This window comes from Jaculus jaculus, chromosome 6, assembly GCF_020740685.1.
Source record: "Jaculus jaculus isolate mJacJac1 chromosome 6, mJacJac1.mat.Y.cur, whole genome shotgun sequence".
Classification (NCBI taxonomy): Eukaryota; Metazoa; Chordata; class Mammalia; order Rodentia; family Dipodidae; genus Jaculus; species Jaculus jaculus.
This window is the reverse complement of record NC_059107.1, coordinates 97,525,788-97,592,487: the sequence shown is the minus strand read 5'-3', so window position 1 is coordinate 97,592,487 and position 66,700 is coordinate 97,525,788. Positions and strand designations below refer to the sequence as shown.

General features: G+C 43.6%; 1 protein-coding gene and 1 non-coding gene across 2 annotated transcripts; one reads left to right on the top strand and one right to left on the bottom strand.

The window, feature by feature from the left end:
- Positions 1–6,979: 6,979 nt before the first annotated feature.
- Positions 6,980–36,659, top strand: Gtsf1 (gametocyte specific factor 1). Its single transcript, XM_004649930.2, has 8 exons — positions 6,980–6,995; positions 11,248–11,348; positions 20,255–20,381; positions 21,105–21,188; positions 21,912–21,975; positions 30,575–30,669; positions 32,863–32,896; positions 36,553–36,659. Exons 1-7 carry the CDS (start codon positions 6,980–6,982, stop codon positions 32,877–32,879), a joined length of 504 nt encoding a protein of 167 aa, XP_004649987.1. The 3' UTR covers positions 32,880–32,896; positions 36,553–36,659.
- On the bottom strand, positions 30,306–30,413 carry LOC123461830. Its single transcript, XR_006637895.1, has one exon. It is a non-coding gene; the product is annotated as a U6 spliceosomal RNA (small nuclear RNA).
- Positions 36,660–66,700: the final 30,041 nt, after the last annotated feature.

Below are 66,700 nucleotides of genomic sequence, written 5' to 3'. Positions count from 1 at the left end.
AGTCTGGTCTAGATTTATATAGCCTAGGCCTGCATGAAATTCATGGCAATCATCCTGCCTCAGCTTCCCAAATGTTGGGACTATAAGAATGTGCCAACACACTTGGCTCTTTTTAGGGTCTGAATCTGAAGGCTGTGATGAATGCTCTCATCAGTCTAAGAATTGCCAATTGGAGTGGGGTACTGGTATTTTACAAATTTATTCATATTTTTAAAAAAGGTCTACTTCCGAGATCCTTTCACCTGAGCTGCATTATTTTTGCTGAGATGGGTCCTCTCAAGTCATATTTAGACTCTTACCCAATGAAGTGTCAGAAATTCCAGTATTTCATCACTCAATCCCCTAAACTTCCTCTTAGGTTTTAAAGTACAAACTTATCATATCACATATATTCCACATCTTGTTTAGGTTTTTGTTTTTGTTTCTCTTTTTGAAGTGGTCTCATTCTAGTCCAGGCTGACCTGGAATTCACTATATAGTCTCAGGGTAGCCTTGAACTATCTTGCGGGTCCTACCTCTGCCCCCCAAGTGCTGGGATTAAAGGTGTACATCACCACACCCAGCATTTTAAAAAAGAAAGTATTGGGGCTGGAGAGATGCCTTAGCGGTTAAGGTGCTTGACTGTGAAGCCTAAGGACCCAGGTGAAATTCTTCAGGTTCCACATACGCCAGATGCACAAGTTGGCACATGAGTCTGGAATTTGTTTGCAGTGGCTGGACGCCCTGAGGTGCCCATTCGCTCGCTCGCTCGCTCTCGCTCTATATCTCCGATTTAAAAAGAATAGCCCGTTGTGATGGCACATGCTGGTGTGATATTGCTGAAGAGGTGGAGGCAGGAAGATCAGGAGTCTGAGGCCAGCCTGGGCTACGCATATAAAAAACAAACTAAAGGTCGGGGGCGGGGCCGCAGGTCCGCGAAGGTGGCGGCTTTCCGGCCCGCGGTGCCCGGCGCAGGGGGAGGTCAGGGTGGCGGCGCTTGGGCCTCCGCGACCGGAAATGGACGGTGCCGTGGACATGCCCCAGAGTGCTGACCACGACGCGCGGCGGGACGCCCAGCTTCTCCAGGCTCACCTCGGACCCCGACTCCACCCTCTCAGCAGTCACGCGAACCTCCGGTTGTTGCACCCGCGACCCGGTGCCGCTCGTGCGCGTGCAGCCCCCCGTTCCCGCGCCGGGCTGTGCCTGGAGTTCGTGCTGCTCATCCTGGACCTGCTCTGGTCCCCGGCCTGTCTGCCCCATCATGCAGTGACAACTAGAAATTTCAACGAAGCCAAACCACACTCTGATAACCTCCGAGACGGCGTTCAAGCCTGGAAGACGTAGAAAAGCGAGGAGACACGCCAAGCCCTGCTGAGCAAGCAGCTGCTGGCGCTCACCTCCCGCGGGGCTCGCGGGCAGGCCGGCGGCCGTGAGGGCGGTGACCGACCAGCCGCACCGGGGAACAGGCCCGTGGTGCGCTGGAAACCTGGACTCGGCTCTCACCTGTGAGCCTCTTCCATAGGAGAAGTCTGTGGAACTTTCCAGAAGTCCTGATGGCTTTGTTCATTTTAAGGTTTATTTATTTATTTGTTTGTTTGTTTGTTTATTTATTTGAGAGTGACAGAGAGAGAGAGAGAATGGGAGCACCAGGGCCTCCAGCCACTGCAGACGAATTCCAGACGTGTGCGCCCCCTTGTGCATCTGCTAACGTGGGTCCTGGGGAATCGAGCCTCGAACCGGGGTCCTTAGGCTTCAAGGGCAAGCGCTTAACCGCTAACCCATCTCTCCAGCCCTGTTTTGTACATTTTAGAATTATTTCATTCTTTGGCTTTTCTGGAATCAGCAGTGTAAGGAATCAGCAGTTTAAGGGCCCTGCAAGCATTTGGCTGTTTCTGACCTGACAGTGTGTTTTAGCACGGATTTAAACAGAGTTCTTTCTCCTGTCAGGCTGCTGAGAGAAACATTAATTCTGATGGCACTGCTCCCTCTCACAGAACCCCACGATCCGCCCTTTGTGCTTGTGGAGTATGTTGGGTAACAGATGAGGCTGTATAGTATTTTTGTTTGTAAGTGCTGGGGATCAAACCCAGGGCCTCAGACATGATAGGCACTCTGCCACTGAGCCAGCCACTCATGCAGACAGCTTTTTAAAAGAATTTCTGAAGCCGGACGTGGTGGCGCACGCCTTTAATCCCAGTACTTGGGAGGCAGAGGTAGGAGGATCGCCATGAGTTCAAGGCCACCCTGAGACTACAGAGCTAATTCCAGGCCAGCCTGGGCCAGAGTGAGACCCTACCTCGAAAAACAAACAAAAAAAAAAAAAAAAGGAAGAAGAATTTCTGAGCATATTTTGAGTATGGAAGCCAAAAAAAAAAAAAGAATTTCCTAGAGCCAGACATGGTGGCTCATACCTATAATCCTAGCACTTAGGAGGCTGAGGTAGAAGGATCACTGTGAGTTCAAGGTCAGCCTGGTCCTGCAGAATGAGTTCCAGTTCAGTTTGAGTTAGATTGAAAACCTGGAGCAAAAAGATGTTCTTTGAGCCAGACACGGTGATTCACACCTGTAGTCCTAGCACTTGGGGGGCTAAGACAGGAGGATCACCCTGCACTACAGAGACCCTGTCTCAAAATATAAACAAAGTTTTTTCTTCCCATAGGACCAAGACCTCCCTAGGGGATTTACTATGTAATTATACAGAGTTCTGTTCTTCAGATAAAATATGAAGCTGGTATGATAGTCTTTAGTCGCAGCACTTGGGAGGATGATGTAGGAGGATCATTGTCAGTCAGAGGTCAGCCTGGACTGAAATGAGAAAACCAAACATGAACATTACCTGAACCTGATGATACCTATTGTTGTTAACACCTTTCATGGCAAAACAATTTGTAACTACATAGTGAATTCAGGTCAGCATGGCCTAGAGTGAGACCCTACCTCAAACTCTCCCCCAAAGAAAGTTGCCATATATTTATGTATTGATTATATTTTCATTCAGTCAGTAAATTTAGTTAACTGGTGTGATGGTGCACACCTGTAATCCTAGCACTCAGGAGGCAGAGGCAGGAGGATTGCCATAAGTCCAAGGATAGCCTAGTTTACATGAGTTCCAGGCTAGCTAGAGCTACATAGTGAGATCCTGTCACCACAAAAACAAGTTTAGTAATAGGAATTGCACCTTTTTGTGGCTGAAATTTTTGTTTAAATGTATGTTTAACAAAAAAGGATACTTCTTAGTTTTGGTTGTGCTTAAACATTTTAATGGGACTGCCATGGCAAATTATATGTAGATATTAAATGTAATCCTTGAGATAAAAGTGAAGTATTTCACTATTTTCCCTAAAGCTCCTGTTTGATTTATTTATACTTTTCTAAGCTAATAATGAGTAATTTTAAACAATAAATGGTACTAAACTAAGTGTCAGAACTGGCAACACAAACTGAGTGTAGTGGTGCATACCTTTAGTCCTAGCACTCAGGAGGCTGAGGTAGGAGGATCTCTCAACCTGGGCTAAGAGTGAGACTTAAAAAAAAAAAAAAAAATGACAAGGTCTGGAGAGATGACTTAGCAGTGAAGGCATTTTCCTGTGAAGCCTAAGGACCCATGTTTCATTCCCCAATACCTATGTAAGCCAGATGCACAAAGTGTTGCATGCATCTGGAGTTCACTTGCAGGGGCTAGAGGCCCTGGCATGCCCATTCTCTGTCTCCCTCTCTCTCTGTCTCCTCTCTCTCTCATAAATAAATAAAATAAAAACTGACAAAATAGAAAAACAAAAAATAAATACAAATAAATTAATTAAATGAAAAACATTAAAGGCTGGAGAGTTGGCTTAACAGTTAAGGCATTTGACTTCAAAGCCAAAGGACCCTCGTAAGCCAGATGCACAAGGGGGCGCATGCATCTGGGGATCATTTGCAGTGCCTGGAGGCCCTGGTGCACCCATTCTCTCTCTCCCTTTATCTCTCTCAAATAAATAATAATTTTTAAAAAAAACAGAAAAATTAGGAAAAAAATTTTAAAAACAGAGAGATGGGTGTAGTGGCACACACTTTTAATCCCAGCACTTGGGAGGCAGAGGTAGGAGGATCGCCATGTGTTCAAGGCCACCCTGAGACTACATAGTGAATTCCAGGTCAGCCTAGAATGAGACCCTACCTTGAAAAAACAAAAAATAAAGAAAGAAAGAAGGAAGGAAGAAGAAAGTATCACCAGATGCAATCACAGTGTGAACACTTTTTTCTTTTTTTAAATATGTATTTATTAGAGAGAGAAGGACACACCAGGGCCTCTAGCCACTGCAAGGTTCTGGGGAATCAAACCTAGGTCCTTAGGCTTCACACTTTAACCACTAAGCCATCTGTCCAGCCCATGATTTTTTTTTTTTTTTCTGTTTAACCTTTGAAGGCCACAAGTCACCACTTTCTTGGCATATGTTGTACTGGCATCAGTCCACCTTTTTTTTTGTTTGTTTGATTTCTTTTAATATTTTATTTTTATTTATTTATTTGACAGAGATATTTGAGAGACAGAGAGAGAGAGAGAGAGAAGCAGAGAAAGAAAGAGAAGGGGTGTACCTGGGCATTCAGCCACTGCAAATGAACTCTTGACGCATGTGCCACCTTGTGCATCTGGTTTTATGTGGGTCCTGGGGAATTGAACCTAGGTCCTTATGCTTTACAGGCAAGTGCCTTAACTGCTAAGCCATCTCTCCAACTCTGATTTTGTCTTTTGAGACAGGGTGTGCCACCCAGTCCTGCCATTATTCCACTTTGGCACCTGTTTTCCTAAGTACTTTGGGAACAAAACTTTGTATGTAGGTATTTGTATGAATACACACACTTTTGGGGTTGGCATGTTTTCAGGAGGCTGTTGGTTTTTGTTGTCTTGTTTTGTTTTGGTTTTTTTTTTTTTTTTTTTGGTCTCCTACTTCAAGTAGTAAACTTTGACCCACTTGTCTTTGACCTAAAACTAAACTCCATCCGACCAGCAAGAACAGCCATCACCCTTCCAACCACTCTGAAAGATTCTAGTTACCTTTTGAGTCTTGAAATTTTCCATATGCTCAACAGACACAAAATCCTGCCGTTGGTAATTGTTTTCCAGCCGTCCCACATAGCTCCATAACGCTCTCCTGTCAAAACGTAAATGACATCTCTCTAGACAATTTCCACACGTAATTTCCAGTGAGCACCCAAACCTGACCCAGTCCCTTCCCATTCCTTCACTGCTGCTTCTCGTTCCTACAATGGCTGCCTCAGTGCCAGGAAAGGGGGCTCTGCCCACGTAGGACCACTGTGGGTTTAGGGACTGGAGGAGGACGTGTCCAAACAGGCTGCCAATACGTCATGACGGCAGAAGTCAGACCTGGGGAGGAAGGGGACGAGGGCGCGGCTCTCCACAGCTCTGCCCCGGGCTGAGGCTGGAGGCAGCCATCACCGGAAGTGCGGGCCACGCGCGCCCGCACGTTGCTCAGGGGCCGGAAGTGGACGTTGCGGGCGCGGCGTGCGGCGCGGAGCTGTGAGGCGAGGTGGGCCGCGGCCAGAGCGCCTGGACTCAGGTAGGAAAGGCCCTCGGGCCGTGACCAGGGCAGCTTTTCGAAACCACGCACCTTTAGGAGAGCTTCTCCACCTAGTCCCTTCCCTTTCCCCCCCCTGAACTTCAGCCCGGAGCTCTGAAGGCCGCTGCTCGGCTCTCGGGCTGTTGACGCCCCCTAGCACGTTTCCCCCGTGTTTTCAAGGGAGCCATCTTCCCGGCCTGCTCTTACTTAGGCCCAGTGCTTGATTTGAGAAGCGGGGGTGGGGTAAAAAAGAAAATTCCTCCAGTGAATTCCAGGTTAGCCTGGGATAGAGTGACACCCTACCTCGAAAAAACAAAAAAAAAAAAAATTATCATTTCTGTTAGATTTATGCTCTTATTATTATGTTCAAGGCCTCACTACCTAGTGAATTCCAGGTCAGCCTGGGCTAAAGCAAAACCCCACCTTGAAAAATAAAAAAACAAAAGTTTAAAAAAAGACCTGGTATGGTGGCACACACCTTTAATCCCAGCACTTGGGTGGCAGAGGTAGGAGGATTGCAGTGAATTTGAGGCCATCCTGGTCTAGAGAAAGACCCTACCTCAAAAAAAAAAAAAAAAAAAAGCTAGGCATCATGGCACACGTCTTTAGTCCCAGCACTTGGGAGGCAGAGGTAGGAGGATCGCCATGAGTTAAAGGCCATCCTGAGACTACATAGTGAATTCCAGGTCAGCCTGGGCTAGAGTGAAGCCCTACCTTGAAAACAAACAAACAAAAAGTCATAGAGATGGTAAACTAGAATGTCTTGAGCATTTTGGACAGGTTAAATGTACTAACATAAGCATACAGCAGTCTTAGATCACAGAGCGGAACAAAAATGGTAACCTGCCCATCCTGTCATTTTTAAGAACTTGAAAGAAAAGCTTAGTACCTTATTTTGTTTATGCAGAAATTGAAATAATAGTGTGCTTGTGGGATGGACTCACCTCCTCTACTGTTAAATTAATACTACCAAATCCTAATATTAGGTAAATAGCAGACTGTTGTAATACCGCCTAAAATAGACAAAAGCTTGTTACCTGTGTTAGTAATCATATTTGACTTAGCTGTTGATATGCCCTAGAATTCATTACAGAAATACTAATGGGCCAGACATGGCATATATCTTTAATCCGGGTACTTAGGAGACTGAGGTAGGAAGATAGGAAGATCTCCATGACTTCAATGCCACCCTGTAAGTCTACAGGGTAAATTCAAGGTCAGCCTGAGCTAGAGTGACACCCTACTGCAAAAAAGTAAAACAAAGATATATATATAATGAATGATGTTAAAATGCTTCAGAAGAGTAAATAATGTTTTCAGAAGGGAAAATGGGGAGGAAATAACTAAGGGTTTCTTCTATTGAACTTGGGCTGCCTTTTGATACATTTCATTTCTAACTCTTTAACTATGCTTTTTCCTCCCCAGCACTTGTCATCAGCATGGAAGACACTTATGGTATGTACTACTTTCTGCTTTTAAAAATTGTTTACATAGAATAGGTTGTGGTGGTGCACGCCTTTAATCACAGCACTTGGGAGGCAGAGGTAGGAGGATCACTGAGAGTTTGAGGCCACCCTGAGACTACATAGTGCATTCCAGGTCAGCCTGGACTAGTGTGAAACCCTACCTAGAAAACCCCCCCCAAAAGAAATTGTTTGCATGTAGTTTGATATCTGATTAGACTTTTAGTATGTTGTGAAAAGTTCATATTTCTACCTGAACTTCTGGGAAAGAAAAGTCTGTATGATATTATTGTATATAAGGGCTCAAATTTGAAATAAGATACCTTAGTCTTTATCATACCATACCACACCACCTTGAATTCATGCTTGATCTCATCTGAAATAAGACATTGTAAACTTAAGTCATTAAAGAAATATAAGGGTAAGGTGTAGTATTATAATACATATCTGTAATCCCAGCTCTCAGGAGGCTAAGGCAAGAGAATATCATTTTTTTTATTTTAAAATTTTTATTGGGCTGGAGAGATGGCTTAGCGGTTAAGCGCTTGCCTGTGAAGCCTAAGGACCCCGGTTCGAGGCTCGGTTCCCCAGGTCCCTCGTTAGCCAGATGCACAAGGGGGCGCACGCATCTGGTGTTCGTTTGCAGAGGCTGGAAGCCCTGGCGTGCCCGTTCTCTCTCTCCATCTGTCTTTCTCTCTGTGTCTGTTGCTCTCAAATAAATAAAAAAAATTAAAAAAAAAATATTTTTTTAATTTTTATTTATTTGCAGGCAGAGAAAGAGAGAGAGACAGTCAGAGAGAGAATGGACACACCAGAGCCTCCAGCCACTGCAGACAAACTCCAGACACATTTGCCCCTTGTGCATCTGGCTTATGTGGGTCCTGGGGATTCGAACCTGAGTCCTTTGGCTTCATAGGCAAACACCCTAACCGCTAAGCCATCTCTCCAGCCCAAGAATCTCAATTTTGAGGCCAGCCTGAGGTATATAGCAAGATTCTGCCTAAAAAAAAAAAAAAAAAAGCCAGGCATGGTGGTGCACACCTTTGGTCCCAGCACTTGAGAGGCAGAAGTAGGAGAATCACAGTGAGTTCAAGGCCACCCTGAAACTACTAAATGAATTCCAGGTCAACCTGGGCTAGAGTGAGACCTGACCTCAAAAAACTAATAAAATAAAATTACAGAGGAGGTGGCAGATTAAATATGAGAGCTACCTTTACTGCTAGCCTAAATTCCTGCTCCAGGAAGATGTTTGTAGATACTGAGGAGGCTCAGAACTTACCAAACAGAAAAATGGAAGCTGTTGAGAGCTCAGCATAAAAAGAGACAGCAGGGCACGGTGGTGCACTCATTTAATCACAGCACTCAGGAGGCAGAGGTAGGAGGATTGCCATGAATTCAAGCCACCCTGAGACAACATAGTGAATTCTAGGTCAGCCTGGGCTACAGCGAGACCCTACCTCAAAAAAAGGGATGGCGGGGGTGGCTTTATGGAAGAGGGGCAGAAAGAATGTAAGAGCCACAGGGTGGGAAAGTGTATTCTAAAGCATTGTTTAGGGAGGGGGGTGGGACACTGACTGGTGTATTCATCACCCAGAGTGAATGCTGATAATTCTATTGAGTAGGTCTCTCAGTGAAATGGGAATGAAGCTGAGAGGGAACATAAGAGGATAAGCCCATGGAAATATGACAAATATGCATGATGTTCATACAATAAAGTTCTCAATTAAAAAAAAATATTTAAGGGCCGGGCGTGGTGGCGCACGCCTTTAATCCCAGCACTCGGGAGGCAGAGGTAGGAGGATCGCCGTGAGTTCAAGGCCAGCCTGAGACTACAGAGTTAATTCCAGGTCAGCCTGGACCAGAGTGAGACACTACCTCGAAAAACCAAAAAAAAAAAAAAAAAAAGAAAAAAAATATTTAAAACAAACTGGGATGGAGCCGGCCATGGTGGTGCACACCTTTAATCCAACACTCAGGAGGCAGAGGTAGGAGGACTGCTGTGAAATCAAGGCCACCCTGAGAATACAAAGTGAATTCCAGGTCAGCTAGACTAGAGTGAAACCCTACCTCAAGAAACCAAAAGAAAAAAAAGCTCAGTGGTAGAGTGTTTGCCTAGCATGATAAAGATCCTAAATTTGGTTCCTACCACCTAAATAAGCTTTTTTTTTTTTTTTTTTTAATCTAGAAAAGCAGATTAGAGCTGACCTAAATTGCCAGACTGAGAAGTAAAGCTTTCTGGTAGTTCTCATTACCAACTCTGACATATGCCACTATATGGGCAGTTATAATGTGTGTGAATCATAAGGTTTGTTCAGGCTGTCAGCTGCTGACATGGTCTAACATTTACTAGTGATGGGATGAATTAAATGAAGAGAAACTAATAAGAATTTCATCTCTAAATGCTCCCTGGATATTCTGACACTTCAGAAATAAAAAAGATTGCTGGTTAAGAAGAGTTTGGCTGGAATAATAAGCTTGTGTGTCCTCTAAGACTTTTCCTTCCTATTCCTTCTGTCCTTCAAGTCACTTTCCTTGCTCATTTGCATTATGATCATGGTTAGCAATTTATTCCATGTTTACCGCCCTTCCAGAGAAACTGTCTATTTCAATTCCCCACTGACTTCTGGTTTTCATTACCATTTCCTGGTTTATTTGCTTCTTATCAAATGTTAATTGTTTATCTTACTTTTATCCTTACCTTCAGAGTGGCAGGAGCATTTTATTAGGCTGTCTTCTGTCCAGAGAATGTTCTTAGCCGTTGAATTTCTCTTCCTTAACCAAGCTTGTTAAGTGTGGGGTTCAGCCTGGGTAGCTCATCTAGCCTAAGGACAGTTTTATAGCATGGTATAGGTTAGGGGATTTCTTTCACACAGCAGTTGTTTGTCTGCTGTTGTCTTAGCCTCAGGGCCTTCTGTTTTTGCAGATAGTTCTTTTTCCTTTAGACAGTTTGGTAGCCATGAAAGAATTTTTTCTTATCTATATTCCAAAACAGGGAAAGTAAAATTGTCTGTCTGATCAAAATAATGGGATCTTTCACAAGATAACTACGGTAACCAACAATATTTATTTATAAGAGTAAATTAATGCAGACATTTAAAACATCAAGCCAGTAATATTTCTGAGCTTCCATAGAACATAATTGATATAGAGCCATGCTTATCAACTTTGTTCATGTCATGAATTACTAGTAATAGATAAGGATTAATTATCCTCAGCTTGTCCTGGGACCAGTTGGATTGGAGAGTATTGGTTTGTAAGAGCAATGGGCACACCAGCAGTAATTCCAACTTAACATGATGATTGGAAGCTGTAGTTGGAGAAGCTAGAGAATTGAAACGACCCTAAATTAGCACTTTAAGAAAAAAAAAAGAGCCGGGCTTGGTGGCACATGCCTTTAATCCCAGCACTCCGCAGGCAAAGGTAGGAGGATCACCATGAGTTCGAGGCTACCCTGAAACTACATAGTGCATTCCAGCTCAGCCTGGACTAGAGTGAGACCCTACCTCAAAACAAAACAAAACAAAACAAAAATATGTTTAACTCAACTTTGTCATATACTAAACATAATTAGCAGAGAAAACAATATTCAAACAAACAGGAACAAAACTACACCTCCACCATTGTTGCTGATTTGCTGGGTTTAAGATTCAGTGATAACCCAGCTTGATTTTTTTTTTGTTTGTTTTTGTTTTTTTGTTTTTTGTTTTTTCGAGGTAGGGGCTCACTCTAGCTCAGGCTGACCTGGAATTCACTATAGAGTCTCAGGGTGGCCTCAAACTCACGGCGATCCTCCTATCTCTGCCTCCCAAGTGCTGGGATTAAAGGCATGCGCCACCGCGCCCAGCCCCAGCTTGATTTTTTTTTTTTTAATGGTTAATTTTTTTGTTTCTTTTTTTTGTTTTTGTTTTGTTTTTTATGTTTTTGGTTTGGGTTTTTTCAAATAGTGTCTCACTCTATCTCAGAGTGACCTGGAACTCCCTCTGTAGTTCCAGGCTGGCCTTGAACTCACAGTGATCCTTCTCCCTCTCTCCTGAGCACTAGAATTAAAAGTATGCATTGTATATATTTTCATTTATAATTGTGTAGTCACTCTTTATTTCAGTCTTAAGTTTTCTTTAGTCTGTCTTATTCTTTTGCTATAGATTGTGTTGAAAAATCCAATGTGCCTTAAAAGCTGTAATTTGTAAGGTCCATATACTTCACATTTAACTGTATTTCTCTTGCATGCTCTCTCTCTCTTTCAGTTGACTCCCTGGACCCTGAAAAGCTGTTACAATGCCCCTATGATAAAAATCACCAGATCAGGGCCTGCAGGTTTCCTTATCATCTTACCAAGTGCAGAAAGGTAGGCTATTATTATTATTTGCCCTCTCATCACTTTTTAAATACTTTATTTGAGAAAGAGAGAGGGAAGGAGGCAGAGAAAGAGAATGGGTATGCCAGGGCCTCTAGCAAATGCAAATGAACTCCAGATGCATGTACCACTGGCTTAAATGGGTACTGGAGAATCAAACCTGGGTCCTTAAGCTTCGCAGCAAGCGTCTTAACTGCTAAACTGCTAAGCCATCTTTCCAGCTCAAATATTTTACTTATTTATCTATTAGAGAGAAAGGGCACCTGCTGCCACTGTAAACAAACTCCAGGTGCATGTGCCACCTTGTGCATCTGGCTTTACATGAGTACTGAAGAATAGAACCTGAATCCTTAGGCTTTGCAGGCAAGTGCCTTAAATGTTGAACCATCTCTCTGGCTCCATCACTCTTGACTTATTTTAAAAAGCTAGATTTTTAGGGATGGAGAGATGGCTTAACAGTTAAGGTCCTTGCCTGCAAAGCCTAATGCCCCATGTTCAACTCTTCAGGTCCCAGACGCACAAAGTGACATAAGCGTGTAAGTTTGCACATGCATACAAGTTGGCACACATGTCTGGAGTTGAATTGCAATGGTTGGAGGCACTGGCGCACCAGTTCTCTCACACACACATTCTTGCTTTCTCGCATTTAAAAAAAAAAAAAAAGGTATGTTTTAGCCATGCTTGATGGCACATGCCTTTAATCTTAGCATTCAGGAGGCATAGGTAGGAAGATTGCTGTGAGTTTGAGCCCAACCTGGGCTAGAATGAGACCCTACCCTGAAATAGAAAAAAGCTAGGGCTGGAGAGATGGCTTAGCAGTTAAGGCACTTGCCTGTGAAGCCTAAGGACTCACATTCAACTCTCCAGATCCCACATAAGCCAGACATTCAAGGTAACACAAGGGCATAAGGTTGCACATGCACACAAGGGAACGCACGCATCTGGAATTTGATTTCAGTGGCTGGTGGGCCTGGTGCAGTAATTCATATTCCCCCCCACTTTTCCCCTCTCTCTCTCCCTCTCCCTCCCCCCCTCTCTCTCCCTTCCTCCCTCCCTCCCTTCCCCTCTCTCTCTCTCTCCCTCTCCCCCTCCCTCCCTCCCTCCCTCCCTCCCTCCCTCTCTCTCTCTCTCTCTCTCTCATAAAAAAACAGCCAGGTATGGTGGCTCACGCCTTTAATTCCAGCACTTAGGAGGCAGAGGTAGGTAGATCACTATGATTTCAAGGCCAGCCTGAGACTACATAGTGAATTCCAGGTCAGCCTGGGCTAGAGTGAGACCCTGCCTTGAAGAAAAAAAAAATTACTGAGAGGTTGAACAGCTAGACATTAGCCCAAGAGAACATTCTTCCTAACTTTATCTCAGAGCTGGAGATGTGGCTTCGGGGTTAAAGATACTTGTTCCATAATTCTGGCCAGACTAAAGATCCTCAGCATCCAATGTGACCAAAGGTTGGATGAGAGAAAGTGGGTGTCAGTGAAGTCTGCAACTCCCAAACCTGCCCCATAATTTCTTCTCCATGGTCGTTCACATTCCCCTGCGCCTCTTCCAGTTTCATGTTAATCTCAGGACAACTGTGGGTGCCAAGTGTAAAAGATGCCTGCACCATAAAACAAATGCTTGGATCCCTGAATGGCAGACCAGAACTTCACCCCTCCCAGTCCTATCCCTGATTAAAATTTAAATGTGAAAGAGAGAGAAAAAAAAAAAAAGATCCTCAGCATCCATGTAAAACTGGATGCAAAGTAGTACACTTTTGCATGTCTGCAATCCCATGTTGCCATCAGAAGTCAGGAGAATCATTAAACTAATAGACGAGCTAGTCTGCCTTCCCAGTGGCAAACAAGAATGCCCCTCTTTTAAACAAGATAGAAAGAGGGGGGCTGGAGAGATGGCTTAGTGGTTAAGCGCTTGCCTGTGAAGCCTAAGGACCCCGGTTTGAGGCTCGGTTCCCCAGGTCCCACGTTAACCAGATGCACAAGGGGGCACATGCGTCTGGAGTTTGTTTGCAGAGGCTGGAAGCCCTGGCGCGCCCATTCTCTCTCTCTCCCCCTCTATCTGTCTTTCTCTCTGTGTCTGTCGCTCTCAAATAAATAAAGAAATAAAAATTTTAAAAAAAGATAGAGGGGACCAGTGCCCAGAGGTCTGATTTCTATTCACATGCCATTGCATCCATAGAGACCTATATACACACAATTTTTTTTATTTTCTTATTTATTTTATGAAAGGGAGGGAGGGAAAAAGAATTGGCACACCGGGCATCTAGCCAGTGTAGTCAAACTCCAGATGCTTGTGCCATCTTGTGTACATACGCAACCTTGTTCACTTGCATCACATTGTGCGCCTGGCATATGTGAGCTCTGAGAAGCTGAAACTGGGTCCTTAGGCTTCACAGGCAAGTGCCTTAACCAATAAGCCATCTCCAGCCCCCCACACAAATTTTAAAATTAATAATATAGGGATGGAGAGATGGCTTTGCAGTTAGGGTGCTTGCCTGTGAAGCCTAAGGAGTCAGGTTCAGTACCTAGTATCCATGTAAGCCAGATGTACAAGGTGGCATATGCATCTGGGGTTCTCTTGCAGTGGCTAAAGGCCCTTACACACCCATTCTCTCTCTTTCTCTTTCTCTCTCTCAATTATACACACACACAAATAAAAAATACTTATTAAAATATTAATATGGGGGGAGGCTATTACCATGGGATATTTTTTATAATCATGGAAAATGTTAATAAAAATTATGAAAAGATTAAAATATATATTTATATTAATATAGGGCTGGAGAGATGGCTGAATGGTTAAGGCACTTGCCTGAAGCCTAAGGACTCATACTCAATTCTCCAGGTCCTTCATAAGCCATACACACAGTGACCCAACCATGTAATCTTGCACATGGGCACAAAGGGGAACATGCCTGTAGAATTCAGTTGAAGTGGCTGGAGTCTCCAGTGTGCCAATGCTCTCCTGCTCCCCCATCTCTCTCTCACATACACAAAAAGGCTGGTCTGTTGGACTTTCCTCAAAAGAAATTCTTTTTTGTTTTTTTGAGGTAGGGTTTCACTCTAGTCCAGGTTGACCTGGAATTAACTCTGCATTCTTAGGGTGTCCTCAAACTCACAGTGACCCTCCTACCTTTGCCTCCTGAGTGCTGGGATTAAAGGCATGCACCACCATGCCTGGCTAATTTTTTTTAGTATTAATATAAAATATCTCCCAAGTTTTGACATCCTTTTTAAAAACTAACATTTTTTTCCTCTGGCCACTCTTTCAAACAGCTTATATATACTACTTTAGTCCTATGTTAATTAAAAGGTACTTTTGAGGGCTGGAGAGATGGTTTAGCACTTAAGGCACTTGCCTGCAAAGCCAAAGGACCCAAGTTAAATCCTCCAGGACCCACATAAAGCCAGATGCATGAACTTCGCATACATCTGGAGTTCATTTGCAGTGGCTAGAAGCCCTAGAATGCCCATTCTGTCTACCTGCCTCTCCCTTCCTCAGTCTCTCAAATAAAAATAAAAAAAAATTCAAGCAGGGCATGGTGGTGCACACCTTTAATCCCAGCACTCAGGAGGCATAGGTAGCAGGATCGCCATGAGTTCGAGGCCACCCTGAGACTCCATAGTGAAATTACAGGTCAGCCTGGGCCAGAGTGAGACCCTACCTCAGAGAAAAAAAAATTTTTTTTCAAATTTTTATTACCAACTTCCATGATTATAAAAAATATCCCATGGTAATACCCTCTCTCCCTCCACTTTCCCCTTTGAAACTCCGCTCTTCATCATATCCCCTCCCCATCTCAATCAGTCTCTTTTATTTTGATGTCATCATCTTTTCCTCCTCTTACGATGGTCTTATATAGGTAGTGTTGGGTACTGTGAGGTCCTGGATATCCAGGACATTTTGTGTCTGGGGGAGAACGTTGTAAGGAGTCCTACCCTTCTTTGGCATTCTTTCCACCACCTGTTTCGCATAAGACCCTGAGCCTTGGAATAGATAGAGTGTGATAGAGATATTGCAGTACTGAGCACTCCAGTCACTTCTTTCCAGCACAGTGATGCCTTCTGAGTCATCCCAAGATCACTGCCATCTGAAAAGAAGATTCTCTACCAAAAGTGAGAATAGCATTAATATAAGGGTATGAACATTAAGAGAAGTACTTACTAGGCAGTTTGATAAACATAGTATATACATGTAGCCAGACAGTAGCAGACGTTACACCCCTAGAGCTCATGACTACCCCTGTTTTAAGTTTTCAGTATCAGGAATGTATTCCCTCCCATGGAGCAGACCGTCAGTCCAATCAGGGCAGTTGGTTTCCCCCATGACAGACGTGCCACTATTGCACCAGTTGGCTCATTTGGCCTGGCTGGCCAAATATAAGGCTTGCATTGTCCACTGTTGAGTATCTTCACTGGCGATTTCTCTTTCTCCCATTGAACTGCATGCAGAATGGCTTCTTCCAGCTTTCTGTCAGCTGGTCTACATGGAGGAGGTTATCAGCTCAGTTTCAGCAGGATTTCTCAGTGGCCTTGCAGCCCAAGTATGTGGAGTCTTCAGCAATAGGGTCTTACCATCTATTCTTGGTGGGAAACCAAGGTCCTTGGCAAAGGCTGGAGAGATGGCCTAGTGGTTAAGATGCGTTTCTGCAAAGCCTAAGGATCCTGGTTCAATTCTCCAGTACCCACATAAACTAGATACACAAGGGGATGCATGAGTCTGGAGTTCATTTGCAGTGGCTGGAGGCCCAGGTGCAACCATTCTCTCTAATAAATAAGTAAAAATAAAATTTAAAAAAATCATTTAAATGAAAAGTTAAATCACTCTGGACTGGAGTAAGACCCTACTCAAAAAAAAAAAAAAAGTAAATACAGCCAAATGCAAAAGTGGTGTATGCATCTGGCATACATTTGCAGTGGCACAAGATCCTGGTGTGCCTATACATGCATACACACATGCAAATACAGTTTTCTTTTTTTGAGGTAGGTTTTCACTCTAGTTCAGGCTGACCTAGAATTTACTATGTGGTCTCAGGGTGGCCTTGAACTCATGGCGATCCTCCTGCCTCTGCCTCCCGAATGCTGGGATTAAAGGCGTGCACTACCATGCCTGGCCCTAAATAAAATATTTTTTAAGTGTTAAAATATAGTGCTGGAGGCTGAAGAGATTGCTCAGTGGTTATGGCACTTACCTGTAAAGCCTAAAGACCCAGATTCAATTTCCCAGTACCCACATAAAGCCATATGGACAAGGTGGCACATATATCTGGAGGCCCTGGTGCACCCATTCAGTCTGTATCTGGCTCTTTCTCTCTCTCTCCCTCATAAGTAAATAAAAATCTTAAAACTTTAGCCAGGCGTGATGATGGTGGCATACTTAATCCCAGCACTCAATTGGCAGAGGTAGGAGAATCTCAGTGAGTTTGAGGCCACCCTGAGACTACATAGTGAATTCCAGATCAGCCTGGACAAGAGTGAGACCCTACCTTGAAACCCCTCCCCCCCCCCAAAGAAAATAGGGCTGGAAAGATAGCTTAGTAGTTAAGGCGCTTGTCTGTGAAGCCTAAGGACCCAGGTTCGATTCTCCAATACCCATGTTAGCCAGATGCCCAAGATGGCACATGTATCTGGAGTTGACTTGCAGTGCCTAGAGGCCTGGCATGCCCGCCCTTTCTTTCCTTCCTTCCTTCCTTACTATATATCTTCTTTCTCTCTCTCTCAAAATAAATACAACATTTTTTAAAAATAATCATAATAGCTGGGTGTGGTGGCGCACGCCTTTAATCCCAGCACTCGGGAGGCAGAGGTAGGAGGATCGCCATGCGTTCAAGGCCACCCTGAGACAACATAGTGAATTCCAGGTCAGCCTGAGCTAGAGAGAGACCCTACCTTGAAAAAACAAAATAAATAAATAATCATAAAATTATTTTTTTCTAAATATTTTATTTGTTTTGTATTTATGTTAAGACAGAGAGAGAGAAGGAGGGAGGGAGAGAGAAAGACAGACATAGAGAGAATGGGCAAGCCAGGGCCTCCAATCACTGCAAACAAACTCCAGACACATGCACCACCTTGTGCAGCTGGCTTATGTGGGTCCTGGGGAATTGAACCAAGGTCCTTTGGCTTTGTAGGTCAAGCACCTTAGCCACTAACTAAGCCACCCCTCCAGTCCAATAATAATATTTTAATTAATTGAAAATATACCTTTGGGCCTGGAGAGATGGCTTAGCAGTTAAAGCGTTTGCCTGCAAAGCCAAAGGACCCAAGTTCAGTTCCTCAGGACCTACAGATACACAAGGGTCGTGCACATGCATCTGGAGTTAGTTTGCAGTGGCTGGAGATCCTGGCACATTCATTCTTTCTCTATCTGCCTGCCTCCCTGCCCCCCCCTTAAGTAAAATTTTATTTATTTTTTTCTTTTGGTTTTTTGAAGTAGAGTTTCATGCTATCTCAGGCTGACCTGAAATTCACTATGTAGTCTCAGGATGACCTTGTCACGGTGATCCACCTACCTCTGCCTCCTGAGTGCTGGAATTAAAGGTGTCTGCCACCACACCCAGCTTAAAATATTTTTAAAAAATAGGCCAGGCGTGGTGGTGCACGCCTGTAATCCCAGCGCTGAGGAGGCAGAGGTAGGAGAATCACCATGAGTTCGAGGCCACCCTGAGACTACATAGGGAATTCCAGGTCAGCCTGGGCTAGAGTGAGACACTACATCAAAAAACAAAAAAATAAATAAATAAACCTTTGCATTTAATGTCTACTATACCTTATGAAAATAATGAGTTTTCTCAGCCGGACATGGTGGCACATGCCTTTAATCCCAGCACTTGGGAGGCAGAGGTAGGAAAGTTCGAGGCCACCCTGAGACTACATAGTGAATTCCAGGTCAGCCTGAGCTAGAGTGAGACCCTATCTTGAAAAACAAAAAAGGAAAGAATGACAATTTCTACCTTCACAAGTTTGTGATTTATGTTTTTGTTTTGTATTTTTACAGGGCTGAGGATTGAGGGTCTTGCATGTGCTAAGCAAGTACTTTACCATTGAGCTGACTGTATCCCCAATCCTTTCATTCTGAGACAGATCTCATGAAGTTGCCCAGGCTAACCTTTAACTCACTTTGCAACTTGAACTTTCCATCCTCCCACTTAGTCCACAAGTAGTTGTAGCTGGAACTATAAACCTGATGGACAATTTTCTTTTTGTTTTCTGTGGTGGGGAAGTGGGTGTGTATGCATATAGATGCATGTTCATGTGCTTATACAAGTACACATGTGCATGTACATGCATGAGATTGACTTCTGATGTCTTCCTCAATCACCCTCTACCTTATTTTGCCTGCTTGCTTGCTTGCTTGTTTGTTTTGAGGTAGGGTCTCACTGTAGCCCAGTCTGACTTGGAACTCACTGTGTGGTCCCAGGCTGGCCTCTTACAGCAATCGTCCTGCCTTTACCTCCTGAGTGCAGGGATTAAAGGCGTGGGACAACATGACTGGGCACCTTATTTTTTGAGACAGGGTTTCTCACTGGACCTGGAGCTCACTGATCAACTGGACTCATTAGCTAGCAAGCCCTAGGGATCTCTTGTCTCTACCTCCCCAGCTGTGAAATTATAGGTGCATGTGCCATCATTTTCAGCTTTATAGGGGTGCTGGGGATCTAAACTAGGGCCTCACACTTGTGCCTCAAGCACTTTATCACCTGAGGCATCTCTTCAGCTCTCTCTTCTTTGAGAGTTTCATGTAGCCCAGCTGACTTCACATTCAGTGCCAAGGATGACTTTGAACTGATCCTTCTGCTTCCACCTTCCAAATGCCCCACTACATCCTGCTACAGATTTTTTGGCTTTTTTAGCCTTTTTCCTGCTTTACATTTTACTTTTTGAGTTTTTATTTGTGATAGGTCTTTTGGGGTATTAATTTATTTTTGACAATTTCTTGCACATATATAGTATATTTTGATCAAATTCACTCACCATTGCCCTCTCTTCTTCTTTTTCCCATTCAACCTTTTTCTCTTCAAAACTAATCCCATTTCTGCTTTTGTGTGTGTGTCAATGAATTTAATTTGTGTTGCTTGCATGAATAAGGGGTTATTTTTCAGAGCATGTGCAACTTAACAGTGGCTATACCACTGGAGAAGATAACTCCCCATCCCTAACACATCTTTTTCTGGAATTTCTTAATTGCTAGTACATTTGTCAAAGATTTGGGTGATAATAGTAAACCCTTTGTTTTGGTTTAAAATCAGGAACTTGGTCCAGAAAGTTAATCTCTATCATTTGGGGTTTCTCCTTACTTGAACTAGCTGAAATAAATGACAAATTGTTCAGTCTCATTTCAGGCATCATTACTGTAAATAAGTGACCCTGTGTTAATCTAAAAATATCATTGGTTTGTCTCCTCTGCAACTAGCTCCCTTAAACAGCTGTTTTCTAGCACTATTGTATTACAATAGCAAGAACACTGCTACAACGCAGGTGGGGCATGTTTTAGTGTTACTGTTCATTCTGAATATGAAGCTTATATCAAGCTTTTAGAGGCATCCAGAGAGCTCTACCATTACAGGGTGTACTGCCTGCCTGATGCTTTTGATTCTGAGAAATAAGCAGAATATACACTTCAGATTGACTCCTTAGCTCTACATAAACCACATAAATCTTGTGTCCATCTTGACAGCCATCAGAGAAAGGCTTACATTATTCTATGTAGCAATAAATAATTCCCTCCTAATTTTCTTTATTATTTTTTTTCTAATTTTCTATTATGAGTATGCCCACCATAGCTGAGCCACAAATTTATTGGAGAACATTAGAGGAGTTATTTATGGAATAAGGATGAGCCACCCTCCTGGCTTTATGAAATCCAAAGAATTAACAGATTCCTTAATTTTGATTTCACAGAATCATCCTGATATCGCAAATAAATTGGCTACTTGTCCCTTCAATGCTCGCCACCAGGTTCCAAGGGCTGAAATCAGTCATCATATCTCACGCTGTGATGACAAGAGTTGTATAGAGCAGGATGTGGGTAAGCCTGACTAGCTAAAATGTTAACAGTACTAGAACTGACTCCTTCAAGTGTGTATTGTGCTACATTGTGAGCTGGAATTCTGCCTTCCATCTTTTTGTTGTTGTTGTTTGTTTTTTGTTTTTTCGAGGTAGGGTCTCACTCTAGCCCAGGCTGACCTGGAGTCCACTGTGTAGTCTCAGGGTGATCTTGAACTCAAGGCAATCCTCCTCCCTCTGCCTCCTGAGTGCTGGGATTAAAGGCGTGCACCACCATGCCTGGCTTTTTTTTTTTCTTTTTTTGCCTTCCACTTTATTAAAAGAACAGTATATTTTCTGTCTCTGAGATTTTTTATGTCATACTATCAGTAGGTTGTTAGATTGTATATGGATTGTATGGTTTCCTTATATGCACAAAACTCTGGACTAAATCTCCAGCATTAAGTAAATCAGATGTGAAGACATTCTCCTGTAATCCCAGCACTCAGGGTAAAGGCAGGAGAATCAAGGAATTCAAGGTCATTCTTGGCTACATAATGAATATGAGACTAGCCAGGGATACATGCAGCCTTCTCACAATCAGTCTATATATATATTCTTTTTATTGCCATAAATAGTTTGTCTTTGTTTCTGCTTCTCTTTCTTGTCTTCTGTCCATTTTTATGCTAACTACGTTAGTAACAAAACAGCCTTTTCTGAGTAATTTAGCAGTCTCTCCTTAATATGCCATATCTCTGTCTTATAGTCAACCAAACCAGGAACCTTGGACAAGAGACTCTGGCTGAGAGCACATGGCAGTGCCCTCCTTGTGATGAAGACTGGGATAAAGGTGAAATGCCTCTACATCTTTTTTTGTTGTTGTTGTTTTGTTTTGTTTTTCGAGATAGGGTCTCACGCTAGTCCAGGCTGACCTGTAATTCACTATATAGTCTCAGGGTGGCCTCGAACTCACGGCGATCCTCCTACCTCTGCCTCCTGAGTGCTGGGATTAAAGGCGTGCACCACCACGCCTGGCCTTTTTCTTTTTTTTTTTTTAAATCAACAATTTCCATACTTTCAGACAATAAACCATTATAAAATTCCTTCCCCTCCCCCTCCCCCAATCTATCTTTTCCTTCACTATGTCTAAATCTCAAGTTATTTGTTTAAGACAGAAGGAAACTTTTCCTTTTTTATGAACATACCATGTTGTTCAGAACGCCATATTTTTAGTGAGCCCCAAAATGAGTACATTTGTATCACTGTGCAGGTACATAAAACAGCCTATTCCTCTTTATTGGAAAAAGTGCTTCTTTACATCTGCCTTTTCTCGTAAATTGTGTTGTGCCATCTGTGTTTGATTGTTATAAGGCACATTTATTATTATTTATGGCTCTTGTGTTTATATCCTTCAATTAAATTCCTGCTTCTATGTCACTTAGGCAGGGGTACTCCATCAATTTTTACTTGCATTCCAAACTTTAGGTGTATTATTTCTCATCTTACAAATGCAACTAGCAATGACTGGTGTCTTATCTAGTTTTATCACAAACTGTTTTGCTTCCTTTGGCAGATTTGTGGGAACAGACCAGCACCCCATTTGTCTGGGGCAGAGCTAATTTCTCTGGCAACAACAGGTAAATGCAATGGTCTTATTCTCACTCCTACCTCACAAAATCTAAGTGCCCTGTTACAAAAAAGAAAAAGGCCACGATCTTTCCTGAGAATGTTCTTGGATGGTACTCTACTGCAGATTATTTTGGTGGTGCTTTTTTCTTATTTATTCCTTGATACAAGATGATGATCTTTGTGCTAATGTTTATCACTGAAAGCATAGCAATATTACCTATAGTCTTATAGGGAAGACATTAGCACCAGGCATTCTTGGTTGGCTTGTTTTTTGTTTTTTACATTTTTTAAATTTTTATTTATTGGCAAAGAGAAAGAATGAAAATGGAAGCTGGTTGTGGTGGTGCACACCTTTAATCCTAACGGTTGGGGAGGCAAAGGGAGGAGGGCTGCTGTGAGTTCAAGGCCACCCTAAGACTACATAGTGAATTCCAGGTCAGCCAAAAAAAAAAAAATGAGAATGGGCACACTAAGACCTCTTGGCACTGCAGACATCTCTAGATGAATGTGCTGCTTTGTACATCTGGCTTTATGGTATGTGAGTACTGGGAACTGGACACTGGGCCAGCAGTCTTTGCAAGCACCTGCCTTTCACTCTTGAGCCACCTCCCCATAACTGTACCAAGCATTCTTAGGTCTTGCTTGCTTCATTTGCATTATTTGAAGACTTCACACACAAAATCTGAGGAGATGGCTTAGTGGATATGGTGCTCACAGCACGAAGCATGAGAACCAGAGTTGTGATGTTCAACACTCATGTAAATATCAGAGGACATGGCAGCCAGCCTGTAGTCCCAAGTTTGGGAGGTAAAGACAGGGTCCGTGAGCCAAACTGGAAAGTTAGCAAGCTCTGGGTTCAGGTGAGAGACCCTGGCTCTGTAATTAAAGTGAAGAACCATAAAGGAAGACACCTGCTGTCAACTTCTGGTTTCCACACATGGAAGTATACATACATGTGCACACATATACAAGTACACATACAAAAGAAGTTCTCCAGCTTTACCATTTAGATCACTTTTACTTTAGATAGCTCGTGTCTGCTGGGAGGAGGAGTCTGGATTGTTCTTTGAGTTTGGGAAATCCAAAGTAAGTACTGGGTAAGAAAGAAAATGACTACTCTTCCTATTAATTTTTGTATCCAGTTCAAAACCAAGATTTCTCATTTCCCAACATTCAAACCTTAGAAGATAACTTTCAGACCAAACTAAGACTATAACCAGATTATAAAATGAAGGAGGTCTGGAGAAGATGGCTTAGCAGTTAAGGCATTTGCCTGCAAAGCCAAAGGACCCCGCTTTGATTCCCCAGGACCCACATAAGCCAGATGCACAAGGAGGCACATACATCTGGAGTTCATTTGCAGTGGCTGGAGGCCCTGGCACGCTCCTCTGTCTTCCATCTCTCTCTCCCTCTTTCTCTCTCTCAAATAAATAAATAAATAAAATATATTTTTAAAAAATAATAAAATTAAGGAATAATCAGGCATGATAGCTTACACATTTTATTCCAGCATTCAGGAGACTGAGGTAGAAGGATCACTGTGAGTTCAGTGCTAACCTGAGACTACATAGTGGATTCCAGGTCAGCCTGGGCTATACTAAGACCCTATCTCAAAACAAAAAAAAAGGAAGAAGGAATAAAATGCTGGATATTTTTTCCTTTTTTAAAATATTTTTTAAAGATTGATTTATTTATTTGAAGGAGAGAAGGAGAGAAAGAGAGTGGAAGAATGGGTGTCCTGTGGACTCCAGCCACTGCAAATGAACTCCAGACTCATGAGCCACCAACTCCAAACTCATGAGTCACCATGTGCATCTGGCTTACATGGGTTCTGGGAAATCAAACCTGGGTTCTTAGGTTTCACAAGCAACTGCCTTAACCACTAAGCAGTCTCTCCAGCCCTTCTTTTGGTTGGTTGGTTGGTTAGTTTTGTTTTTTAAGTAGGTTCCACTCTAGCCCAGGATGACCTGGAACTCTGTAGTTCCAGGCTGGACTCAAACTCACTGCCATCCTTCCACCTCTGCCTCCCGAGTCAACACTTTAAAGGCATGTGCCACCAAGCCTAGCAATAGATGCTGAAAAATAATTTTGAAAAATAATTCACTTACTTATTTACAGGGACAGAGAGAGGCTGAGTACACCAGGGCTTCTAACCACTGCAAATTAATTGAGATGCATGAACTACATTGTGCATCTGGCTTTAGTGGGCACTGGTAAATTGAACCTAGGGCCTTAGGCTTTGTAGGCAGGTGCCTCACTGTGTCATTGCTCCAACCCTTTTGGTGTTTTGGTGGGTTTTGTTTTGTTTTAGTTTGGTTTGGTTTTTCTTTCTCTTTTTCCTTTTTTGACAACTTACATAATTGTAGATAAGAACCCATGGTAATTCCCTCCCTCCTGCCTCCACTTTCTACTTTGAAACTCCACTCTCCATTGTACCCCTTCCCCCTCTCAACCAGTCTCTCTCATTTTCATGTCGTCATCTTTTCCTCCTATTATGATGGTTTTTTTGTCTAGAGGAGCACATTGCAAGGAGTCCTACCCTTCCTTTGGCTCTTACATTTTTTTCCTCCACCACTGTAATAGGGTCCACAGTGGACCCTGAGACTTGGAATATGTGATAGAGATATTTCAGTGCTGAGCACTTCTCTGTCACTTCTTCTCAGCACCAGCCTTCTGAATCATCCCAAGGTTACTGCCATCTGAAAAGAGAAGCTTCTCTAACCAAAAGTGAGAGTAGCATTAATATATGGGTATAAACATTAAGAGAAGTACTTAGTGGGAAGTTTGGTGAGCAGAATATATACATTTAGCCAGACACCAACAGACGTTACACCTCTAGAGCTCATGACTACCCCTGATGTAGGTTTTCAGTATCAGAGATGTATTCCCTCCCTTTGGGTGGGCCTCCAGTACAATTAGAGGGCAGTTGGTTTCCCCCATAACAGACATGCCACTGTTGCACCTGTTGGCTCATTTGGCCTGGCTGGCCAAATATAAGGCTTGCAGTGTCCACTGTTGAGTATCTTCACTGGTAATAATTCTCCCTCCCGTTGAACTGCATGCAGCATGGCTTTTTCCAGCTTTCTATGAGCTGGTCTACATGGAGGAGGTTTCCAGCTCAGCTACAGCAGGATTTCTCAGTGGCCTTCCAGCCCAAGTATGTGGAGTCTTCAGCAATAGGGTCTTACCATCTATTCATGGTGGGAAACCAAGGGCCTCAGCAATGGCCTATAATGTTTTGGGGACATCAGGGACCTCTCTGGCCAACAGCTCACTGGAAGGTATCCTATCCCTGGCACTGAATTTTTTTTCTAATAACAATTAAAGGCTCCTGAGTGTTCCATTGTCCAAAAAAGTAGGTTTCCATATGACTTATTTATATCCTCGTAGATTTGATTAGCCCTCCCCCCACCTTTCCTTTACTCAGTCTCTTCTGACCTCACTTAGGCCTTTCCACCCCCATTAATCTGTTCTTCTACTTACATATACACAATACCATTCTATTAAGGCCCTCCTTCCTTTCTATTCCCTTTATGTCCCCTTTCTAGCTTACTGGCTCCTGCCACTGAGTTTATTCCTACTTACATAGAAATTCAATCACTAAGTATAATCCTTTCTACATCCATCCACTTTCCTGAAAACTTGACAATTTCATTTTTCTTTACTACTGAGTAGAGAGCTCCATTTATATAAATGTGCCACATCATTATCCACTCATCAACTGAGAGACACCTAGGTTACATTTCCTAGCTACTGTGAGTACAGCGGCAATAAACATGGTTAAACAAGTATTTCTCAGATAGTGAGACAAGTCCTTAAGATATGTATGCCTAGGAGTGGTATAGCTGGGTCATGGTAAATCTATTTTTAGCTGTCTCAGGAACCTCCACACTGATTTCCGCAACGGCTGGGCCAGATTGCATTCCCAACAGTGTAGAACAGTTCCACTTTTACCACATCCTCACCAGCATTTATAGTCATTATAGCCATTTATTTTCAAGATGGTAGCCATTCTGACAGAAGTGAGATGGAATCTCAACGTAAGTTTTAATCTGCATTTCCCTGATGGCTAGGGATGTAGAACACTTTTCAGATATATGTCATCTGCTTATTGTTTGTTTGTTTGTTTTCTAGGTAGGGTTTTACTCTAGTCCAGGCTGACCTGGAATTCACTATGTAGTCTTAGGGTGGCCTGGAACTCATGGTGATCTTCCTACCTCTGCCTCTTGAGTGCTGAGATTAAAGGGATGTGCCACCACGTCCAGCTTGTATTTCTTCTTTTGAGAACTCTCATTTTGTTCCATAGCCCTTTTTTTTTAATTTTTTTGTTCATTTTTATTTATTTATTTGAGAATGACAGAGAGAGAGAGGCAGATAGAGAGAGAATGGGTGCACCAGAGCCTCCAGCCACTGCAAACGAACTCCAGATGCGTGCGCCCCCTTGTGCATCTGGCTAACGTGGGTCCTGGGGAATTGTGCCTTGAACCGGGGTCCTTAGGCTTCACAGGCAAGCGCTTAACCACTAAGCCATCTCTCCATCTTAGGACTGCTTTCATTGTGTCCCAAAAAATCTTGCCGGGCGTAGTGGTGCACACCTTTAATCCCAGCACTGGGGAGGCAGAGGTAGGAGGATCACCGTGAGTTTGAGGCCACCCTGAGACACCGTAGTGAATTCCAGGTCAGCCTGGGCTAGAGTGAGACCCTACCTCGAAAAAGCAAAAAAAAAAAAAAAAAAAAAAAATCTTGCTTTGTTGTGTTCTCATTATCATTTGATTCTATGATTTTTTTTATTTCCTTCTTGATTTCTTCATTGGCCCATTCATCATTTAGTAGTCTATTGTTTTATTTTCTATGATTTTGTGTATGCACTATAGCTTTTCTTACCATTGAACTGTAGTTTGATCCCATTGTGATCAGATAGAGTGTAAGGAATTACTTCAATTTTCTTGTATTTGTTAAAATTTGCTTTGTGTCCAAATATATGGTCTATTTTATAGAATGTCCATGTGCTGCTGAAAATAATGTGTGTGCTGCAGCATTTGGATGAAATGTCCTATATATATCTGTTAGGTCCATTTGTTCTATAATCTCATTTAATTCAGATACATCTCTGGTTTTTGTTTGTTTGTTTGGGGGGAATTTTTTGTTTGTTGTGGGGTTTTTTTGTGTGTGTATGTATTTTGCCTGGATAATCTGTCAGTTGATGAGAGTAAGGTGTTGAAGTCACCCACTACAAGTGTTTTTGGTATTATCTGTGATCTTAGTTCTCATAGCCATTGATGAAATTGGGAGCCCCGATGCTAGGTGCATATATGTTTACAATTGTAATGTCCTTCTGTTGGAGTGTTCCTTTAGTCAATATAAAGTGACCTTCCTTATCTTTATCCTAACTAATGTTGGTCTAAAGTCTAACCTGTCACATATTAGGATAGCAACCCCTGCTTGTTTTCTAGGCCCATTTGCTTGGAACACCGTTGTCCAACCTTTCACTCTAAGATAGTGTCCATCTTTTATGGAAAAGTGAGTTTCTTGGAGGCAACAGATTGAAGGATCTTGCTTTGTTTTTTGTTTTTGTTTTGTTTTGTTTTGTTTTGTTTTGTTTTGTTTTGTTTTGTTTTGTTTTGTTTTGTTTTGTTTTGTTTTGTTTTTGAGGTAGGGTTTCACGATAGTCCAAGCTGACCTGGAATTCACTGTATGGTTTCAGGGTGGCCTCAAACTCATGGTGATCCTCCTACCTCTGCCACCTGGTCTTCTCATTTAGATATTCTTTTCTCTCCTTCATTCATTCTACTGGTAAGATTTTCTACAGAGTTTTTTTGACTGACTGTTTTTTTCCTTGCTATTATTTCTGACTGGTTTTTCTTTATTATTTCTATTTCCTTATTCATGTCTTGAATTGACCTCCTTATTTCATTAAATTGGTTTCCTGTGTCTTTGATTCCTTTGATTTCCTCGAGTATTTTTTTCTTTGAGCATATTCATAATCATTCTTTTGAAATCTTTTTCAGGCATTTCCTCTAAATCAGCCTCACAGGAGGTCATTTTTGATGGATTTGTACTTTTTGATGGATTTATATCATCTTGATTTTTTTGTGTTTCTTATATATAATATAGAGATTTTTGTATCTGGAATTAATTTAATGCTTGGGTTTTCTAGTTATCTGCAGTATTATTAGATGTATCAATCAATCTGATGTTATATATCTTCAGGGTAGGCATTTAAGGTGCTGGGTGTGGCTCTTAAGACTCTCAGAGTAATCACAGAAGTGACCCTAGGTGTCAGGTTTGTTTGCTATGAGAGTGTTCTATAGGGTGTGTAGAAAGAAATACAGGCAAATTCTAAAATTTAACTGAACAATATACATATTCAATGAAAACCAGCACTGAGTATTTATGCAAGAGTATGTATTACAACAAACAGATCCTCTAGCAAAGTCACAGTCCCTAAGGATGTGTGTTGCCCCACACCCTTAATCCTATCAACTAGGAGGCTGAGATTTCTGATCTATAGAGGATTCCAAGGTCAGCTTGTGACCTAGTAAGAGCCTGCCCCAGTGAGCAACAGAAGAGGAGACAAAGGCACTGTATATCAGGAAGCAAAAAATGACAAGCCCAAAATACAGCTTATTTAAGAATGGCAAATCTGGGCTGGAGAGATTGCTTAGTGGTTAAGGTGCTTGCCCCTGAAGCCTAAGGACCCAGGTTCAATTCCCCAGGACCAACGTAAGCCAAATGCACAAGGGGCATGTGCATCTGGAGTTCATTTGCAGTGGCTAGAGGCCTATTCTCTCTTCCTCTCTCTATCTCTGCCTCCTCCTCTCTCTCTCTCAAATAAATAAATAAAAATTTTTAAATTTAAATTAAATTTAAAAAAATGGCAAATCTATCCATCAATCAAATTTAACACATAATTTACCCTGACATGGAAAATGCAATTAGCACTTCCAATGCAAGCCTTTATACCAGGTTTTTTTGGCAGGTACTGATCTGGTATAATCCCAGTTACATTTTGGGATGGCTTTGGTCTGGCCTGCTTGGATCCCTCTTTGCTGTGTTATGGGCTCAGATCAGCTGTCTGGGTCGGTGGGTCACTGCTCTGATATCCTGTGCCTATGCCAGGCACTGTGTAGCTGAATTCCCTTCCCCAGGTATCTGGTGCTTGCTGGCGCTTGCACTGGTGGTCAGTGAAGGGGAGGCTGTGGATGGTGGCTAAAATTCTCCTGCTGATCCTTATGATCTTCCTCCTCACGAGCTGCTGTGCTGGTCCCTGCTGTCCTCCCCTTCACATTTTTGAGTTTGTGAGGAGGCTGGTGTGAGTGGAAAATCCTCTCACCTGGCTTTTCCTGTAGCTCAGGCTGAGCCTGGTAGCCGTGGCCACGCAGACCTGATACCACTGCTGCTGGAGCTGCTTCTGCCTGCTAATGTGGTCTGTAGATACTCTGGATCTCTCCTGATTCTCTGCTGTGGTTGATAATTTTTTAATGCACCTCACTTTTTAGTAGAAGTGTATTTTGCCGGGTTTTGTTTGTTTACTTTTTCTCCCCTAGGCTGCTTTGACATGGTTCTTAAGCTGCCATCTTAACCAGAAGTCCTGGTTTGGTTTTTCAAAGTAGGGTTTTACTGTGGCTCAGGCAGACCTGGAATTTACTATGTACTCTCTGGCTATCCTTGAACTCACAGCGATCCTCCTACTTCTGCCTCCCGAGTGCTGGAATGACTTTCTAAGTTTTTTTCTTACTGCATACAATATAGCATGCACTTAAAATTTACTGACACCAGCCGGGCGTGGTGGCACACACCCACTCGGGAGGCAGGCAGAGGTAGGAGGCCGTGAGTTCAAGGCCACCCTGAGACTACAGAGTTAATTCCAGGTCAGCCTGGACCAGAGTGAGACCCTATCTCGAAAAAAAAAAAAAAAAAGAATTTACTGACACCAGGCACAGTGGCACATGCCAGAGCACTCGGAAGGCACAGATAGGAGGATTGCTGTGAGTTCAAGGCCACCCTGAGACTACATAGTGAATTCCAGGTCAGGCTGGGCTGGAGCAAGATTCTACCTTGAAAAGAAAAAAAGATAGAAAAACTTAAAAGATGAATTCTACCAGTTACATTTTAATTTTATGTCAGTTCTAAGAAGTTTGTCACTTTTAAGTTGAATAGTATTTTATTTTCTCATTTATTGAGTTGATGATCCTGTCATTCTGCTAAGCAGTAGATGGCATTGCCGTTTATCTCGATTTCTAGAAAATGAAAATGGTTGGCCCTATCTTAATGCCTATGCAGAATAGGGAACGTTCCTAAGAAATGGTAATCGTTATTGCAGAAATGTTTTGTTTTTTTAAATATGGAATGCCTTCATGAATTTGGATGTCATCCTTGTACAAGGGCCATGCTAATCTTCTCTGTATTGTTCCAATTTTAGTATATGTGCTGCCGAAGTGAGTGCAGGAATGTTTTGATTTGAAATGTATTTACATTTCATATTATTATAGGTGGTGGTTTTCACCCAGATTAAATATACATGCCAATTATTTAGTGTGTGCCTAACAGAAGAATACAGATATGGTGACATAATCAAATTCTTGTTGTGTTTGCTTGCTTTTGCAGTTCTGCGAGCAACATAGTTACAGAACATAAGAGTAATCTGGCTTCAGGCATGCGAGTTCCCAAATCTCTGCCATATGTTCTGCCATGGAAAAATAGTAAGTAAGATAGAGGCAGAATGCTTCTCTCTTCAGTGAGACAAAAACATTTGGTCAGATTATTCAGACATGTTTAATCTTAATCTGAACTTGAAAGTGCTTCTGTAAATTTTGTATACAACACACCGTGTATACTTCAACCTACTCCTTCCTCTGTTTACAAACAAGAAACTGTGAACAATAAACCTCAAGATCAAGAGGCTGGGGAATTAATTATTCAGTGGGTAAAATGCTTACCTTGCAAGAATTATAACCTGAGTTTGATCCCTAGTACCCACATAAATACCAGGCATGGAGGCACATATTTGTAAACCAGCACTGGGGATTCAGAAACAGAAGGATCCCTGAGTTCACTAGTTAGCCAATAATGGGACAAAATACCTGACAAGTATCAGTTTAAAGGTAGCTGGGCATCATGATGTATGCCTTTAATCCCAGCACTCAGGAGGTAGAGGTAGGAGGATTGCCATGAGTTCGAGGCCACCCTGAGACTACATAGTGAATTCCAGATCAGCCTGAGCTAGAGTGAAACCCTACCTCGGGGAAAAAAAAAAAAAAAAAAAGTTTAAAGGAAAAAGGGTTTGTTTCAGTTTACAGTTCCAGATTATTTTCCATAATGGCAGGAAAGGTATGGCAGTAGGAACTTGAGGCAACTGGCCACATTCAGTCCTTGGGGCGGAAGCTAAAAGCAATGAATGCTACTGTTCAATAAGCTTTCTGCTTTCTTTTTATTGACAACATCTGTAATTACAGACAATAAATCATAATAATTCCCTCCCCCCACACACTTTCCCCTTCACCACTCCACTCTCCATCATATCTCCTCCCACTCTCAATCAGTCATTCCTTTATTTTGATGTCATCATCTTTTCCTCCTATTGTACTGGCCATTTTGTGTCTGGACAATTGCATTGTAAGCAGTCCTACCCTTCCTTTGGCTCTTACATTCTTGCTGCCCTCTTCTGCAATGGACCCTAAGCTTTGGAAGGTGTGATAGAAATATTTCAGTGCTGAGCACTCCTCTGTCACTTCTTCTCAACACTGTGGTACCTTTTGAGTCATCCCAGAAGTCACCACCATCTGAAAAGAGAAGCTTCTCTAACCAAAGTGAGAGTAGCATTGATATATGGGTATGAACATTAAGAAAAGTGTTTACCAGGCAGTTTGGTGAGCATAATAAATGCGTTTGTTTAGCAAGACACCAACAGGCATTACCCCTAAGGGCTCATGACTTTCCCCATCATAGGTTTTTGTATCAAGCATGTATTCCCTTCCATGGAGTGGACCTCCAGTCCAATTAGAAGTGGTTGGTTTCCCCCATAACAGACATGCCACTATTGTACCCATTGGCTCACTTGGCCAGGCTGGCCAAACTTAAGGCTTGCAGTGTCTACTGTTGTTTATCTCCACGGATGACTTCTGTCTCTCCCACTGAGCTGCATGTTGTGTAGCTTTTTCCAGATTTCTGTGAGCTGGTCTACATGGAGGAGGTTTTCAGCTCAGCTCCAGCAGGATTTCTCAGTGACCTTGTAGCCCAAGTATGTGGAGTCTCCAGCAGTAGGGTCTTAACATCTATTCCTGGTGGGAAACCAAGAGCCTTGGCAATGGCCCGTAATGTTTTGGGGGCGTCAGGGACCTCTCAGGCCAACAACTCATTGGTAGGTATCCCATCTTGGCACTGAAAATTTTCTAGTAACAATCTTGGCTTCTGAGTGTGACATGGTCCAAAAAAGTAGATTTCCATATGACTTTTTCATACCCTCTTAGATGTTTAAGTGCAACATCACAGAAACCAAAAGCCATATTTCTGAGATGATCACTAACAGCAAATACTAAGAATAAACGTGCGGGCCAATAAAAAGAATATTGGCTTCTTGCTAGGAAGAAAGCTAGGAGAATCACTGTGAGTTCTAGGCCACCCTGAGACTACATAGTGAATTCCAAGTCAGCCTGGGCTAGAGTGAGACCCTATCTCGAAAAATCAAAAAATAAATAAATAAAAGCTTGAAAGGTAAAGGACCATTTTCCCATTGTTCTAAATGGAATCCAGCCACTAATTTTGATTCTTCTGTTTTTTTTTATATTACTATTCTATGTACCTTAGAAATAAGTAATTTGTGTTTAGTAAACATTGAGAATGGAGTGAATTTCAATTGCCATGGTATGCTTATTTTGAAATATTTTTACTTGTAGGTGGAAATACACAGTAACTGAACATCGTTCTCAAGTAAGTGCTTCAATTTCATTTCACTATCTTTTTAGATGGTAGCAAGACTTAACTGGACAGAAAGTAATTTGGATCCAATTTTCTTTCAGATTATGATGTCAAATTAAAGCTATGAGTATGCATGTGTTTTTAAGTATATAGCCTCTATATTATTCATTAGTGTTTAAACACTAATGAATAGGCATTTGCTAGTTAAATTAGAATTCTGTTAACATGCTAGGTTCTTTTTCCATGACATTAGTACACATTGCCTACTTACGTCATCAAAGTTGCATTTCAGATCTACCATGTCTCTTGTAATGGACTGCAGCTTAATCAGACAGTTGTGCTTCACTGCTCTGCAGTTCTTTCTCTGCAGTACAGTTGAATGATTCTCATTTAAATATCTGTACTCTTTTTAATGGGTATTTAAAAGATTTTTGGTCTCTCAAGAGCCTTGCTCTGTTAATATTACCTATTTGATTTAGCAGACCCTCATGACATTTGTATGAAGAGAACAAAATCTTTTTACAAATGAGAGGCTGTCCTATGTGCCTATGGCATAGCTAAGATTGATACTTCAAGGGCTGGCTTAGCTGAGGTTGCCCAGCCATACTGCTTGTCAGGTATAAGAGTATAATTTAACTGTCTTACAGTAGTAGTCCTTCAGTGAGTATTGGATGAATGAATAATTGATCTGTTGCTTTCTAGTCTCTCTCTAAATAGTGGCCCCAGTTAAATCTCTGTTAGTATTCATCCTTACCAAAATTAATATTTCTTCTGATGAGAAGTAGAGGAAAGATGCTGAAAGGAAACACCTCTTGGTTATGGACAGTAATATCAATCAATGTCTTCTAGCTATTGGCTATTTTTCTTGGTAAATTCTGAGTTGTATTGTTAAGTCTGGGTGCCAAAAAAATGAGATATGGTACAACAGTACTGGGCTGGGATGTATCAAAACTGTACAAGCATGGTGATGCACGCCTTTAATCCCAGTGTTCCCATGAGTCCGAGGTCAACCTGAAACCACATAGTGAATTCCAGATCAGCCTTGGCTAGAGTGAGACCCTACCTCGAAAAACCAAATAAATAAATAAATAGAACTATACATTGAACAGACCTGGATAAATGGTGAACTGTGAATTCCTCTCTGCTACACTTCACAAGATAGTTAATGATCATACAGGGTAGCTATCTATTCAGTTACAAAAGAAGTTTTTCTATATAAAGTTAAAACCAGACACTTCTTCAAACTAAACTCTTTGCTATTAAACCTTACACACTGAAATTTTATTTTTCTTTGTAAGTCCTAAGGTAAGAGTAAAATTTCCCTATATTAGATAAGAATTTTTTTGTTTTGTTTTGAGATAGCATTTCATTGTATATGTAGGTCCAGGCTGGCCTTGAACTCAAGATTTTCCTGTTTCAACTTCCCTGAGTGCTGAGATTATAGGTGTGTCCACTATATCCAGCTCTTTCTTAAGCATCTTAATTTTTAAAAAGGAAGCTTTTTTTTAATGCTTGTTTGCAGAATTCTCTAGCTTTTTTGGAAGAATATAAAAGAAATAGAACATATATGATTTATGCCTTTAAGAAACAAGTGTGGAGCCAGGTGTGGGGTCACATACCCTTAATCCCAGCACTTACAAGGCAGAGGTAAGAAGATTGCTGTGAGTTCAAGGCCAGCCAAAGACTACATAATGAATTCCAGGTCAGCCTGAGCTAGAGTGAGGACCCTATCTCAAAAACAACAAAGAAAAAAAAAAAAGAAAAGAAAAGAAAAAAAATGTGTGAAAAACAAGGAGTGGGCCAAGCATGGTGGCGCACGCCTTTAATCCCAGCACTCGGGAGGCAGAGGTAGGAGGATCGCCACCCTGAGACTCCATAGTGAATTCCAGGTCAGCCTGGGCTAGAGTGAGGACCCTACCTCGAAAAAAAAAAAAAAAAACTGGGAGTGGGACATGGTGGTGCACACCTTTAATCCCAGTACTCAGGAGGCAGAGGTAGGATGATTGCCTTGAGTTCGAGGCCACCCTGAGAACACAAAGTGAGTTCCAAGTCAGCCTGGACTAGAGTAAGATCCTACCTTGGGGGGGAAAAAAAAAAAAACTGGGTATGGGAGCTGGGTTTGGCTCAACAGTTAAAGGCACTTGCTTTGCAAAGCCTGATGGCCCGAGTTCAGTTCCCCAGTACCCACATAAAGCTAGATTCACAAAGTGGTACATCATCTGGAGTTTGTGGTGGCAGGAGGCCCTGGCATGTCCATGTTTTCTCTCTCCTCCCCCCCCCCAACATTCCCTGCCCGCCCTCCTCCCCCTACCATGTCCTTACAAGTAAATAAATAAAAAGAAAAAGGAGCTGGAGAGGTGGGTTAGCAGTTAAAGCACTTGCCTGTGAAGCCTAAGGACCCATGTTCGACTCTCCAGGTCCCACTTAAGCCAGATTCACAAGGTGATGCAAGTGTGCAAGGTCACACATGTGCACAAGGTAATACACGCATCTGGAGTTCAATTACAGTGGCTGGAGGCCCTGGCACCAATTTTCTCTCTCTCCATTCCTCCCTCCTTCCCTTTTTCTGTCTCTCTCCAAAAAAAAAGGCCAGTCTGTTGGGCATGCTTAAAAATGTAAAGAAAAAAGGAAAAGTTGGATGTGGTGGTACAAGACTAATCTCAACACTTGGTAAGTGGAAGCTGGAGAATACAAGAGCTGGAGATCATCCTCAGCTTCATAATAAGTTTGAGGCCTGCCTGGTCTGCATGAGAACTCTGTCTCAGAAAAACTCAGGGCTGGTGAGATGGCTCAGCAGTTAGAGGCACTTGTTTGAAAAACCTGCTGGCTGAGGTTCAGTTCCACAACACCTCACATAAAGCCAAATGTAAAAAGGGGTTCAGCCATCTGGTGTTCATATTCAACTGCAAAAGATCCCGGCACATGCACGCGTGAACACACACAAATGCAAATAGTCATCTTTGCCACAACATAAATACTCACTTTAAAAGATTATATATACAGAGGCTAGAGAGATGGCTCAGCAGTTAAAAGTGCTTGCCTTCAAAGCCTAAGGACCTAGGTTCAATTCCCCGGTACCCATGTAAAACCAGATACACAAGGTAGCTCATGCATCTAGAGTTATTTACAGTGGCTACAGGCCGTGGAGTACCCATTCATTCATATTCATATTCTATCTCTGCCTCTTTCCCTCTCAAATGTGTGTGTGTGTATACACACACACACACACACACACACACACTAAAGGTGTAAGCCACCACACCCTGCTCAAATAATTTTTTTAAAAAATTATACGTACATAATCCTACAGATACTGAGTAATAAGCAAACAAGAGTATTTGAAAAGAGAAAAACAGTAATGCTGTAAATTACTTATAATTCAGAATTGTTCAATATAGTTACAAGTGTCATTTCTCCTCACTTGTGAAAGATTGAAGAGACAAGTTGACACAAGAAGTGTACATTGATGGCTGTGTGGTGTTTTTAATTGAGTTAGTAAGTGGTACTAAGGAGGAAAGGGTCAGAAGCTACTTGGTGTTCTGCCATTGCCAACAGTGGACACCTCGAACAGACCAAGAGAATTAATTGGGCTGTATATGTGTGTCAGATGTAGCTGGTGCTTTTGTCATTGAAAGGAAGTAAGAACTTTTTTTCTCATTTCCTTACAGATGCCAGACTCTAGAAGACTTGCTTATTACTACTACCCAAGAGGAGTTGTTCTTTTTTTCCTTAAATAATTGTAGAACAGTAAACTGTGTGACTTTAAACTGACCTTGTTTGTTTTATCCCCCTCTGAGGCTTTGACTTCTCAGTTATTTTATACCAGAACCCTTCTGCACATCACTGAGGTAGATAGCGTTATAGGTTTAAGTATTTGCTGTGCAAAAATATTCACAACCATGGGCTGGAGAGACAGCTTAGCAGTTAAGTGCTTGCCTGTGAAGCCTAAGGACCCCAGTTCGAGACTCGATTCTCCAGGACCCACGTAAGCCAGATGCACAAGGGGGCGCACGCGTGTGGAGTTCGTTTGCAGTGGCTGGAGGCCCTGGTGCGCCCATTCTCTATCTACCTCTTTCTTTCTCTCTCTGTTGCTTGCAAATAAATAAATAAAAATAAAAACAAAAAAAAATTTTTTTAAGTATTCACACCCCATTCTAGTTACTGAAACATAGTGCTATGCTGTTATCATAAAGGATCTGGCTAGAGTGATCTGGAACACATACCTGCATATGTGTTCACTGGCACACAAGGACCAAATATTCTAAGCATTTATTAAAATGAGCTTTTTGCAGGGGATAGGGAAACAATCTTCAGTCCCAGCACTTGGGAGGCAGAGGTAGGAGGATCACTATGAGTTTGAGGCCACCCTGAGACTACATAGTAAATTCCAGGTCAGCCTGGGCTAGAATGAGACCCTACCTAAAAAAAAAGCTTTTCCAGCCAGGTGTGGTGGTACATACCTTCAATCCCAGCACTAAGGCAGAGGTAGGAGGATCACCATGAGTTTGAGGCCAGTCTGGGACTACAGAGTGAGTTCCAGGTCAGCCTGGGCTTGAGTGAGACCCTGTGCCTTTAAAAAAAAAAAAAAAATTTAAGGGCTGGAGAGATGATTTAGTGGTTAACACACTTGCCTGCAAAGCCAAAGGACCTCAGTTCAATTCCCCAGGACCCATGTAAACCAGAAGCACATGCATTTGGAATTTGTTTGCAGTGGCTGGAAGCCCTGGTGTGCATCTGTTCCTAGTCTTTGAGATGGTGATAGCATTTACATAACAAAATACCCCATTATTTCTTAGACATCTTGATGCCTGAATATTTCCAATACAGGATATGACTTTTGTATTGATCTCCCCGCATTCCAGCTGGAAAATGTATTGGAACTGGAGAGACGGGCTCAAAGGGTAAAAAGCACTTGCCTGGCAACACATCTTTAAGTGCTTGCCTGTGAAGCCCAAGGACCCCGGTTGTGAAGATGAAATCCCAAAATTCACATAAAACCGTGCTTAGTAGTACATCTCTGTATCCCAGCATGGCTACAAAAAGATGGGAAGTAGAAACAGGAGCTTGGCTAATGCAGCAATGAATAAGAGAACCTGCTTCAAAATCAACGCCCATGATTGTCCTCTACCCCACAGCATGTGCCTGCACTCACATATACACAGATTTTAAGATGGGGATTTTGTAGGCGTGAAGGTCAAATGAAAGTGGGAACAGAGTTACATGTGAAAAAGACATAAAGGCTTTCCACTTGGGTGTGGAAATTAGATTCAGCTTCAGAGTTTAAATGTGTCGGGACCCTAGTGATTGCCCTGGGGTGTGTGCATAATTGTTAGATTTCTTTTTTTTTTGTTGTTTTGTTTTTCATGGTAGGGTCTCACTCTAGCTCAGGCTGACCTGGAATTCACTATGGATTCTCAGGGTAGCCTCAAACTCGTGGCAATCCTCCTACCTCTGCCTCCCCGAGTGCTGGGATTAAAGGTGTGCGCCACCACGGCCTGGCTTGCTTTTTTTTTTTTTTTTTTTAATTTCTTTTTTGAGGTAGGGTCTCACTAGCCCAGGCTGACCTAGAACTCACTGTGTAGTCCCAGACTGGCCTCGAACTCACAGTGATCTTCCTACGACTGCCTCCCAAGTGCTGGGACTAAAGACATGGGCTACCAGGGCAGGCCCAACATTTGATTTCTAAACTCATTCATTCCTGTTTAGCTTCTGTGGATTTACCTGGTTACTGTTTCAATCCTTTGATTATTTTTAGCACTCAAGAAGCTGAGGCAGGATATCTGTGGGAGTTCAAGACCAGCCTAGGTTACAAGAAAAAACAGTCATACTATTCTCAATTTTGTAATCTCACTTTCAGCAGATGGCTTTGCCTGTTACTTCCTTGAGAAAATACTGCTCATTAAAGTTCCCAGGCTGGCTGGATATGGTGGTGCCTGCCTTTAATCCCACCCAGTACTTGGAAGGCTGAGAGGAGGATAACTGTGAGTTCAAGGCCAGCCTGGTACGACATAGTGCATTCCAGGTCATCTTAGTGAGTCCCTACCTGGAACATAAGTATTTTTTTAATTACTTATTTATTCATTCATTTACTTATGAAAGAGACACACACACACACACAGAATATGGATGTGCCAGAAAAGTAGCTTTTTTTGTGGGGTGTGGAGGTTGCGGGGGGGGGGGGGGGAGTTTCAAGGTAGTGTCTCACTCTAGCCCAGCCTGACCTGGAATTCACTATGTAGCCTCAGGGTGGCCTCAAACTCACCACTATCCTACCTCTGCCTCCCAAGTGCTGAGATTAAAGGCATGAGCTACCACAGCAATTCAAAAAGATGGCTTTTATTAGCAGTCAGCCAGGTTCAAAGGTGCAGGAAAAGACTGGATAACACCTTGCCTGCCCTGGCAGGAACAGAACCCATGTCTGATGCAGTCTCATCCAAGATGGAGCAAGCAACACTTACTCACAGCAACTTCCTGCTTCTTCCTCAGCTCTATATACCTGGGTGGGCTGGCCCTCCTGTGTCAGCCCCTTGAGTCCACCAAACAATCACATCTTTCCCTTACTTACCTGAGTCTGATGGTGAGGCTATATCCGAATTGGAGAACATAAGTATTTTTAAAAAGAGAGAGAAACTGACTCAAATAACAGGTGGAAGAACAACAAAGCAGGGCACCTGACATTCTGCTCTGGCACTGCAGGTGAGTACACACCACCACAGGCAAGCCCGTAGGACACCACTGGTACACATGGACAGACACACAGCCACAAAAAGGGGGAGGTTCCCTTATGAAGTATCTTTTGTGTCAGAAACACTTCCTCTCCAAGGCTAACTTCATTTGCACACTGCCCTTTTATACTTCCTAACAAATGCCCCAGAACATACTGGATTAAAACAATAATTACCAATATGGCCCCAATTCCTGTGAGGAAGGAATTCAGGAATGGCTTAGCTGAGTCATCTTGTCCTGGGGTCTTTCCTATGGTTGTGGTCAAGATTCAGCCAGAAACCGGGCATGGTAGCACACGCCTTTAATCCTAGCACTTGGGAGGCAGAGGTAGGAGGATTGCCATGAGTTCAAGGCCACCCTGAGACTACATAATGACTTCCAGGTCAGCCTGAACTAGAGAAAGACCCTACCCTACTGTGATAAAAACAAAAATATTCAGCCAAAGCCGCAGTCTTCTGAAGATTCAACTGACCTGCACGAGAATTTTCTGCTAAATGGTGTCATTCTGGCAGATCGATGGGTGGCAGAAGTCCTTGGTTTCTTCCCACATGGGACTCTGCACTGTCTCTTGGCATCCTCACAAAAGATCAACTGATTGCCCCCAGAGTGTGCAGTTTGAGAGCAAGGTGGAAAGCTAGGCATGGTGGCTCATGCCTTTAATCCCAATACTAGGAGGCTGGGGTAGGAAGATCACTTATGAATCTGAGGCCAGCCTGGGCTACAGGGTGAGACCCTGCCTCAAATTTTTAAAGTAGTCAGGCACTTGAGAGACACAGGTAGGAGGATCACCATGAATTTGAGGCCACCCTGACACCACATAGTGAATTTCAGGTCAGCCTGGACTAGAGTGAAACCCTACCTCAAAAAATAATAATTCTAGCACTTGGAAGGCGTAGGAGGAACACCATGAGTTTAAGGCCAGACTGGGACTTACATAGTGAATTCCAGGTCAGTCGGCTAGAGTGAGACCTTACCTTGAAAAAACAAAAACAACAAAAAATCCCACAAATTTGGTTGCTATAGTACACGAGTAGTAAGTGAGCAGTCAAAACTATTAACAGCCAGTGTGGTAGTGCAGGCCTTTAATCCCAGCACTCTAGAGACGGAGGCAGGACCATCACAATGAGTCTGAGGCCAGCCTGGGCTACAGATGAGTTCCAGGTCAGCCTGACAAGAGTGAGAACCTACCTCAAAATAAATAAATAAATTCTGTGCCGCCCTTTAACCCTTAACACTCAAGAGGCTTAGGAAGGCAGATCTCTGTGAGTTCAAGGCTACCCTGATACTACATAATGAATTCTAGGTCAGCCTGGGCTAGGGCATTTAAAAAAAAAAATCTTGGAAGCCATTCAAATGGAGTGAGAAAAGCAAGAGAAAAGAAAGTTATAGAGGAAGAGAGAGAAATGGGTGCATCAGGGACTCCAGCTGCTGCAAATGAACTCCAGATGCATGTGCCATCTTGTGCATCCTGCTTATGTGGACCCTACAAATCGAACCTAGGTACTTGGGCTTTGCAGGCAAGTGCCTTAACTGCTAAGCCATCTCTGTAGCCCAAGTTTTTGTTGTTGTTTTTGTTGTTTTTGTTTTTAATTTTATGAGAGAGGGAGTGAGAGAAAGGAGAGAGAAAAAATTGGCAAACCAGGGCCTCCAGCCACTCTCCCGAGGTGTGCACCACCTTGTGCACATGTACAACTTTGCGTCACCTTGTGAGTCTGGCTTGCATGGGACCTAGAGAGCAGAACATGGATCCTTAGGCTTCTCAGCCAAGCACCTTAACCTCTGAGCCATCTCTCCAGCCCCCAAATACAGCTTTTTATGACACACAGAGCAACTTTGATATTGCCTAACTTCCCAATTTGGGGCTCTAGTTACCAGTTCCTGGAGTTAAGGAGGGAAATTCTTCAGAGAATCATCCTTGATTCTAGGAGTTATAAGAGCTTGTCACAGCCTCAAAAGGCAGGTTTATTAGAGTGCATGAGAGCATCCTCTTGTTAGCAAGGTCAGAGATTAAATAGAGCTTTCTGCCAGGTCATTGCTACCTCCTTTTGGCTACTTGAGGTGCTCACTCTGTTTTTTGGCCTAATTTTTTTTTTTTTTTCCATCAAGACTTGTCCTTCATTCTCTTGCTTCTGATATAAACTGTTCCAGAAAAGAGCTCCATTTATAGGTGAGTCTTCAGATCTTATCCAAAGGTCAGTTTGCCAGTAGGGGGTAAGAGGAGTGCTATTTCCTTTAAAATAAGAGACAGCAGGCAGTGACTGGTGCTGGCTCCAGAGAACCCTAGGGTTAGTTCCAGAGTGAACGAGCCCTTCTTTCTCCCCTGCTAGTGCCCTTTCTTAGTTAGCTAGTTTATGAACTCCAGCTCAGTCCCTGGATATTCCCTCCTCCCTTCACCCCATTCCCTGCTCTGTGCATTTCAAAGGGTGGAGAAAGGAGCACTTCTCAGACTTCTTCCTCAGAATAACCCATGCGCATACAGTCACCACCAAGCCTTTGTGCAGAAAAGTTTCAGGCTAGCAACCAAGAAAGCGTTTAACACATGACACAGTGGCTTCTAGCACACGGGCCCCAGGACTGCCTCTCCTCACTGCAGGGGACAAAATGAGTGAACGAGAAGGCTTATAGTTCTCAAGCAGAGATGACACAACCCCAGTGTTGTATCTATCGCTACAAGGAGCCAAATTTAGTAGGATGTACACATGAAGATTTGTTTTAGTTACAGCCTTACCCTCAGGCCATTTATAGTCAAAGTCATTGTTTCTCAAAGCACAGTCCAACCAACTGTCACCTCCCTCACAATTACTATGGATACATATTTACTTTAAAATGCAGATTTGCTTGCTCACTCTTACTCTCTCCCTCTGTCTCTAATAAATTAGTTAATTAATTAATTAATGCAGTGTGTGGTGGTGCACACCTTTAATCCCAGCACTCAGGAGGCAGAGGTAGGATTGCCATGAGTCCAAGGTCACCCTGAGACTACAGAGTAAATTCCAGGTCAGCCTGGACTAGAGGGAGACCCTACCTCGAAAAAACAAAAACAACAACAATAAAATGCAGATTCTGGGGCTCAGGTCTAGATTTCCTGAATGAGTTTGTGTGGAAGCAAACACACATGAATGTATTTTTTACAATATACCTCATATTAATTCATAAGCTTCCAAAATCACACAGTGTTTTTCTTTTTATATATAGTATTTAAATAAAGGCTTTTTATGAGGAATTTATGAGGAAAATGATTATGCTGTTTTGAGTTTTGGTTTTTCGAAGTAGGGTCTTATTCTGACCCAGGATGACCTGGAATTTACTTACGTAGTCTCATGGTGGCCTCTAATTCAAGGTGATATTCCTACTTCTGCTTCCCAGTGCTAGGATTAAAGACTTGCACCACCACACCCACCCCACTACTGTTTGATTTTTTTTAAGAACCCAAGTCCATAAGAAAATTCACACACTTCTCACAAAGAGTCTAGCACATAGTGATTTAGAACATAAAGGCATAGTACCTTGTCATAAGAGCCCATAGTTTTTTTTTTAATATTTTATTTTTATTTATTAATTGACTTGACAGAGAAAGAGGGAGAAAGAGAGAACTGGCACGCCAGGACCTCCAGCCACTGCAAACAAACTCCAGATGCATGTGCCCCCTTGTGTATCTGGCGATCGTGGGTCCTGGGGAATCAAACCTGGGTCCTTTGGTTTTGCAGGCAAATGCCTTAGCCACTAAGCCATCCCTCCAGCACTCCCATAGTTTTTAACAATGTATACTCAAAGCATTTTAGCTGTGATTAAACTGAAGACAGTACAGAAATGACATGTAGTGCATCTAGCCCAAGATTGGCCTCAACATTGTCTTAAATCCTTCCTTATTCCTTCCTCTTGAGAAAATTCTGAAAGACACTTAGAGAATGAACATTAAGTAAAAGTCAGGCATCCAGAAAATAAAAAATACATGACTTGCTTTTTTACCCAGGTAGATTTCAATGTCAGCTAAGGAAAGAGAAAGTTCTGCATCTGATGTAAATTATTTTTCTATCCCTGTACACTACTTGAATTGATATTTTTGTAGAGTCCAATCAGTTGTGACAGTATATATTAACACTGTCCCCATTTCACCAATGAAGGTTTCATTTCAGAACTGTCACAACTTATAAATGACTTTCACTTGTGGAGATACAGTCTGGGAACTTTAGGGAATAGTTAGTCCATGGTTTCAACACAGACTAAATTATTGTTAACATGATCTGGTGGTGTTGCCTTTGCTAATGAACAATAGATGACACCTCCAATTTTCCATATTTGAATCAAGCACGGACAGCTGTGTTGGGTTTCCTCACCCAGTCTGTTAGCATCAGAGATGCAGTAAAGTCTTCCTCCACAAAACCTAAAGGATAGGCCAAGGGAGCTTAGGTAGCTGATCAGATTGCTGGAAAGTAGCAGGCCTGGAGAGATACTCTACATCCTCTCCACCATGCCCCCCCCCCCCCGTTGCATTTCTTCATCTGTATCCATTGTAAAAATTGTGTGTGTGTGGTGGGGTGCATGTTCATGTGTGGTGAGTTAAGATGTGTACATGCAGAGGACAACTTTCAGGTGTCAGTTCTCACCTTCTACTTTGCCTGAGGCAGGGTTTCTCCTGGCTTACCACTCCATTTGCCAGAGTAGCTGGTCCCAAAACTTCAGGAAATTCTCCTGTCTCTACCTCCCACCTCCCATAGGCATGCCAGGTTACAGAAGCCTGCCACAGCTTCCAACACTTTATATGGGTTCTAGGGATTCAAACTCAGGTGTGTACCATTGTGCAGAAAGTACTTTAAGCACTTTCTATCTCCCCTGTCAGTAATGTTGGTGATGTGTTACTTTGTTGTTATTGTTGTTTGTTTTGTTTTGTTTTGTTTTGTTTTGTTTTTTGAGATAAGATCTCACTCTAGCCCAGGCTGACCTGGAATTCACTGTGTAGTCTCAGGGTGGCCTGGAACTCATGGCGATCTTCCTACCTCTGCCTCCCAAGTGCTGGGATTAAAGGCGTGCACCACCACACCCAGCTCACAATATTCTTTTATTAGCACACAAAGAATTAGGTATAACATTCTTTATGATAGGCTAATGAATGTGTTTGCCTCATTTCAGTGAGCCACTCAAGCACTTTAATTAAATCTTAGGGCTGGAGAGATGGCTTAGCCGTTAAGCGCTCGCCTGTGAAGCCTATGGACCTCGGTTCGAGGCTCAGTTCCCCAGGTCCCACATTAGCCAGATGCACAAGGGGGCGCACGCGTCTGGAGTTCATTTTCAGTGGCTGGAAGCCCTGGCACGCCCATTCTGTCTCCCTCTATCTGTCTTTCTCTCTGTGTCTGTTGCTCTCAAATAAATAAATAAATAAATAAATACTAATTAAATCTTAGGTTGGGGTTGTGGGAACCTGTTCCTAGCCAATTGATCAGAAACAAAACAACCAGGAACTTACCATTGGCATCTGAGTCCAGGGAGTCTTGGGTACTGAGCCTTCAACTCCTGGGCTCTTGTGGTGGTTTGAATATAAAATGTTCCCCATAGCCTCATGTGTTTGTGATGAACCCTCATACTTAATTCCCTTTGGGAGGCGGAGCTGTGCTGGAGGAGGTGTGTCACTGGGGGCAGGGCCTTGGGATTTTATGGTCCAGCTCCACTTTCTGGTGTCAGCCAGCTCACTCCTGCAGCTATAGAGATGTGATACCCAGCTGTCTGCTCTGCCATGCTTTTCCTGCCATGATGAAACTTCCCCTTGAAACGGAAAGCCAAAATAAACCTTTTCTTCCATATACTGCTTCTGGCCGTGTGTTTTGATCTGATGCTATTGCTAGGTCATATTTAAATTCAACCCAATTAAAGGATAACTAGGCTATGCCCTGCCAATTGATTGTTTACTTAGTATATGAAGAAAACCACACCCAGCTAGTATCAGAAATTATCTGAGTTTAAGACATGTGTGAGCTGGAACCAAAAATCAGTAGCAGAGGCCAGTAAGCTAGAAAAAGGCTGGCTATAAGGGAGGGAGGAGAGGGAAGGACTGAAGGGGATGGTATTGTGTATATGTAAGTAGAAGAACAGATTACAGGGAGGGGAAAGGCCTAATCAAGGCCAAGGGAAGAGATTGAATAAAAGGACGAAGGAGTGGGGGAGGGTCAATCAAAATTCAAGATATTCTGAATAAGACATATGAAAACCTGCTTTTTTGAATAATGGCACATCCAGAAACCATTTATCTTTACTAGAAAATTTTCAGTGCCAAGGATAGGATACTTTCCAGTGAGTTGTTGGCCAGGGAGGTCACTGTTGCCTCCAAAACATTACAGGCTATTGCCAAGGTCCTTGGTTTCCCTTCAGAAACAGGTGGCCCTATTGCTGAAGACTTCACATGCCTGAGTGGCAAAATCACCGAGAAATCAAACTGGTGCTGAGCAGAAAACGTTCTCCCTGTAGACCAGCCAACTGAAAGCTGGAAAAAGCAGCACTGTATGCAGTTCTATGGAAGACGGGAGCCAGAAGCCATCAGCAGTGAATTCAGTAGGAGAAACTGATTCTGAATGTGATTTTACCAGAACACTGGAGGCATATTGTTAAATGACTCAGACATTTGAAGTAAGGAAGTAAGGCTTTTTTTTTTTTTTATGCTGTTGTTGGTTTTGGTTTTCCAAAGTAGAGTCTCTCTGTAGCCCCAGGCTGTCCTGGAATTCACTATGTAGTCTCAGGATGGCCTTGAACTCACAGAGATCCTTCTACCTCTTCCTCCCAAGTGCTGGGATTAAAGGTGTGCTCTACCATGCCCAGCTTGTTTTATTTTTTTGAAAAAAAAAAAATTGGGGGATGGGATTTGAGGTAAGGTCTCATGATAGCTCAGGGTGACCTGGAATTCACTATGTAGTCTCAAGGTAACCTTGAACTCACTGTGATTCTCCTACCTCTGTCTCCGGAGTGCTAGGATTAAAGGTGTGTACCACCATGCCCAGCTTGTTTTATTTATATTATATTATACATATCTACATTATATTATACATATTTATATTATATCATATATATTTTGGGGGGTATATTTTTTATTTATTTTTATTGAAAACTTCCACAATTGTAAACAATATCCCATGGTAATTCCCTTTCTCCCCCTACTTTCCTTTTTGAAAGTTCACTCTCCATCATATCCCCTCCCCCTCTTAATCACTTTCTTTTTTTTCTTTTTTTTTTTTTTTTGCTTTTCAAGGTAGGGTTTGACTCTAGCCCAGGCTGACTTGTAATTCACTATGTAGTCTCAGGGTGGCCTCAAACTCACAGCAATCTTCCTACCTCTGCCTCCCGAGTGCTGGGATTAAAGGTGTGCACCACCATGTTCTCTCTTTTATTTTGATGTCATGATCTTTTCCTCCTGTTATGATGGTCTTGTGTAGGTAGTGTCAGGCACTGTGAGGTCATGGATATCCAGGCCATTTTGTGTCTGGAGGAGTACATTGTAAGTAGTCCTACCCTTTCTTTGGCTCTTAGATTCTTACCACCACCTCTTCTTCAATGGTCCCTTAGCCTTGAAAGTTGTGATAGAATTATTTCAGTGCTGAGCACTCCTCTGTCACTTCTTCTCAATCATCCCAAGGTCACTGCCATCTGAAAAGAGAAGCTTCTCTAACCAAAAGTGAGAGTAGCATTAATATATGGGTATGAACATTAAGAGAAATGTTTACTGTACAGTTTGGTGAGCATAGTATATACATTTAGTCAGACAGCAGCAGACATTACACCCCTAGGGCTCATGACTACCCCTGTTGTAGGTTTTCAGTATCAGGGATGTATTCCCTCCTGTGGAGCAGGCCTCCAGTTCAATTAGAGGGCAGTTGGTTTCCCCCATAACAGTTGTGCCACTATTGCATCTGTTGGCTCATTTGGCCTGGCTCGCCAAATACAAGCCAAATACTGTTGAGTATCTTCACTGATGATTTCTCTCTCTCCCATTGAACTGTATGCAGCATGGCTTTTTCTAGCTTTTTGTCAGTTGGTCTACATGAAGGAGGTTTTCAGCTCAGCTCCAGCAGGATTTCTCAGTGACCTTGAAGTCCAAACATGTAGAGTCTTCAGCAATAGAGTCTTACCATCTATTCCTGGTAGGAAGCCAAGGGCCTCGGCAATGGTCTGTAATGTTTTGGGAGCATCAGGGACCTCCCTGGCTAACATCTCACTAGAAGATATCCTATCCCTGGCACTGAAATTTTTTTAGTAACAATCTATGGCTCCTGAGTGTTCCATTGTCCAGAAAGGTAGGTTTATTTATATCCTTTTAGATTTTGATTAGCCCTCCCTCCACCTTTCCTTACTCAATCTCTTCCCTGACCTCACTTAGGCCTTTTCACCCCCATTAATCTGTTCTTCTACTTTCTACTTTATTTGTTTTGTTTTTTATTGTATTGCTTTTTGTTTTTTGAGGCTGGGCATTAGTCTAGCTCAGGCTGACCTGGAATTCACTTTGTATTCTCAGGATGGCTTCAAACTCATGACAATCCTCCTACCTCTGCCTCCTGAGTGCTGGGATTAAAGACTTGTGCCACCACGCCTGTCTCTTCTTTTTTATTTTTAAAAAATATTTTACTTATGGGCTGGAGAAATGGCTTAGTGTTTTAGCGCTTGGCTGTGAAGCCTAATGACCTCAGTTTGAGGCTCAATTCCCCAGGACCCACATTAACCAGATGCACAAGGGGGCATACACTTCTGGAGTTAATTTGCAGTGGCTGGAGGCCCTGTCCCACCCATTCTCTCTCTCTCTTTCTGTCACTCTCAAATAAACAAAAATAAAGAAAAAAATGTATTTATTTATTTGAGAGAGAGAGAAAGAGAGAGGGAGAGACAGATAGAATGGGCACACCAGGGCCTCCAGCCACTGCAAATGAACTCCAGATGCATGCACCACCTAATTCATCTGGCTTATGTGGGCCCTAGGGACTGGATCCTGGGAACTTAGGCTTCACAGGCAAGTGCCTTAACTGCTAAAGCCATCTATCTCTTCAGCCCAGCACTGTTTTGTTTTGTTTTGTTTTGTTTCATGTGGGTACTGGGAAATCAAACTACTGAGCCATCTCTCCAACTCTAAATGAAGCTTAGGGAAATTTTTTCAGATGGAGAAAGGACAACTTGCAGGGGAAACTGTACCCAAGCTCCCTGAAAAGGGTGTCAGTCTGCTACCAAGAGAGAAAACTTTCCCGAGACGCGGCTGTCGCTCCCATTTTGTCCAGCAGGTGGCGATGCACTCTAAGGCTGACTGGGACCACGCTGGAAATGACCTGCAAACGGTTCCTGAAGCAGGGATAGCAGCTGAAGGCTGCTATGGCTGACCTGTAGTCCGCTCCCCAAACCCACGCATGCCTCCCTTTCTCTTCCCATTCTTCAGAGTTTAAGCCCAATAGGTGACACCGTATCCCAGAAACGAATAGCCGACTGATGGCTCACACCTGTAATCTCAGCACTTAGGAGGAAGAGGCAGAAGGATCACTGCTAGTTCAAGGCCAGCCTGGGCTACATGCAAGACCCTGTCTCAAAAGACAACAAACCAAAGGAGGAGGGGGGGGAGGGGATCTATACAGGAGAAAGTTGAGAAAAGAGGACCCAGAGATTTTTGAAAGGCTTTCCTGAAGTCCAGGTCCTCCAGTGTCCAACAGAGGCTCTCGGTTGGCAACGAGGTACTGTCCTTCCTGACAGTCTCCATTGAGGAACCACACTCATAAAATAAAACTCCCACATATATACAAATCTACAAGTGACACAAGCCAGGAGCAGCAGGCTAGGCAAGATCAGCATAGGTCTCCTGCCAGCAGTCTGGCATCCATGGACAACAGGCCTCAAGACAGGGGTAGGCACTTTGCCTGCCAGTGGGCACAAGGCCATGACCACCAGTGGGATACCATCAGCCTGCCAAGGTAGAGGGCATCCTACAGACTGTGCCCATCAGCCTGCCTGGCACAAATTGAGAACAGCAACTAGCGAGAACCTTCTTGGCTGTGGACAAGAAACTTTCAGGAAGCAGCAGGGGAAGAGGCAAGGAAAACGGAGCAGTGCTCTGTCTGAAAACAGAAGCAAATCCTCTGAACTTTCTCTGGAAGGAGAAACAGAAAAAATGTCTGGAGCTGAGTGTGGTGGCTCATGCCTACCATTCTCAGCATTAGGGAGGCTGTAGCAGGTGGATTGTTATTAGTTCAAAGCCAGCCTGGTCTACATAGTGAGTTCAGGACTGGTCTACAAAGTGAGAATTTTTTTTTAAGATTTTATTTTTTATTTATTTATTAGAGAGAGAGAATGTGAGAATGGGTGCGCCAGGGAGCAAAATCCTATTGTAAAAAAAAAAAAAAATGGATAGAGTTAGGGCTCTTGCCTGTGAAGCCTAAGGACCTAGGTTCAATTCCCCAGAACCCACATGAGCCAGATGCACAAGATGGTGCATGCTTCTGAAGTTCATTTTTCAGTGACTACAGATACTTGCATGCCCATTCTCTCTCTCTCTCTAATAAATAAATAATTTTTAAAGGGGGGGGACAAGGAGTATTAGTAGTCTGGAAGTTAGGAGCTATCTTGAAATAAAGACACCTGAATAATATTTGTTTTTTGAAATAAAGTCTCATTGCAGTCTGGCCCAGAATGCCGCTTAGTCCAGAAAGGCCCCGGATGGCCTTGAACTGCTGATCATGCTGCCATATGCTGGAACTATAGTTTTCCCACCATACCCAGCAAGACACCTAGATACTATTCCACATTAGCAGTGTGACTTTGGGAGAGTCTCCTCCTTTGCTTTGGGCCTGGCTTTTCCTGTCAAATGAGGCACTGGAGTAGATGATATCTAGAGTTTCTTTCTTCCCCTCTGATATTTACTCTGAAGTGAGAAGTGACTGCACCTTGACCAGTGTAGCACCCATAGCACCCCAGCAGAAGCTAAGCGAACCAGATAGCACAGGAGAGGAGAAATAAAAGTTCTGGCCTCCTTGGTTTCCCACCAGGAATCAATGGTAAGACCCTATTGCTGAAGACTCCACATACTTGGGCTGCAAGGCCACTGAGAAATCCTTCTGGAACTGAGCTGATAACCTCCTCCATGTAGATCAGCTGACTGAAAGCTGGAAGAAGCCATTCTGCATGCAGTTCAATGGGAGAAACAGATACCACCAGTTTAAAAAAAAAAGAGAGAGAGATACCACCAGTGAAGGTACTCAACAGTGGACACTGCAAGCCTTATAATTGGCCAGCCAGGCCAAATAAGCCAACGGGTGCAATAGTGGCACCTCTGTCATGGTGGAAACCAACTGCCCTCCAATTGGACTGGAGGCCCACTCCAAGGGAGGGAATACATCCCTGATACTGAAAACTTAAAACAGGGGTAGTCATGATCCCTAGGGGTGTAACATCTGCTGATGTCTGGATAAATGTACATACTATGCTTATCAAACGGCCCAGTAAGCACTTCTCTTAATATTCATACCCTTATATTAATGCTACTCTCACTTTGGTTAGAGAAGCTTCTCTTTTCAGATGGCAGTGCCCTTGGGACGACTCAGAAGGTATCACAGTGCTGGAAAGAAGTGACTGGCGTACTGAGTAACATCTCAATCACACCTTCCCAGACTCAGTGTCTAATGTGGAAGAAGTGGTGGAAAGAATGTAAAAGTCAAAGGAAGGGTTGGACTCCTTACAACGTGCTCCCTCCAGACATAAAATGGCCTCGATATCCATGACCTCATAGTGCCTGATACTACACAAGACCATCATAAGAGGAGGGAAAGATCACATCAAAATAAAAGAGAGACTGCCGGGCGTGGTGGCGCACGCCTTTAATCCCAGCACTCAGGAGGCAGAGGTAGGAGGATTGCCATGAATTCAAGGCCACCCTGAGATGACAGAGTTAATTCCAGGTCAACCTGGACCAGAGTGAGACCCTACCTCGAAAAAAGAAAAAAAAAAAAAAAAAAGAAAGAAAAGAGAGACTTATTGAGATGGGGAGGGGATATGAAGGATGGAATTTCAAAGGGGAAAGAGGGGGGAGGGAGGGTATTACCATGGGATATTTTTTATAATCATGGAAAATGTTTTTAAAAATTGAGAAAAAGGGCTGGAGAGATGGCTTAGCGGTTAAACGCTTGCCTGTGAATCCTAAGGACCCCAGTTTGAGGCTCAGTTCCCCAGGTCCCACGTTAGCCAGATGCACAAGGGGGCGCACGCGTCTGGAGTTCGTTTGCAGAGGCTGGAAGCCCTAGCGCGCCCATTCTCTCTCTCTCCCTCTATCTGTCCTTTTCTCTCTGTGTCTGTCGCTCTCAAATAAATACATAAAAAAAATTGAGAAAAAATAAAATAAGATTAAAAAACAAAAAGTTGGGCTGGAGAGATGGCTTAGTGGTTAAACGCTTGCCTGTGAAGCCTAAGGACCCCGGTTCGAGGCTCGGTTCCCCAGGTCCCACATTAGCCAGATGCACAAGGGGGCGCGTCTGGAATTCGTTTACAGAGGCTGGAGGCCCTGGCGCCCATTCTCTCTCTCTCCCTCTATCTGTCTTTCTCTCTGTGTCTGTCGCTCTCAAATAAATAAATTAATTAAAAAAAAAAAAAAAAAGTCCTGGCCTTCCTTGTGCCTTACTCCTGCAATCTGTCCCCACCACTGGGCATCCAGCAGAGAATCTTGAGGACCAGAGATCCAGCTCTGTTTTCAGTGTGCTAAGAAGGCCAGCCTTAGAGCAATGCAGACATTCTTGTGGGAAGCGCCTGCTATATTAAGGTATGTTAGTCTGTCTCTGATCTCTGCTCCATGGTCCTCCAGAGCTGCCCTGCACACCAGTCTCCTGAGTTTGCCTGGTCCCTGGGTCAGGACCTGTGCCTGAATTTATCTTGTGAAAAGAGATGATCCTTCACGTCCTCTCCAGATGTTTCACTTCCTGTGCCCAGGTGAGTTTCCACAGGACACTGGAAACTTCCTGTGTCTCAGAGCTTAAGGAAGGTTTGTGTAAGTGCTGAGAACGGAGCCTGCGGAGATCCCAGTGTGACAAGTAATAGCATCATCTGAGTTCTGACTCTTGTCCTCACCACCTGGGGACATCTTAGCCCTCAAGGAATGAAAGAATGATCAGAACAATTAACATCTTTCTCATCTAATTGCATTATGCTGAATCTTAAGGGAATGTCATTTCTCCTCTAATCTTCTACTAGGTATTTTAGTAGGCACTAATCTGGTACAAGGTGTGAGGTAGTTCATGAAATAATTCAAAATAAGTTTAAGGTATAGTCTACTTATTGATGCTTAATGTTACAACAAAACTGTGTTTATACAATATAAAGAATAAGCCAGGCGTGATAGTACAAGCCTTTGACATTAGCACTGGGGAGGCAGAGGTAGGAGGATCACTGTGAGTTCTAGGCCACCCTAAAACTACATAGTGAATTCCAGGTCAGCCTTTGCTATAGCAAGACCCTACCTGAAAAAAGGGGGGGGGCTAAAGGGAGGGTCTCACTCTCGCTCTGGTTGACCTGGGATTCACTATGGAGTCTCAGGGTGGCCTTGAACGCATGGCAGTCCTCCTACCTCTGCCTCCTGAGTGCTGGGATTAAAGGCATGAACCACCATGCCCGGCTCCTGACTCACATTTTTTTGTTTGTTTCTTTGTTTCTTTGAGGTAGGGTCTCTCTCTAGCCCAGGTTGGCCTGGAATTCACTATGGAGTCTCAGGGTGGCCTTGAACTCACGGTGATCCTCCTACCTCTGCCTCCCGAGTGCTGGGATTAAAGGCGTGCACCACCACGCCCAGCATGACTCACATTTTTAATCCCAGCATTTGAGAGGCTGAAGTAAAAGGATTGCTATGAGTTCCGGCTTCACAGGGTTTCCCACCTTGCACTCCAAGGTGGCTCACCCACCTGGCTGACAATATATTGTTAACTTTGGTGGAAGACAAACTCTCTCCACAGACTCCTTCCTAGGGCAGTTCTGAGTGTCTTCATGATGCTTTCCTGAGAGCAAGTGATCCAAGAGAGGTCCAGTTGGAAATTGCAGGGTCTTAGCCTGGCACTTAACCATGTCAAATCCACAACATTATGTTGGTCACACAGGCCAGCTATTTAGTATAGGAAAAGAACAGTGTACCAATAGAAGAGATGCAGGACACTGGGGCCATCTTGGAGACTGATTTATCACATAATCCATCTGGGGTTTTGAGGTTCTCATAAAGAGTAAATAGACGAGCTAGTATAAGAGTTCCAGTGGTGTGATTGGCTAGCGTGTGGTACTTATACAGAACAGCTAGCGTGTTTACAAACTAACAAGAATTTTCCATGTGCTCATCAAAAAACAAATTTTTACACAAAATAAGCACTATTAAGTGAAACAGACCTACAGATTCTCTTTTTTTCTTCCTTTTTTATTATTTATTTATTTATTTATTTATTGAGGTAGAGTCTCACTCTAGCCCAGGCTGACCTGGGATTCACTACGTAGTCTCAGGGTGGACTCACTGGGATCCTACTACCTCTGCCTCCCAAGTGCTGGGATCAAAGGTATGTTCTACCATGCCCAGCCTTTATTTATTTATTTTAAATTTTATTTATTTAGTTGAGAGGGAGAACAAAAATGGGAACACCAAGGCCTCCAGATGAACTCCAGACACATGCACCACCTTGTGCATCTGGCTTACATGGGTGCTGGTGAATCAAATCTGAGTCTTTAGGCTTCACAGGCAACTGTCATAACCACTGAACCATCTCTCCAGTCCCTGAATCTATATGCTTTGTTAGAGATTTGCAACCTGGGATCAAAATGACTGTTTAATATATTTCTATGTATAGTAAGCAGAGAAAAGAGGGAATGGGGAATAACTACATTTCCTTTTAAAGGCCATGACTGAGAAGTCATACACATTGCTTCACCCATGTTCCATTGAAGAAAACTTCATTATGAAGCCACTACTTGCTGCAAATGAGGCTGGGCAGTTTAGAATCTAGCTGACAGCTGTGTAGCCTCCTTTAGTTCACCCTGTGGGAGGCACAATAGAAGGAAGAAGAAGAAAGTGGGTGCTGGAAGTCAGTGGTCTCTGATAGCTAACAAAATGTAGTTCTGGGTGCTGGAGAAATGGCTCAGCAGTTGAAAAGATGTTTGCTTGCCAAATCTGAAAGCCCAACAACATGGGTTTGATTCCATAGTACCCATGTAAGGCCAGATGCACAAAGTGGCACATGTGTCTGGAGTTTGTTTGTGGTGATGGGAGTCCCTAGTGCACTCATTCTGTCTCCTTCTTCTTCTTATCATTATTATTATTTTTGTTGTTGTTGTTTTGATTTTTTGGTTTTTCGAGGTAGGGTCTCACTCTAGCCCAGGCTGACCTGGAATTCACTGTAGAGTCTCAGGCCAGCCTCAAACTCATGGTGATCCTCCTACCTCTGCCTCCCAAGGGCTGGGATTAAAGGTGTGCGCCACCACGCCCAGCTTTCATTATTATTATTATTTTAGAGAGAGAATTGTGCCACGGCTTCAGCCACTGAAATGGAACTCCAGATGCTTGTGCCACCCAGTGGGCCTATGCGACCTTGCACTTGCCTCACCTTTGTGCATCTGGCTTACATGGGATCTGGAGAGTCAAACATGGGTCCTTAGGCCTTGCAACCAAGCGCCTTAACCACTAAACCATCTCTCCAGCCCTATTCTCTCTCTCTCTCTCTCTCTCTCTCTGTCTGCCTCTTTCTCTCTATCTCTCTAAATAAAAAAATAAAATAAAAAAATTTTAAGATGTAGGGGAAAGATGGATCAGCAGTTTAAAGCACTTGCTCGCAAAACCTGGTGGCCCAGGTTTGAATCCCTAGTACCCACATAAAGCTAGATGCACAAAGTGGCACATGCATCTGGAATTTGCATTGGCGGGAGGCTCTGGTGTGTTCATTCTATCTCTCTACTTGCAAATAAATAAATAATATTTTTTAAATGTAATTCTGTGGAGATGGGTCAGATAACCAAGATTACCAAGTAACTGGACCACATCTCCAGATCTATTTCAAGAACTGGATAAACTACACATAGCCAAGTATATACCTATAATTCCAACACTGAGGCAGGAGTATTGAGAGTTCCAGACTAACCTATTCTATATAGCAAAATCTTGTCTCAAAATAAAGCAAAGACTGGAGAGATAACTTATCAGTTAAGTTGCTTGCCTACAAAGCCTAAGGACCCAGGCTCAATTCCCCAGAACCCATGTAAGCCAAATGCACATGGAGTACATGCATCTGGAGTTCATCTGCAGTGACTAAAGGCCTTTGTGTGCCCATTCTCTCTCTCTCTCTCACTCACTCTGTCTTTTGCTCTCTAATAAATAAATAAAAATACAATATTAAACTTGTTTTTAAAATAAATAAAATAAAAATAAATAAATAGGACTGGAGAGATTGCTCAGTGGTTAAGGGTCTTGCCTACAAAGCCCAATGACCCCCATTCAATTCCCCAGTACCCATGTAAAGATAGAGGTACAAAGTGGCACATGCATCTGGAGTTCATTTGTAGCACCTAGAGGCCCTGGCATGCCCATTCTCCATTCTCTCTCTCTCTCTCTCTCTCTCTTTCTGTCTCTGTCTCTCCTTGCAAATAAATGAATGGATTAATTAATAAAAAGCTGGCTGGTCTGTAGATCATTGAGAAATCAAGCTGGAGCTGAGCTAGAAGCCTCCTCCCTGTTGACTAGCTGTCATGATGCTGGAAAGAGCTATGCCGTCTGTTGGGGGAGAAAAGTCATTAATGGTGTTGCAGCATTGGACCCTGTAAGCTTTACGGCTGGCCAGCCAGACAAAATGTACCAACAGATGCAATGGTAGCATGTCTGTTAGGGAGGAAACCAACTGCTCTCTAACTGGACTTGAAGCCAATTGCACAGAAGAAAATTCCTACCTGGTATTGAAAACCTAATTAAAAGCTGTAGAGTTTGAATGCATGTCCATCATAGACTCATCAGGTGTTTTATTAAAATTGAGTTTGCAACTTTAGCCCCTAGCAGGCAGACTCCTATGACTGGTGGGGTGTGTGTGGGGGGGGGGGTGTGGATCTGAATTCCTACCCAAAGGCATGCACGGAGATTTGAGCTCTGGCAAGGGCCCTGCTTGTTACAGGCTCCTGCTTGCTGCGTTTTGGTGTCTGCTGGCTGCTAAGGGTTTCTCTCCCTGCTTGGATATATGAATGGGAGCGCACTTCTTCTGCCATTGATGGAAGTTCCACTGGATCTCTAAGCTTGAAATAAATCCCTGCCTCCCATAAAAACTGTTTAGTTGCATGTTCCTCCCATGAGAGTGAGACCCTACCTTGAAAAACAAAGATAAACAAACAAAAATCAAAAATTAGGAGACCAAGGTTGGAGGATCACTGTGAGTTCGAGGGCTACCCTGAAACTACATAGTGAATTCCAGATCAACCTGGGCTAGAGTGAGACCCTACCTTGAGTTGGGGGGAGCCTATGGCTGAGAAGGTCATAAGCTATAGGGGAAAACTACTTTCAGTACTTATATTTATGCCCATACAGTAATGCTACTCTCACTTTTTTTTTTTTTTTACTTTTTTTGTCTATTTGTTTTTCAAGGTAGGGACCCAGGGACCCTCCTACCTCTGCCTCCTGAGTGCTGGGATTAAAGGCGTGCACCACCATGCCCAGCCACAGTCCTCTCTTGTCAGGACCAGTCAAGGCCCCATAAGCCTCTTCAGCTCATCCACACTCTTCGCAGCCCCTCTCTTCTGCAGTCCCACCCTGGCAATGTGGACTTTACAGCCTAGCACTTAGTTAAAGATTTTATGAAAAAAATCCACAATTATTTTTTCAATTATTTACTTTTGACACTTTTTGTTTATTTGTTTTGTTGTTGTTTTGGTTTTTCAAGGTAGGGTTTCATTCTAGCTGAGTGACCTGAGGATTTCACTATGGAGTCTCAAGGTGGCCTCGAACTCATAGTGATCCTCCTACCTCTGCCTCCCCAGTGCAGAGATTAAAGGCCTGTGCCACCATACCTGGGTTTGTTTTTTCTTTTTTTAATTATTTATCTGAGAGAGAGAAAGAGAGGGAAAGAGGCAGATATATAGACAGAATGGGTATGCCAGAGCCTCTAGCCACTGCAAATGAACTCCAGACTCATGCACCACCTTATGCATCTGGCTTATGTGGGTACTAGGGAATCAAATAGGTCCTTTGGCTTTGCAGGGAAGCACCTTAATCGCTAAGCCATCTCTCCAGCACTTGGGAGGCAGAGGTAAGAAGATCACTGAGTTTAAGGCCAGCCTGGACTACAGAGTTAGCTGGAGGTCATTCTGGGTTAGAGTGAGACCCTACCTTGAAAAATTCAAAATTAAGTAGGGATGATATTGAGTTCTATCCTAATGTATTATTCATCTGTAAAATGAAGAAACACTTTTTTCCAAGATGTTTTGGGAAATCTGGGGTTCTGGGTGAGGGATCAAACCACCCTGATACTACAGTTAATTCCAGGTCAGCCTGGGCCAGAGTAAGACCCTACCTTGAAAAAAAAAAAAGTATTTTTTAAAACTGTGCGTATTTGTATGTGTGCATGTGACCATGCGTTCATGTGCCACAGGTCTCTTGTGGAGACCTGGGGACAACCTGGTGTGTTTGGCCTCTCCTTCCACCCTGCTGTTGTCATTTTGTTTTTGCTGCCTAGCTACATGGGCACCAGTCTGACTGACCTTGAGGATCCTAAATCTCCTGGCTCCACCTCCTGCTGTCTTTGGCACACGGACTGTAGGAGGCACCTATGGGTGCTGGGAGTTGAACTCAGCTTTTAACTGCTGAACCTTCTCAGTCCCAAGAGAGGCTTCTTGGAAGAAATAACATCTGAACTGAGAATGACCTACAAATCACATCACTACATTCAGAGAGCATGTCAGACTTTCAGTAGATTTCAGATTTATCAGAAAAATTGAATGAAGCCAGGCGTGGTGGCACACACCTTTAATCCCAGCACTCAGGAGGCAGAGGTAGGAGGATCACTGTGAGTTCAAGGTCACCCTGAGAGTACATGGTGAATTCCAGGTCAGCCTGGGCTAGAGCAAGACCCTACCTTGGAAAACAAAAAAAAGAAGAATGAGGCTTTGACATTTATATCCAAGCACTGTAATTGTACAGATAGTATTGAATTAGCTTTTTTTCTTAATTCTTTTAGTGTTTTATTTGAGAGAGAAAGAAAGAAGAGGGGCTAGAGAGATGGTTCAGCGGTTAAGCGTTTGCCTGTGAAGCCTAAGGACCCCTGTAAAAGACTCAATTCCCCAGGACCCACATTAGCCAGATGCACAAGGGGGGTGCACGTGCCTGGAGTTCATTTACAGTGGCTGGAGGCTCTGGCACACCCATTCTCTCTCTCTGTGTGTCTATCACTTTCAAATAAGTAAATAAAAATAAACAAAGAGGAAGAGGAAAATAGAGAATGGGCACACCAGACCCTGCAGCTGCTGCAAACAAACTTCAGGCACATGCGCCTCCATGAGCATCTGGCTTTTGTGGGTCCTGGGGAATCGGACCTGGGTCCTTTTTAACCGCTAAGCCATCTCTCCAGACCTTTTTTTTTTTTTTAATTTAAGGGTTTGTTTTGTTTTTGTTTTTTTGGTTTTTCTAGCTCAGACTGACCTTGAATTCACTATGTAGTCCCAGGGTGGCCTTGAGCTCACTGCAATCCTTTTACCTCTGCTTCCTGAGTGCTGGGATTAAAGGTGTACGCCACCATACCTGGCTTGCTTTTTTTGTTTGTTTTTTGGTTTTTTTTTTGAGGCAGTCTCACTCTAGCTCAGGCTGACCTGGAATAGTCTCAGGGTGGACTCAAACTCATGGTGATCCTCCTACCTCTGCCTCCTGAGAGCTGGGATTAAGAGTGTGAGCCACCACACCTAGCTTTTTAAAAATATTTTATTTTGCGGGTGGGGGGGGAGGGACGGACTTATCATGGGATTTTTTTTTATAATCATGGAAAATGCTAATAAAAATTTAAAAATATATATATTTTATTTGAGCTGATGAAGCAAGCAGAAAAGTTCACATCAAGAAGCAATGCTATGAGCCAGGCGTGTTGGTGCAAGCCCTTGAACCCAGCACTCGGGAGGCAGAGGTAGGAAGACTACCGTGAGTTCGAGACCACCCTGAAAATACAGAGTTAATTTCAGGTCAGCCTGAGCTATAGTGAGACCCTGCCTTGACAAAACAAACAAACAAAAAAAAAAAAAAAACAATGCCATGGTCTTCTGCATCCACCCAACCAGGCTGGGTAGGGGGAGGGGTAGAGGCCAGACTCATGTGTGTCCAAGCAGAGATGAGAGAGAATCCAGAGAGACCGCTCACACCCACACCCACATACCAAGGGGGAGGAAACTGGGTGTAGTGGCCCATGCCTTTGATCCCAGCACTTGGGAGACAGAGGTAGGAGGATCACTATGAATTTGAGGCCACCCTGGGACTACATAGTGAATTCCAGGTCAGCCTGGGCTAGAGGGTAGACTGCAGCCTCAGATTCAGGTATGCAAGGGAAAGATCCAATTGGTTGGTAGATTTGGAGGGTGGATCCCAGAGCCAGCCCACCTGGTCCAGCCTATCCAGGTAGACGCTGGGCAGCAGGGGTCGCTGTACATCAGTCTCAATCAGACACTAGTTCCATTTCTGCCAAGAGTCTTGTTCTTGTGCGGGGATGGGGTGGCATTTCCTGGTTCTCTTTGGGCCTCAATCTCTAGCTGAAACTGCCTTTAAAAAGCTAGCTAGACAGGTGTGATAGTGCAGCCTTTAATCCCAGCACTCGTGTGGCAGAGGTAGGAGGATCTCCGTGAGTTTGAGGCCACCCTGAGACTCCATAATCAATTCTAGGTGAGCCTGGGCTAGAGTGAAACCCTACCTCGAAAAACAAAAATAAATAAATAAAAAGCTAGCTTTATCTGGGTGTGGTGATGCGCATGCCTTTAGTCCCAGCACCCTTTAATCCCAGCATTTGAGAGGCAGAGGTAGGAGGATCACTGTGAGTTTGAGGCCACCCTGAGACTACAGAGTGAATTCCTGGCCAGCCTGGGCTAGAATGAGACTCTACCTCGAGAAACCAAAAAGAAAACAAAAAAACAGCTAGATTTCTCCTATCGTCTGTCAATCCCATCCCTCTTCCTTTCCCTCCCTCCATCCTTTCCTTCCTTTTTTTATTTCTTCCTTCCTTTTTCTTTTATTATTGATTTGAGGTGAGGCAGATAGAGAGAATAGATGCACCAGGGCTTCTAGCCACCGCAAATGAACTCTAGTCACTTTGAGCATCTGGCTTGTAGATTACAGGGGTAATGAGGGATCAAACCTGGGTCCTAAGGCTTTGCCAGCAGCGCTTTTAACGCTGCGCCATCTCTCCAGCCCTGCCTCTCGTCCCCAGGGGGTACTCACTCTAGTCCAAGCTGACTTGGAACTCTCTCTGTAGTTGCAGTCTGGCCTAGAACTCACAGAGATTCACCTACCTAGTCTGGGGCAGGCCTTGAGCTCACAGCAATCCTCCTACCTCTGCCTCCTGAGTGCTGGGTGTGCCACCACGCCCAGCTCCCTTTTTTGCTCTTCAAATGCGGTCTCCCATATCTCAGACTGGTCTTTATCTTATCTGAGCATGACCTTGATTTTCTGAGCCTCCTGCCTGTTCCTCGCAAGTGCTGGAACTATTTGGTGTGCATCACCACACTCATTACTCCCTCCCCTCTTTTCTTTTTTTTTTTTCTTTCTTTTTTTGGTTTTTGGAGGTAGGGTCTCACTGTAGCCCAGGCTGACCTGGAATTCACTCTGGAGTCTCAGAGTGGCCTCAAACTCTTGGCAATTGTCCCACCTCTGCCTCCCAAGTGCTGGGGATTAGAGGCAAGGCATGTGCCACCACGCCCGGCTTTGCCTCCCTCTTTTTTCTAGGAACAAACATTCCAGCATTTCCAAGATCTCCTCTCCAATCTAATCATATTGCCACCTTGCATATCAAGAGGCTCATGGAAGAGAATGTGGTGGCTGAAACCTTCAATCCTAGCACTGAGGAAGCTGAAGTAGGAGATCACCCTGAGTTCCAGGCCAGACTGGGTTACTCAATGAGTCTAGTATAGTATAATGAGACCCTTCCTCAGGAAAAAAAAAAAAAAAAAAAAAGCCATGTGTGGTTGCCCACACCTTTAATCCCAGCAGAGGTAGGAGGATCACTGTGAGTTTGAGGCCAGCTGGGACTACATAGTGAGTCCCAAGTCAGCCTGGGCTAAAGTGAGTCCATGAAAAACTATAAAAAGGCACATGATGCTGGTCTGGGGGCTGCTTCAATGGCTACACAATCCTTGTTCCATATTAAAGTCTGCAGTCTACAGGAATGCTAGGAGATAACAGAAAACAGAATGGGGCAAACTAAACAACAACAACCAAAAAAAAGTACCATGTTTCCCATAAGATCAGTGATCTAGCCCTATCATGGAAGGTTCCAAGAGGAATATGATGCTAGTCATGAGTGAGGTAGTCCCAAACAAGAAGTTTCCTGGAAATGGGCTCATACAGGGGTGCCTTTCCCCCCACAAACCAGCAAAGGGTAGGAAGCTAACCAAAGGGAGGCACTGTTGGGGTCAGACAGGATCCAGCAGCCTGGAGCAGGGCCAGCGGAAAAGACCATTGTCTGAGTGGCTTTGTGGACTTCCTGTCTTCCACGCCTACCCCACCCTACATGCACACTCAATTCCTTGCCTCAGGCTCTGCCTCCTCCAGCGCCTGGTAAGGAGGCACTGCCCACCGGAAGACAGCCCTGAGGAAGGTCATCCAGACCAGGTCACAGTGGGGAAGGGCAAAGAGATGACGCGATGCAGGACTTTACGGTCACCAAGAAGGGTGCTTCCAGTTCTTAGTAAAGAGCCGGGATTCCCATTTCTCTCTCAGCCCCAGTCACTTCTGCTCTCCCGGATCATCCAAAGTCTTTTGGCGGAAGTGAGCAGCAGCTGGAGGAAGGATGTGGGCATGTCTATGAAGTTGTCTTTCTTCTAAGTACACCCCATGGGTTTTACGCCTTGGAGAGAGTTCAGCAGAAGAGGGTGGCTAAGAGAGTTGATTGGGACCAGGACTCTCCCTATCCATCTTTTTCTTTTTTTATTTAAATATTTTATTTATTTGAGAGAAAGAAAGATGGACAGAGCGCCAGGGCCTCCAGCTGCTATAAACTCCAGATGCATATGCCACCTTGTACAGCTGGTTTATTGGGTCCTGGGGAATCAAACCTGGGTTTTTGGCTTTGCAGGCAAGCGCCTTAACAGCTAGGCTTTCTCTCCAGCCCTGTGAGGCCGGATCTCGCATTAGCCCAGACTGGCTTGGAATTCATTCTGTAGTCCCAGGTTGACCTCGAACTCACAGCAATCCTCCTACCTCTGCCTCCTGAGTTCTGGGATTAAAGGCATGTGCCACCACTCCTGGCTCTTAAATTTTATTTCTTGAAATTTTTATACACATACATAATGTATTTTGACCATATTCACCCCATTATCTTCTCTTGTGCCCCTTCCACGAAACCCATTTTTCTTCCTGCTAGTCCCTCTCCTACTTCTCTTTCTCCTCTTTCTCCCTCTATGTCTTGATGTTTAATTAAGGCTGATTAGAGAAGCATGTGGGGGTGGGGAATCTATGTACCCCTGGCTGGCCTGGATTCACTACAAAGACCAGGCTGGCATTGAACTTGCAGTGATCCTCCTGCCTCTTCCTCCTGAGTGCGGGATTACAAGACTGTGTGTACCATCAAACCCCGCTCTAACCCACTTTTATTTTGTTTTTCGAGGAAGGGTCTCACTATAGCTCAGGGTGACCTGGAATTCACTATGTAGTCTCAGGGTGGCCTCAAACTCACAGCAGTCCTCCTACCTCTGCCTCTCAAGTGCTGGGTAACCCACTTTTATTATTTTTATTAATTTTTAAAAATATTATTTATTTATTAAAGACAGAGAAAAAAAGGGAGAGAATGGGCGTGCCAGGGCCTCTAGCCACTGCAAACGAACTCCAGATGCATGTGCCACCTTGTGCATCTGGCTTATGTGGGTCCTGGGGAATCAAACCTGGATCCTCAGGCTTCAGAGGCAAGCACCTTAACCACTAAGCCATATCTCCATCCCTAACCCACTTTTATTGAGATCACTGTACCCTGTGTCCTACCAGCCCTGACCGTGATAAGTCTTATGACCCAGCTGGGACCAGGTTCCCACTCCCTGCTGACTCCCTTTCCCAGCCACCAGCTTCCAGCTCCTCAGCCCCTCCCCCCAGCCGCATACTCACTACTCTGGCAGGCTGGCTGGACTGTTTGGCTGGGAACTGAGCTTAAAGCGGAAATGGGCAGTTGGGAGGTGTGATTTATGCCTCTGACTTCACCCCAGGCTGGAGCCCAGAAAACACTGACCCTCCTCGAAATGCCCTTTTGCCAAGTTTCCTCGGCTCCCTCAAAAACCTCAGGCTCTTCTAGCTGGTCATGGTTCATCCAGGCAAACCACCTCATCCCCACTGCCAGCCACCATGAGCGTGTGCACCTCCTGTCAGCCTCTAACAATGGAAAAGTCCCTCTATCTAATTTCATTTTCTGCTATTGCACCAGTAGCCAAATTCGTTTTCTCAGAATTGTACTTCTGGCTGGGCATGGTGGTGCACGCCTCTAGTCCCAGCTCTTGGGAGGCAGAGGTAGGAGGACTGCTATGAGTTCAAGGCCACCCTGAGACTCCATAGTGAATTCCAGATCAGCCTAGGCTAGAGGGAAACCCTACCTCGACAAACAAAAAAACAACAACAAAAATCTACTTCTAGTCAGGACAGTGTGATGTGGTAGCAATGTACTCCTCTAATCCCAACACTGCGAGGCTGAAGCAAGAGGATCCTGAATTTCAGGCCAGCCTGAGCTACATAATGAGACTCCTGTCTCAAGACACCAAAAAAGAGAAAGGAGAGAGAGAGGGAAAAAAGAGGAGAAGCCTCCAAAACATCCCAAAGACACCAAGGGATTAAAGGCATGTACGCTCACCAGACCAGCTAAAACTAGGTGTTGTAATGTTAGTATATATAATCCCAGAGATATCATATTATGATTTAGAGATGCCACGCCAAATCAGTAACAAGATGTAGATGTGTCTCTTACACCCACTCCAACCTAGAATGCCAGATCTAGAACAGACCTTAATAAACTGCAAAACCCCTAACTTCTTCCAGTTAGAAAGTCCTGCTGGGTCCTCTTCCTGCTTGCAAAAATTCATTCCTTTAATTACTTTATCCAGTGAGCCATCTATGGATTAAAGAAAGCTCTTGCCATGGAAGCTTGGCACCTGAGTTCAGATCTCCAGAGCCCATATAAGGCTAAATGTTTTTTTGTTTTGTTTTGTTCTTCAAGGTAGAGTCTTACTGTAGCCCAGGCTGACCAGGAATCCATTATGTAGTCTCAGGGTGGCCTCTAACTCATGGCAATCCTCTACCTCAGCCTCCCACGTGCTAGGATTAAAGGTGTGTGCCCAAACACCCAGCTGTTATGTTTATTTTATGTTATTGTCACTCTAGCCCAGGCTGGCCAGGAACTCATTCTGTAGCTTCAGGCTGGCCTTGAACTCACGGCGATACCCCTCCTCCACTGGGGAGTTAAAGGCATGCACCTCCTCCACAACTGACTAGAGCTCAGTGCTGTATTGCTAGTATGTATAATCCCAGAGTGCCACGGGCAAGAAGGAAGCAGAGGCTAGAGAATCAGAAGCTAGTGTGCCAGGCAGCGTGATGAGCTCAGAAGTGAACAGTGCTCTCAAACAAGTGAAAGGAAAGGAGCAACACCCAAACTTGTCCTCTGGTCTCCACATGCAGGCCTGCACTGACGCACTTGAACCCGTACACACAAGTCATGTGCACCTCATCAGTCTAATAGTCTTGTTAAATTGTAGAGGGAGGGGGCTGGAGAGATGGCTTAGCGGTTAAGCGCTTGCCTGTGAAGCCTAAGGACCCCGGTTCAAGGCTCGGTTCCCCAGGTCCCACGTTAGCCAGATGCACAAGGGGGCGCACGCGTCTGGAGTTCGTTTGCAGAGGCTGGAAGCCCTGGCGTGCCCATTCTCTCTCCCTCTATCTGTCTTTCTCTCTATGTCTGTCGCTCTCAAATAAATAAAAAATGAACAAAAAAAAATTTTAGAGGGAGGCTGGAGAGCTCATCGATTAAAGGCGGGTGCTTGCAAAGCCTGACAGCCTGGGTTTGATTCCCCAGCAGCCACGTGAATCCAGATGCACAAAGAGGCACATGAGTCCAGTGTGTTTGCAGGGGCAGGAGGCTGATATATTCTCCTTTTCTTCCTTCTCCTCTTCCTCCATCTTTTTTCTCTTTCTTTCTTTCTTTCTTCTACTTCTCCTCCTCCTCCTTCTTCTTCTCCTCCTCCTCCTCCTTCTTCTTCTCCTTCCCTCCCCCTCCCCCTTCCCCAACCCCTTTTCCTCCTCCTCCTCCTCCTTCTTCTCCTTTTCTTGTTTGTTTTGTTTCTCAAGGTAGGGGAATTCACTATATAGTCTCAGGGTGGCCTCGAACTCACAGCAATCTTCCTACCTCTGCCTTCCAAGTGCTGGGGTTAAAGGCGTGCGCCACCACACCCAGTTTTCTCTCACATAAAATTTTTTGTTTTTGGAGCTGGGTGTGATGGCGCATTCCTTTAACCCTAGCGCTTGGGAGGCAGAGGTAGGAGGATTGCCTTGAGTTCGAGGCCACCCTGAGACTAGAGTAAAACCCTACCTCAAAAAATAAAAAAAATTTTTTTTTTTGAGGATTATTGGGAACATTTAATGAGGAAATCAAGCTGGGCATGGTATTCCGTCTATAATCTCATTTGAGGCAGGAACATTACCCATGAGTTTGAGGCCACCCTGGGCTACAGATTAAGTTCAAGACCAGCCTGGACAAGAGGGTCTTAAAAAGAAAGCTGAGGGTGGTAGCACATGCCAGTAATCCTAGCACTTGGGAAGTAGAGGCAGGAGAATCAGGAGTTCAAGGCAATTCACAGCTACCTAGAAAGGTTGAGGCCAGGGGCTAGAGAGATGGCTTAGCAGTTAAGGCACTTGTCTGCGAAGCCTCAGGACCCAGGTTT

Excerpts from the sequence above, each read along its gene's own strand:
- Gtsf1 (XM_004649930.2), top strand. Across the intron at positions 11,349-20,254 it reads ATCTTACCAAGTGCAGAAAG|AATCATCCTGATATCGCAAA; the intron begins GTAGGCTATTAT and ends TTGATTTCACAG. Across the intron at positions 20,382-21,104 it reads TTGTATAGAGCAGGATGTGG|TCAACCAAACCAGGAACCTT; the intron begins GTAAGCCTGACT and ends TCTGTCTTATAG.